Consider the following 70,985-nt stretch of genomic DNA (forward strand, 5'->3'; position numbering starts at 1 on the left):
CTTTAGCCAGGGCCAGGAGGAGGTTGACCAGGAGGTCCCGCGACTTAGTGGGGCCACGGACAGGGAGTGCGTAGATGAGAAGGTGAGGAGAAAAGTGCAACCAAAACCGTAACAAAAGGTTGGTGAGGAGCCGGAATAGGGGCTGCAACCTGGCGCACTCCAGATAGACGTGCGCCAGGGTTTCCCTCACGCCGCAAAAGGGGCAGGTGTCCGGAATCGGGGTGAACCGCGCCAAATACACGCCCGTGCTCACGGCCCCGTGAAGGAGCCGCCAACTGATATCCCCGGCGGGCCTTGTACGGGAGTCTGGTCTATTGGGATCCAGGAAGTGGGCGGGCAGAGCTCGTCCACTACGAAAGGAGCCCCCCCCAGCCTAAGGGGGAGATCCACAGGGCCTGGAGAGCCAACTAATTATGCGGGACAACTAATGAAAAACAAGGACGGGAGGGCGGTCAAAGGGTCAAACGAAGGGAACCGGACGGGGACACCGAGCATAGGACCCCGGACAGCGCCCACCGCTCCTCAAAGGCGTCAAGGGAGTCGGTGGACGCCGCCCAGAGGAACTCCGCTCGGAGGCGTGAACGGACAGAGGATCGGAAATAGGCCCCGCAGTCGCAGGAGACTCCATCGGCCAACCTCCTCACCCTGGTTTTATAGATGGCCGCTTTAGCCAGGGCCAGGAGGAGGTTGACCAGGAGGTCCCGCGACTTAGTGGGGCCACGGACAGGGAGTGCGTAGATAAGAAGGTGAGGAGAAAAGTGCAACCAAAACCGTAACGAATGATTGGTGAGGAGCCGGAATAGGGGCTGCAACCTGGCGCACTCCAGATAGACGTGTGCCAGGGTTTCCCTCACGCCGCAAAAGGGGCAGGTGTCCGGAATCGGGGTGAACCGCGCCAAATACACGCCCGTGCTCACGGCCCCGTGAAGGAGCCGCCAACTGACATCCCCGGCGGGCCTTGTACGGGAGTCTGGTCCTATTGGGATCCAGGAAGTGGGCGGGCGGAGCTCGTCCACTACGAAAGGAGCCCCCCCCAGCCTAAGGGGGAGATCCACAGAGCCTGGAGAGCCAATTAATTACGGGGGACAACTAATGAAAAACAGGGACGGGAGTGCGGTCAAAGGGTCAAACGAAGGGAACCGGACGGGGACACCGAGCAGAGAACCCCGGACAGCGCCCACCGCTCCTCAAAGGCGTCAAGGGAGTCGGTGGATGCCGCCCAGAGGAACTCCGCTCGGAGACGTGAACGGACAGAGGATCGGAAATAGGCCCCGCAGTCGCAGGAGACTCCATCGGCCAACCTCCTCACCCTGGTTTTATAGATGGCCGCTTTAGCCAGGGCCAGGAGGAGGTTGACCAGGAGGTCCCGCGACTTAGTGGGGCCACGGACAGGGAGTGTGTAGATGAGAAGGTGAGGAGAAAAGTGCAACCAAAACCGTAACAAAAGATTGGTGAGGAGCCGGAATAGGGGCTGCAACCTGGCGCACTCCAGGTAGACGTGCGCCAGGGTTTCCCTCACACCGCAAAAGGGGCAGGTGTCCGGAATTGAGGTGAACCACGCCAAATACACGCCCGTGCTCACGGCCCCGTGAAGGAGCCGCCAACTGATATCCCCGGCGGGCCTTGTACGGGAGTCTGGTCCTATTGGGATCCAGGACGTGGGCGGGCGGAGCTCGTCCACTACGAAATAGCCCCCCCCAGCCTAAGGGGGAGATCCACAGAGCCTGGAGAGCCAATTAATTACGGGGGACAGCTAATGAAAAACAAGGACGGGAGGGCGGTCAAAGGGTCAAACGAAGGGAACCGGACGGGGACACCGAGCATAGGACCCCGGACAGCGCCCACCGCTCCTCAAAGGCGTCAAGGGAGTCGGTGGACGCCGCCCAGAGGAACTCCGCTCGGAGGCGTGAACGGACAGAGGATCGGAAATAGGCCCCGCAGTCGCAGGAGACTCCATCGGCCAACCTCCTCACCCTGGTTTTATAGATGGCCGCTTTAGCCAGGGCCAGGAGGAGGTTGACCAGGAGGTCCCGCGACTTAGTGGGGCCACGGACAGGGAGTGCGTAGATAAGAAGGTGAGGAGAAAAGTGCAACCAAAACCGTAACGAATGATTGGTGAGGAGCCGGAATAGGGGCTGCAACCTGGCGCACTCTAGATAGACGTGTGCCAGGGTTTCCCTCACGCCGCAAAAGGGGCAGGTGTCCGGAATCGGGGTGAACCGCGCCAAATACACGCCCGTGCTCACGGCCCCGTGAAGGAGCCGCCAACTGACATCCCCGGCGGGCCTTGTACGGGAGTCTGGTCCTATTGGGATCCAGGAAGTGGGCGGGCGGAGCTCGTCCACTACGAAAGGAGCCCCCCCCAGCCTAAGGGGGAGATCCACAGAGCCTGGAGAGCCAATTAATTACGGGGGACAACTAATGAAAAACAGGGACGGGAGTGCGGTCAAAGGGTCAAACGAAGGGAACCGGACGGGGACACCGAGCAGAGAACCCCGGACAGCGCCCACCGCTCCTCAAAGGCGTCAAGGGAGTCGGTGGATGCCGCCCAGAGGAACTCCGCTCGGAGACGTGAACGGACAGAGGATCGGAAATAGGCCCCGCAGTCGCAGGAGACTCCATCGGCCAACCTCCTCACCCTGGTTTTATAGATGGCCGCTTTAGCCAGGGCCAGGAGGAGGTTGACCAGGAGGTCCCGCGACTTAGTGGGGCCACGGACAGGGAGTGCGTAGATGAGAAGGTGAGGAGAAAAGTGCAACCAAAACCGTAACAAAAGATTGGTGAGGAGCCGGAATAGGGGCTGCAACCTGGCGCACTCCAGGTAGACGTGCGCCAGGGTTTCCCTCACACCGCAAAAGGGGCAGGTGTCCGGAATTGAGGTGAACCACGCCAAATACACGCCCGTGCTCACGGCCCCGTGAAGGAGCCGCCAACTGATATCCCCGGCGGGCCTTGTACGGGAGTCTGGTCCTATTGGGATCCAGGACGTGGGCGGGCGGAGCTCGTCCACTATGAAAGGAGCCCCCCCCAGCCTAAGGGGGAGATCCACAGAGCCTGGAGAGCCAATTAATTACGGGGGACAGCTAATGAAAAACAGGGACGGGAGTGTGGTCAAAGGGTCAAACGAAGGGAACCGGACGCGGACACCGAGTAGAGAACCCCGGCCAGCACCCACCGCTCCTCAAAGGCGTCAAGGGAGTCGGTGGACGCCGCCCAGAGGAACTCCGCTCGGAGACGTGAACGGACAGAGGATCGGAAATAGGCCCCGCAGTCGCAGGAGACTCCATCGGCCAACCTCCTCACCCTGGTTTTATAGATGGCCGCTTTAGCCAGGGCCAGGAGGAGGTTGACCAGGAGGTCCCGCGACTTAGTGGGGCCATGGACAGGGAGTGCGTAGATAAGAAGGTGAGGAGAAAAGTGCAACCAAAACCGTAACAAAAGATTGGTGAGGAGCCGGAATAGGGGCTGCAACCTGGCGCACTCCAGATAGACGTGCACCAGGGTTTCCCTGACGCCGCAAAAGGGGCAGGTGTCCGGAATCGGGGTGAAGCACGCCAAATACACGCCCGTGCTCACGGCCCCTTGAAGGAGCCGCCAACTGATATCCCGGGCGGGCCTTGTACGGGAGTCTGGTCCTATTGGGATCCAGGACGTGGGCGGGCGGAGCTCGTCCACTACGAAAGGAGCCCCCCCCAGCCTAAGGGGGAGATCCACAGGGCCTGGAGAGCCAATTAACTACGGGGGACAACTAATGAAAAACAGGGACGGGAGTGCGGTCAAAGGGTCAAACGAAGGGAACCGGACGCGGACACCGAGCAGAGAACCCCGGACAGCGCCCACCGCTCCTCAAAGGCGTCAAGGGAGTCGGTGGACGCCGCCCAGAGGAACTCCGCTCGGAGACGTGAACGGACAGAGGATCGGAAATAGGCCCCGCAGTCGCAGGAGACTCCATTGGCCAACCTCCTCACCCTGGTTTTATAGATGGCCGCTTTAGCCAGGGCCAGGAGGAGGTTGACCAGGAGGTCCCGCGACTTAGTGGGGCCACGGACAGGGAGTGCGTAGATAAGAAGGTGAGGAGAAAAGTGCAACCAAAACCGTAACAAAAGATTGGTGAGGAGCCGGAATAGGGGCTGCAACCTGGCGCACTCCAGATAGACGTGCGCCAGGGTTTCCCTCACGCCGCAAAAGGGGCAGGTGTCCGGAATCGGGGTGAAGCACGCCAAATACACGCCCGTGCTCACGGCCCCGTGAAGGAGCCGCCAACTGATATCCCCGGCGGGCCTTGTACGGGAGTCTGGTCCTATTGGGATCCAGGAAGTGGGCGGGCGGAGCTCGTCCACTACGAAAGGAGCCCCCCCCAGCCTAAGGTCGAGATCCATAGGGCCTGGAGAGCCAACTAATTACGGGGGACAACTAATGAAAAACAGGAACGGGAGTGCGGTCAAAGGGTCAAACGAAGGGAACCAGACGGGGACACCGAGCAGAGAACCCCGGACAGCGCCCACCGCTCCTCAAAGGCGTCAAGGGAGTCGGTGGACGCCGCCCAGAGGAACTGCGCCCGGAGACGTGAACGGACAGAGGATCGGAAATAGGCCCCGCAGTCGCAGGAGACTCCATCGGCCAACCTCCTCACCCTGGTTTTATAGATGGCCGCTTTAGCCAGGGCCAGGAGGAGGTTGACCAGGAGGTCCCGCGACTTAGTGGGGCCCCGGACAGGGAGTGCGTAGATAAGAAGGTGAGGAGAAAAGTGCAACCAAAACCGTAACAAAAGATTGGTGAGGAGCCGGAATAGGGGCTGCAACCTGGCGCACTCCAGATAGACGTGCGCCAGGGTTTCCCTCACGCCGCAAAAGGGGCAGGTGTCCGGAATCGGGGTGAACCGCGCCAAATACACGCCCGTGCTTACGGCCCCGTGAAGGAGCCGCCAAGTGATATCCCCGGCGGGCCTTGTACGGGAGTCTGGTCTATTGGGATCCAGGAAGTGGGCGGGCAGAGCTCGTCCACTACGAAAGGAGCCCCCCCCAGCCTAAGGGGGAGATCCACAGGGCCCAGAGAGCCAACTAATTATGCGGGACAACTAATGAAAAACAAGGACGGGAGGGCGGTCAAAGGGTCAAACGAAGGGAACCGGACGGGGACACCGAGCATAGGACCCCGGACAGCGCCCACCGCTCCTCAAAGGCGTCAAGGGAGTCGGTGGACGCCGCCCAGAGGAACTCCGCTCGGAGGCGTGAACGGACAGAGGATCGGAAATAGGCCCCGCAGTCGCAGGAGACTCCATCGGCCAACCTCCTCACCCTGGTTTTATAGATGGCCGCTTTAGCCAGGGCCAGGAGGAGGTTGACCAGGAGGTCCCGCGACTTAGTGGGGCCACGGACAGGGAGTGCGTAGATAAGAAGGTGAGGAGAAAAGTGCAACCAAAACCGTAACAAAAGATTGGTGAGGAGCCGGAATAGGGGCTGCAACCTGGCGCACTCCAGATAGACGTGCGCCAGGGTTTCCCTGACGCCGCAAAAGGGGCAGGTGTCCGGAATCGGGGTGAAGCACGCCAAATACACGCCCGTGCTCACGGCCCCTTGAAGGAGCCGCCAACTGATATCCCCGGCGGGCCTTGTACGGGAGTCTGGTCCTATTGGGATCCAGGACGTGGGCGGGCGGAGCTCGTCCACTACGAAAGGAGCCCCCCCCAGCCTAAGGGGGAGATCCACAGGGCCTGGAGAGCCAATTAACTACGGGGGACAACTAATGAAAAACAGGGACGGGAGTGCGGTCAAAGGGTCAAACGAAGGGAACCGGACGTGGACACCGAGTAGAGAACCCCGGACAGCGCCCACCGCTCCTCAAAGGCGTCAAGGGAGTCGGTGGACGCCGCCCAGAGGAACTCCGCTCGGAGACGTGAACGGACAGAGGATCGGAAATAGGCCCCGCAGTCGCAGGAGACTCCATTGGCCAACCTCCTCACCCTGGTTTTATAGATGGCCGCTTTAGCCAGGGCCAGGAGGAGGTTGACCAGGAGGTCCCGCGACTTAGTGGGGCCACGGACAGGGAGTGCGTAGATAAGAAGGTGAGGAGAAAAGTGCAACCAAAACCGTAACAAAAGATTGGTGAGGAGCCGGAATAGGGGCTGCAACCTGGCGCACTCCAGATAGACGTGCGCCAGGGTTTCCCTTACGCCGCAAAAGGGGCAGGTGTCCGGAATCGGGGTGAAGCACGCCAAATACACGCCCGTGCTCACGGCCCTGTGAAGGAGCCGCCAACTGATATCCCCGGCGGGCCTTGTACGGGAGTCTGGTCCTATTGGGATCCAGGAAGTGGGCGGGCGGAGCTCGTCCACTACGAAAGGAGCCCCCCCCAGCCTAAGGTCGAGATCCACAGGGCCTGGAGAGCCAACTAATTACGGGGGACAACTAATGAAAAACAGGAACGGGAGTGCGGTCAAAGGGTCAAACGAAGGGAACCAGACGGGGACACCGAGCAGAGAACCCCGGACAGCGCCCACCGCTCCTCAAAGGCGTCAAGGGAGTCGGTGGACGCCGCCCAGAGGAACTGCGCCCGGAGACGTGAACGGACAGAGGATCGGAAATAGGCCCCGCAGTCGCAGGAGACTCCATCGGCCAACCTCCTCACCCTGGTTTTATAGATGGCCGCTTTAGCCAGGGCCAGGAGGAGGTTGACCAGGAGGTCCCGCGACTTAGTGGGGCCATGGACAGGGAGTGCGTAGATAAGGAGGTGAGGAGAAAAGTGCAACCAAAACCGTAACAAAAGATTGGTGAGGAGCCGGAATAGGGGCTGCAACCTGGCGCACTCCAGATAGACGTGCGCCAGGGTTTCCCTCACGCCGCAAAAGGGGCAGGTGTCCGGAATCGGGGTGAACCGCGCCAAATACACGCCCGTGCTCACGGCCCCGTGAAGGAGCCGCCAACTGATATCCCCGGCGGGCCTTGTACGGGAGTCTGGTCTATTGGGATCCAGGAAGTGGGCGGGCAGAGCTCGTCCACTACGAAAGGAGCCCCCCCCAGCCTAAGGGGGAGATCCACAGGGCCTGGAGAGCCAACTAATTACGGGGGACAACTAATGAAAAACAGGGACGGGAGGGCGGTCAAAGGGTCAAACAAAGGGAACCGGACGGGGACACCGAGCATAGGACCCCGGACAGCGCCCACCGCTCCTCAAAGGCGTCAAGGGAGTCGGTGGACGCCGCCCAGAGGAACTCCGCTCGGAGGCGTGAACGGACAGAGGATCGGAAATAGGCCCCGCAGTCGCAGGAGACTCCATCGGCCAACCTCCTCACCCTGGTTTTATAGATGGCCGCTTTAGCCAGGGCCAGGAGGAGGTTGACCAGGAGGTCCCGCGACTTAGTGGGGCCACGGACAGGGAGTGCGTAGATAAGAAGGTGAGGAGAAAAGTGCAACCAAAACCGTAACAAAAGATTGGTGAGGAGCCGGAATAGGGGCTGCAACCTGGCGCACTCCAGATAGACGTGCGCCAGGGTTTCCCTGACGCCGCAAAAGGGGCAGGTGTCCGGAATCGGGGTGAAGCACGCCAAATACACGCCCGTGCTCACGGCCCCTTGAAGGAGCCGCCAACTGATATCCCCGGCGGGCCTTGTACGGGAGTCTGGTCCTATTGGGATCCAGGACGTGGGCGGGCGGAGCTCGTCCACTACGAAAGGAGCCCCCCCCAGCCTAAGGGGGAGATCCACAGGGCCTGGAGAGCCAATTAACTACGGGGGACAACTAATGAAAAACAGGGACGGGAGTGCGGTCAAAGGGTCAAACGAAGGGAACCGGACGTGGACACCGAGTAGAGAACCCCGGACAGCGCCCACCGCTCCTCAAAGGCGTCAAGGGAGTCGGTGGACGCCGCCCAGAGGAACTCCGCTCGGAGACGTGAACGGACAGAGGATCGGAAATAGGCCCCGCAGTCGCAGGAGACTCCATTGGCCAACCTCCTCACCCTGGTTTTATAGATGGCCGCTTTAGCCAGGGCCAGGAGGAGGTTGACCAGGAGGTCCCGCGACTTAGTGGGGCCACGGACAGGGAGTGCGTAGATAAGAAGGTGAGGAGAAAAGTGCAACCAAAACCGTAACAAAAGATTGGTGAGGAGCCGGAATAGGGGCTGCAACCTGGCGCACTCCAGATAGACGTGCGCCAGGGTTTCCCTCACGCCGCAAAAGGGGCAGGTGTCCGGAATCGGGGTGAAGCACGCCAAATACACGCCCGTGCTCACGGCCCCGTGAAGGAGCCGCCAACTGATATCCCCGGCGGGCCTTGTACGGGAGTCTGGTCCTATTGGGATCCAGGAAGTGGGCGGGCGGAGCTCGTCCACTACGAAAGGAGCCCCCCCCAGCCTAAGGTCGAGATCCACAGGGCCTGGAGAGCCAACTAATTACGGGGGACAACTAATGAAAAACAGGAACGGGAGTGCGGTCAAAGGGTCAAACGAAGGGAACCAGACGGGGACACCGAGCAGAGAACCCCGGACAGCGCCCACCGCTCCTCAAAGGCGTCAAGGGAGTCGGTGGACGCTGCCCAGAGGAACTGCGCCCGGAGACGTGAACGGACAGAGGATCGGAAATAGGCCCCGCAGTCGCAGGAGACTCCATCGGCCAACCTCCTCACCCTGGTTTTATAGATGGCCGCTTTAGCCAGGGCCAGGAGGAGGTTGACCAGGAGGTCCCGCGACTTAGTGGAGCCACGGACAGGGAGTGCGTAGATAAGGAGGTGAGGAGAAAAGTGCAACCAAAACCGTAACAAAAGATTGGTGAGGAGCCGGAATAGGGGCTGCAACCTGGCGCACTCCAGATAGACGTGCGCCAGGGTTTCCCTCACGCCGCAAAAGGGGCAGGTGTCCGGAATCGGGGTGAACCGCGCCAAATACACGCCCGTGCTCACGGCCCCGTGAAGGAGCCGCCAACTGATATCCCCGGCGGGCCTTGTACGGGAGTCTGGTCTATTGGGATCCAGGAAGTGGGCGGGCAGAGCTCGTCCACTACGAAAGGAGCCCCCCCCAGCCTAAGGGGGAGATCCACAGGGCCTGGAGAGCCAACTAATTACGGGGGACAACTAATGAAAAACAGGGACGGGAGGGCGGTCAAAGGGTGAAACAAAGGGAACCGGACGGGGACACCGAGCATAGGACCCCGGACAGCGCCCACCGCTCCTCAAAGGCGTCAAGGGAGTCGGTGGACGCCGCCCAGAGGAACTCCGCTCGGAGGCGTGAACGGACAGAGGATCGGAAATAGGCCCCGCAGTCGCAGGAGACTCCATCGGCCAACCTCCTCACCCTGGTTTTATAGATGGCCGCTTTAGCCAGGGCCAGGAGGAGGTTGACCAGGAGGTCCCGCGACTTAGTGGGGCCACGGACAGGGAGTGCGTAGATAAGAAGGTGAGGAGAAAAGTGCAACCAAAACCGTAACAAAAGATTGGTGAGGAGCCGGAATAGGGGCTGCAACCTGGCGCACTCCAGATAGATGTGCGCCAGGGTTTCCCTGACGCCGCAAAAGGGGCAGGTGTCCGGAATCGGGGTGAAGCACGCCAAATACACGCCCGTGCTCACGGCCCCGTGAAGGAGCCGCCAACTGATATCCCCGGCGGGCCTTGTACGGGAGTCTGGTCCTATTGGGATCCAGGAAGTGGGCGGGCGGAGCTCGTCCACTACGAAAGGAGCCCCCCCCAGCCTAAGGTCGAGATCCACAGGGCCTGGAGAGCCAACTAATTACGGGGGACAACTAATGAAAAACAGGAACGGGAGTGCGGTCAAAGGGTCAAACGAAGGGAACCAGACGGGGAAACCGAGCAGAGAACCCCGGACAGCGCCCACCTCTCCTCAAAGGCGTCAAGGGAGTCGGTGGACGCCGCCCAGAGGAACTGCGCCCGGAGACGTGAACGGACAGAGGATCGGAAATAGGCCCCGCAGTCGCAGGAGACTCCATCGGCCAACCTCCTCACCCTGGTTTTATAGATGGCCGCTTTAGCCAGGGCCAGGAGGAGGTTGACCAGGAGGTCCCGCGACTTAGTGGGGCCACGGACAGGGAGTGCGTAGATAAGGAGGTGAGGAGAAAAGTGCAACCAAAACCGTAACAAAAGATTGGTGAGGAGCCGGAATAGGGGCTGCAACCTGGCGCACTCCAGATAGACGTGCGCCAGGGTTTCCCTCACGCCGCAAAAGGGGCAGGTGTCCGGAATCGGGGTGAACCGCGCCAAATACACGCCCGTGCTCACGGCCCCGTGAAGGAGCCGCCAACTGATATCCCCGGCGGGCCTTGTACGGGAGTCTGGTCTATTGGGATCCAGGAAGTGGGCGGGCAGAGCTCGTCCACTACGAAAGGAGCCCCCCCCCAGCCTAAGGGGGAGATCCACAGGGCCTGGAGAGCCAACTAATTATGCGGGACAACTAATGAAAAACAAGGACGGGAGGGCGGTCAAAGGGTCAAACGAAGGGAACCGGACGGGGACACCGAGCATAGGACCCCGGACAGCGCCCACCGCTCCTCAAAGGCGTCAAGGGAGTCGGTGGACGCCGCCCAGAGGAACTCCGCTCGGAGGCGTGAACGGACAGAGGATCGGAAATAGGCCCCGCAGTCGCAGGAGACTCCATCGGCCAACCTCCTCACCCTGGTTTTATAGATGGCCGCTTTAGCCAGGGCCAGGAGGAGGTTGACCAGGAGGTCCCGCAACTTAGTGGGGCCACGGACAGGGAGTGCGTAGATAAGGAGGTGAGGAGAAAAGTGCAACCAAAACCGTAACAAAAGATTGGTGAGGAGCCGGAATAGGGGCTGCAACCTGGCGCACTCCAGATAGACGTGCGCCAGGGTTTCCCTCACGCCGCAAAAGGGGCAGGTGTGCGGAATCAGGGTGAACCGCGCCAAATACACGCCCGTGCTCACGGCCCCATGAAGGAGCCGCCAACTGATATCCCCGGCGGGCCTTGTACGGGAGTCTGGTCTATTGGGATCCAGGAAGTGGGCGGGCAGAGCTCGTCCACTACGAAAGGAGCCCCCCCCAGCCTAAGGGGGAGATCCACAGGGCCTGGAGAGCCAACTAATTACGGGGGACAACTAATGAAAAACAGGGACGGGAGGGCGGTCAAAGGGTCAAACAAAGGGAACCGGACGGGGACACCGAGCATAGGACCCCGGACAGCGCCCACCGCTCCTCAAAGGCGTCAAGGGAGTCGGTGGACGCCGCCCAGAGGAACTCCGCTCGGAGGCGTGAACGGACAGAGGATCGGAAATAGGCCCCGCAGTCGCAGGAGACTCCATCGGCCAACCTCCTCACCCTGGTTTTATAGATGGCCGCTTTAGCCAGGGCCAGGAGGAGGTTGACCAGGAGGTCCCGCGACTTAGTGGGGCCACGGACAGGGAGTGCGTAGATAAGAAGGTGAGGAGAAAAGTGCAACCAAAACCGTAACAAAAGATTGGTGAGGAGCCGGAATAGGGGCTGCAACCTGGCGCACTCCAGATAGATGTGCGCCAGGGTTTCCCTGACGCCGCAAAAGGGGCAGGTGTCCGGAATCGGGGTGAAGCACGCCAAATACACGCCCGTGCTCACGGCCCCTTGAAGGAGCCGCCAACTGATATCCCCGGCGGGCCTTGTACGGGAGTCTGGTCCTATTGGGATCCAGGACGTGGGCGGGCGGAGCTCGTCCACTACGAAAGGAGCCCCCCCCAGCCTAAGGGGGAGATCCACAGGGCCTGGAGAGCCAATTAACTACGGGGGACAACTAATGAAAAACAGGGACGGGAGTGCGGTCAAAGGGTCAAACGAAGGGAACCGGACGCGGACACCGAGTAGAGAACCCCGGACAGCGCCCACCGCTCCTCAAAGGCGTCAAGGGAGTCGGTGGACGCCGCCCAGAGGAACTCCGCTCGGAGACGTGAACGGACAGAGGATCGGAAATAGGCCCCGCAGTCGCAGGAGACTCCATCGGCCAACCTCCTCACCCTGGTTTTATAGATGGCCGCTTTAGCCAGGGCCAGGAGGAGGTTGACCAGGAGGTCCTGCGACTTAGTGGGGCCACGGACAGGGAGTGCGTAGATAAGAAGGTGAGGAGAAAAGTGCAACCAAAACCATAACAAAAGATTGGTGAGGAGCCGGAATAGGGGCTGCAACCTGGCGCACTCCAGATAGACGTGCGCCAGGGTTTCCCTCACGCCGCAAAAGGGGCAGGTGTCCGGAATCGGGGTGAAGGACGCCAAATACACGCCCGTGCTCACGGCCCCGTGAAGGAGCCGCCAACTGATATCCCCGGCGGGCCTTGTACGGGAGTCTGGTCCTATTGGGATCCAGGAAGTGGGCGGGCGGAGCTCGTCCACTACGAAAGGAGCCCCCCCCAGCCTAAGGTCGAGATCCACAGGGCCTGGAGAGCCAACTAATTACGGGGGACAACTAATGAAAAACAGGAACGGGAGTGCGGTCAAAGGGTCAAACGAAGGGAACCAGACGGGGACACCGAGCAGAGAACCCCGGACAGCGCCCACCGCTCCTCAAAGGCGTCAAGGGAGTCGGTGGACGCCGCCCAGAGGAACTGCGCCCGGAGACGTGAACGGACAGAGGATCGGAAATAGGCCCCGCAGTCGCAGGAGACTCCATCGGCCAACCTCCTCACCCTGGTTTTATAGATGGCCGCTTTAGCCAGGGCCAGGAGGAGGTTGACCAGGAGGTCCCGCGGTTTAGTGGGGCCACGGACAGGGAGTGCGTAGATAAGAAGGTGAGGAGAAAAGTGCAACCAAAACCGTAACAAAAGATTGGTGAGGAGCCGGAATAGGGGCTGCAACCTGGCGCACTCCAGATAGACGTGCGCCAGGGTTTCCCTCACGCCGCAAAAGGGGCAGGTGTCCGGAATCGGGGTGAACCGCGCCAAATACACGCCCGTGCTCACGGCCCCGTGAAGGAGCCGCCAACTGATATCCCCGGCGGGCCTTGTACGGGAGTCTGGTCTATTGGGATCCAGGAAGTGGGCGGGCAGAGCTCGTCCACAACGAAAGGAGCCCCCCCCAGCCTAAGGGGGAGATCCACAGGGCCTGGAGAGCCAACTAATTATGCGGGACAACTAATGAAAAAAAAGGACGGGAGGGCGGTCAAAGGGTCAAACGAAGGGAACCGGACGGGGACACCGAGCAGAGAACCCCGGACAGCGCCCACCGCTCCTCAAAGGCGTCAAGGGAGTCGGTGGACGCCGCCCAGAGGAACTGCGCCCGGAGACGTGAACGGACAGAGGATCGGAAATAGGCCCCGCAGTCGCAGGAGACTCCATCGGCCAACCTCCTCACCCTGGTTTTATAGATGGCCGCTTTAGCCAGGGCCAGGAGGAGGTTGACCAGGAGGTCCCGCGACTTAGTGGGGCCACGGACAGGGAGTGCGTAGATAAGGAGGTGAGGAGAAAAGTGCAACCAAAACCGTAACAAAAGATTGGTGAGGAGCCGGAATAGGGGCTGCAACCTGGCGCACTCCAGATAGACGTGCGCCAGGGTTTCCCTCACGCCGCAAAAGGGGCAGGTGTCCGGAATCGGGGTGAACCGCGCCAAATACACGCCCGTGCTCACGGCCCCGTGAAGGAGCCGCCAACTGATATCCCCGGCGGGCCTTGTACGGGAGTCTGGTCTATTGGGATCCAGGAAGTGGGCGGGCAGAGCTCGTCCACTACGAAAGGAGCCCCCCCCAGCCTAAGGGGGAGATCCACAGGGCCTGGAGAGCCAACTAATTATGCGGGACAACTAATGAAAAACAAGGACGGGAGGGCGGTCAAAGGGTCAAACGAAGGGAACCGGACGGGGACACCGAGCATAGGACCCCGGACAGCGCCCACCGCTCCTCAAAGGCGTCAAGGGAGTCGGTGGACGCCGCCCAGAGGAACTCCGCTCGGAGGCGTGAACGGACAGAGGATCGGAAATAGGCCCCGCAGTCGCAGGAGACTCCATCGGCCAACCTCCTCACCCTGGTTTTATAGATGGCCGCTTTAGCCAGGGCCAGGAGGAGGTTGACCAGGAGGTCCCGCGACTTAGTGGGGCCACGGACAGGGAGTGCGTAGATAAGGAGGTGAGGAGAAAAGTGCAACCAAAACCGTAACAAAAGATTGGTGAGGAGCCGGAATAGGGGCTGCAACCTGGCGCACTCCAGATAGACGTGCGCCAGGGTTTCCCTCACGCCGCAAAAGGGGCAGGTGTCCGGAATCGGGGTGAACCGCGCCAAATACACGCCCGTGCTCACGGCCCCGTGAAGGAGCCGCCAACTGATATCCCCGGCGGGCCTTGTACGGGAGTCTGGTCTATTGGGATCCAGGAAGTGGGCGGGCAGAGCTCGTCCACTACGAAAGGAGCCCCCCCCAGCCTAAGGGGGAGATCCACAGGGCCTGGAGAGCCAACTAATTATGCGGGACAACTAATGAAAAACAGGGACGGGAGGGCGGTCAAAGGGTCAAACAAAGGGAACCGGACGGGGACACCGAGCATAGGACCCCGGACAGCGCCCACCGCTCCTCAAAGGCGTCAAGGGAGTCGGTGGACGCCGCCCAGAGGAACTCCGCTCGGAGGCGTGAACGGACAGAGGATCGGAAATAGGCCCCGCAGTCGCAGGAGACTCCATCGGCCAACCTCCTCACCCTGGTTTTATAGATGGCCGCTTTAGCCAGGGCCAGGAGGAGGTTGACCAGGAGGTCCCGCGACTTAGTGGGGCCACGGACAGGGAGTGCGTAGATAAGGAGGTGAGGAGAAAAGTGCAACCAAAACCGTAACAAAAGATTGGTGAGGAGCCGGAATAGGGGCTGCAACCTGGCGCACTCCAGATAGACGTGCGCCAGGGTTTCCCTCACGCCGCAAAAGGGGCAGGTGTCCGGAATCGGGGTGAACCGCGCCAAATACACGCCCGTGCTCACGGCCCCGTGAAGGAGCCGCCAACTGATATCCCCGGCGGGCCTTGTACGGGAGTCTGGTCCTATTGGGATCCAGGAAGTGGGCGGGCGGAGCTCGTCCACTACGAAAGGAGCCCCCCCCAGCCTAAGGGGGAGATCCACAGGGCCTGGAGAGCCAATTAATTACGGGGGACAACTAATGAAAAACAGGGACGGGAGTGCGGTCAAAGGGTCAAACGAAGGGAACCAGACGGGGACACCGAGCAGAGAACCCCGGACAGCGCCCACCGCTCCTCAAAGGCGTCAAGGGAGTCGGTGGACGCCGCCCAGAGGAACTCCGCTCGGAGACGTGAACGGACAGAGGATCGGAAATAGGCCCCGCAGTCGCAGGAGACTCCATCGGCCAACCTCCTCACCCTGGTTTTATAGATGGCCGCTTTAGCCAGGGCCAGGAGGAGGTTGACCAGGAGGTCCCGCGACTTAGTGGGGCCACGGACAGGGAGTGCGTAGATGAGAAGGTGAGGAGAAAAGTGCAACCAAAACCGTAAGAAAAGATTGGTGAGGAGCCGGAATAGGGGCTGCAACCTGGCGCACTCCAGATAGACGTGCGCCAGGGTTTCCCTCACGCCGCAAAAGGGGCAGGTGTCCGGAATCGGGGTGAACCGCGCCAAATACACGCCCGTGCTCACGGCCCCGTGAAGGAGCCGCCAACTGATATCCCCGGCGGGCCTTGTACGGGAGTCTGGTCCTATTGGGATCCAGGAAGTGGGCGGGCGGAGCTCGTCCACTACGAAAGGAGCCCCCCCCAGCCTAAGGGGGAGATCCACAGAGCCTGGAGAGCCAATTAATTACGGGGGACAACTAATGAAAAACAGGGACGGGAGTGCGGTCAAAGGGTCAAACGAAGGGAACCGGACGGGGACACCGAGCAGAGAACCCCGGACAGTGCCCACCGCTCCTCAAAGGCGTCAAGGGAGTCGGTGGACGCCGCCCAGAGGAACTCCGCTCGGAGACGTGAACGGACAGAGGATCGGAAATAGGCCCCGCAGTCGCAGGAGACTCCATCGGCCAACCTCCTCACCCTGGTTTTATAGATGGCCGCTTTAGCCAGGGCCAGGAGGAGGTTGACCAGGAGGTCCCGCGACTTAGTGGGGCCACGGACAGGGAGTGCGTAGATGAGAAGGTGAGGAGAAAAGTGCAACCAAAACCGTAACAAAAGATTGGTGAGGAGCCGGAATAGGGACTGCAACCTGGCGCACTCCAGGTAGACGTGCGCCAGGGTTTCCCTCACACCGCAAAAGGGGCAGGTGTCCGGAATTGAGGTGAACCACGCCAAATACACGCCCGTGCTCACGGCCCCGTGAAGGAGCCGCCAACTGATATCCCCGGCGGGCCTTGTACGGGAGTCTGGTCCTATTGGGATCCAGGACGTGGGCGGGCGGAGCTCGTCCACTACGAAAGGAGCCCCCCCCCCAGCCTAAGGGGGAGATCCACAGAGCCTGGAGAGCCAATTAATTACGGGGGACAACTAATGAAAAACAGGGACGGGAGTGCGGTCAAAGGGTCAAACGAAGGGAACCGGACGCGGACACCGAGTAGAGAACCCCGGACAGCGCCCACCGCTCCTCAAAGGCGTCAATGGAGTCGGTGGACGCCGCCCAGAGGAACTCCGCTCGGAGACGTGAACGGACAGAGGATCGGAAATAGGCCCCGCAGTCGCAGGAGACTCCATCGGCCAACCTCCTCACCCTGGTTTTATAGATGGCCGCTTTAGCCAGGGCCAGGAGGAGGTTGACCAGGAGGTCCCGCGACTTAGTGGGGCCACGGACAGGGAGTGCGTAGATAAGAAGGTGAGGAGAAAAGTGCAACCAAAACCGTAACAAAAGATTGGTGAGGAGCCGGAATAGGGGCTGCAACCTGGCGCACTCCAGATAGATGTGCGCCAGGGTTTCCCTGACGCCGCAAAAGGGGCAGGTGTCCGGAATCGGGGTGAAGCACGCCAAATACACGCCCGTGCTCACGGCCCCTTGAAGGAGCCGCCAACTGATATCCCCGGCGGGCCTTGTACGGGAGTCTGGTCCTATTGGGATCCAGGACGTGGGCGGGCGGAGCTCGTCCACTACGAAAGGAGCCCCCCCCAGCCTAAGGGGGAGATCCACAGGGCCTGGAGAGCCAATTAACTACGGGGGACAACTAATGAAAAACAGGGACGGGAGTGTGGTCAAAGGGTCAAACGAAGGGAACCGGACGCGGACACCGAGTAGAGAACCCCGGACAGCGCCCACCGCTCCTCAAAGGCGTCAAGGGAGTCGGTGGACGCCGCCCAGAGGAACTCCGCTCGGAGACGTGAACGGACAGAGGATCGGAAATAGGCCCCGCAGTCGCAGGAGACTCCATTGGCCAACCTCCTCACCCTGGTTTTATAGATGGCCGCTTTAGCCAGGGCCAGGAGGAGGTTGACCAGGAGGTCCCGCGACTTAGTGGGGCCACGGACAGGGAGTGCGTAGATAAGAAGGTGAGGAGAAAAGTGCAACCAAAACCGTAACAAAAGATTGGTGAGGAGCCGGAATAGGGGCTGCAACCTGGCGCACTCCAGATAGACGTGCGCCAGGGTTTCCCTCACGCCGCAAAAGGGGCAGGTGTCCGGAATCGGGGTGAAGCACGCCAAATGCACGCCCGTGCTCACGGCCCCGTGAAGGAGCCGCCAACTGATATCCCCGGCGGGCCTTGTACGGGAGTCTGGTCCTATTGGGATCCAGGAAGTGGGCGGGCGGAGCTCGTCCACTACGAAAGGAGCCCCCCCCAGCCTAAGGTCGAGATCCACAGGGCCTGGAGAGCCAACTAATTACGGGGGACAACTAATGAAAAACAGGAACGGGAGTGCGGTCAAAGGGTCAAACGAAGGGAACCAGACGGGGACACCGAGCAGAGAACCCCGGACAGCGCCCACCGCTCCTCAAAGGCGTCAAGGGAGTCGGTGGACGCCGCCCAGAGGAACTGCGCCCGGAGACGTGAACGGACAGAGGATCGGAAATAGGCCCCGCAGTCGCAGGAGACTCCATCGGCCAACCTCCTCACCCTGGTTTTATAGATGGCCGCTTTAGCCAGGGCCAGGAGGAGGTTGACCAGGAGGTCCCGCGGTTTAGTGGGGCCACGGACAGGGAGTGCGTAGATAAGAAGGTGAGGAGAAAAGTGCAACCAAAACCGTAACAAAAGATTGGTGAGGAGCCGGAATAGGGGCTGCAACCTGGCGCACTCCAGATAGACGTGCGCCAGGGTTTCCCTCACGCCGCAAAAGGGGCAGGTGTCCGGAATCGGGGTGAACCGCGCCAAATACACGCCCGTGCTCACGGCCCCGTGAAGGAGCCGCCAACTGATATCCCCGGCGGGCCTTGTACGGGAGTCTGGTCTATTGGGATCCAGGAAGTGGGCGGGCAGAGCTCGTCCACAACGAAAGGAGCCCCCCCCAGCCTAAGGGGGAGATCCACAGGGCCTGGAGAGCCAACTAATTATGCGGGACAACTAATGAAAAAAAAGGACGGGAGGGCGGTCAAAGGGTCAAACGAAGGGAACCGGACGGGGACACCGAGCAGAGAACCCCGGACAGCGCCCACCGCTCCTCAAAGGCGTCAAGGGAGTCGGTGGACGCCGCCCAGAGGAACTGCGCCCGGAGACGTGAACGGACAGAGGATCGGAAATAGGCCCCGCAGTCGCAGGAGACTCCATCGGCCAACCTCCTCACCCTGGTTTTATAGATGGCCGCTTTAGCCAGGGCCAGGAGGAGGTTGACCAGGAGGTCCCGCGACTTAGTGGGGCCACGGACAGGGAGTGCGTAGATAAGGAGGTGAGGAGAAAAGTGCAACCAAAACCGTAACAAAAGATTGGTGAGGAGCCGGAATAGGGGCTGCAACCTGGCGCACTCCAGATAGACGTGCGCCAGGGTTTCCCTCACGCCGCAAAAGGGGCAGGTGTCCGGAATCGGGGTGAACCGCGCCAAATACACGCCCGTGCTCACGGCCCCGTGAAGGAGCCGCCAACTGATATCCCCGGCGGGCCTTGTACGGGAGTCTGGTCTATTGGGATCCAGGAAGTGGGCGGGCAGAGCTCGTCCACTACGAAAGGAGCCCCCCCCAGCCTAAGGGGGAGATCCACAGGGCCTGGAGAGCCAACTAATTATGCGGGACAACTAATGAAAAACAAGGACGGGAGGGCGGTCAAAGGGTCAAACGAAGGGAACCGGACGGGGACACCGAGCATAGGACCCCGGACAGCGCCCACCGCTCCTCAAAGGCGTCAAGGGAGTCGGTGGACGCCGCCCAGAGGAACTCCGCTCGGAGGCGTGAACGGACAGAGGATCGGAAATAGGCCCCGCAGTCGCAGGAGACTCCATCGGCCAACCTCCTCACCCTGGTTTTATAGATGGCCGCTTTAGCCAGGGCCAGGAGGAGGTTGACCAGGAGGTCCCGCGACTTAGTGGGGCCACGGACAGGGAGTGCGTAGATAAGGAGGTGAGGAGAAAAGTGCAACCAAAACCGTAACAAAAGATTGGTGAGGAGCCGGAATAGGGGCTGCAACCTGGCGCACTCCAGATAGACGTGCGCCAGGGTTTCCCTCACGCCGCAAAAGGGGCAGGTGTCCGGAATCGGGGTGAACCGCGCCAAATACACGCCCGTGCTCACGGCCCCGTGAAGGAGCCGCCAACTGATATCCCCGGCGGGCCTTGTACGGGAGTCTGGTCTATTGGGATCCAGGAAGTGGGCGGGCAGAGCTCGTCCACTACGAAAGGAGCCCCCCCCAGCCTAAGGGGGAGATCCACAGGGCCTGGAGAGCCAACTAATTATGCGGGACAACTAATGAAAAACAGGGACGGGAGGGCGGTCAAAGGGTCAAACAAAGGGAACCGGACGGGGACACCGAGCATAGGACCCCGGACAGCGCCCACCGCTCCTCAAAGGCGTCAAGGGAGTCGGTGGACGCCGCCCAGAGGAACTCCGCTCGGAGGCGTGAACGGACAGAGGATCGGAAATAGGCCCCGCAGTCGCAGGAGACTCCATCGGCCAACCTCCTCACCCTGGTTTTATAGATGGCCGCTTTAGCCAGGGCCAGGAGGAGGTTGACCAGGAGGTCCCGCGACTTAGTGGGGCCACGGACAGGGAGTGCGTAGATAAGGAGGTGAGGAGAAAAGTGCAACCAAAACCGTAACAAAAGATTGGTGAGGAGCCGGAATAGGGGCTGCAACCTGGCGCACTCCAGATAGACGTGCGCCAGGGTTTCCCTCACGCCGCAAAAGGGGCAGGTGTCCGGAATCGGGGTGAACCGCGCCAAATACACGCCCGTGCTCACGGCCCCGTGAAGGAGCCGCCAACTGATATCCCCGGCGGGCCTTGTACGGGAGTCTGGTCCTATTGGGATCCAGGAAGTGGGCGGGCGGAGCTCGTCCACTACGAAAGGAGCCCCCCCCAGCCTAAGGGGGAGATCCACAGAGCCTGGAGAGCCAATTAATTACGGGGGACAACTAATGAAAAACAGGGACGGGAGTGCGGTCAAAGGGTCAAACGAAGGGAACCAGACGGGGACACCGAGCAGAGAACCCCGGACAGCGCCCACCGCTCCTCAAAGGCGTCAAGGGAGTCGGTGGACGCCGCCCAGAGGAACTCCGCTCGGAGACGTGAACGGACAGAGGATCGGAAATAGGCCCCGCAGTCGCAGGAGACTCCATCGGCCAACCTCCTCACCCTGGTTTTATAGATGGCCGCTTTAGCCAGGGCCAGGAGGAGGTTGACCAGGAGGTCCCGCGACTTAGTGGGGCCACGGACAGGGAGTGCGTAGATGAGAAGGTGAGGAGAAAAGTGCAACCAAAACCGTAACAAAAGATTGGTGAGGAGCCGGAATAGGGGCTGCAACCTGGCGCACTCCAGGTAGACGTGCGCCAGGGTTTCCCTCACACCGCAAAAGGGGCAGGTGTCCGGAATTGAGGTGAACCACGCCAAATACACGCCCGTGCTCACGGCCCCGTGAAGGAGCCGCCAACTGATATCCCCGGCGGGCCTTGTACGGGAGTCTGGTCCTATTGGGATCCAGGACGTGGGCGGGCGGAGCTCGTCCACTACGAAAGGAGCCCCCCCCCCAGCCTAAGGGGGAGATCCACAGAGCCTGGAGAGCCAATTAATTACGGGGGACAACTAATGAAAAACAGGGACGGGAGTGCGGTCAAAGGGTCAAACGAAGGGAACCGGACGCGGACACCGAGTAGAGAACCCCGGACAGCGCCCACCGCTCCTCAAAGGCGTCAATGGAGTCGGTGGACGCCGCCCAGAGGAACTCCGCTCGGAGACGTGAACGGACAGAGGATCGGAAATAGGCCCCGCAGTCGCAGGAGACTCCATCGGCCAACCTCCTCACCCTGGTTTTATAGATGGCCGCTTTAGCCAGGGCCAGGAGGAGGTTGACCAGGAGGTCCCGCGACTTAGTGGGGCCACGGACAGGGAGTGCGTAGATAAGAAGGTGAGGAGAAAAGTGCAACCAAAACCGTAACAAAAGATTGGTGAGGAGCCGGAATAGGGGCTGCAACCTGGCGCACTCCAGATAGATGTGCGCCAGGGTTTCCCTGACGCCGCAAAAGGGGCAGGTGTCCGGAATCGGGGTGAAGCACGCCAAATACACGCCCGTGCTCACGGCCCCTTGAAGGAGCCGCCAACTGATATCCCCGGCGGGCCTTGTACGGGAGTCTGGTCCTATTGGGATCCAGGACGTGGGCGGGCGGAGCTCGTCCACTACGAAAGGAGCCCCCCCCAGCCTAAGGGGGAGATCCACAGGGCCTGGAGAGCCAATTAACTACGGGGGACAACTAATGAAAAACAGGGACGGGAGTGTGGTCAAAGGGTCAAACGAAGGGAACCGGACGCGGACACCGAGTAGAGAACCCCGGACAGCGCCCACCGCTCCTCAAAGGCGTCAAGGGAGTCGGTGGACGCCGCCCAGAGGAACTCCGCTCGGAGACGTGAACGGACAGAGGATCGGAAATAGGCCCCGCAGTCGCAGGAGACTCCATTGGCCAACCTCCTCACCCTGGTTTTATAGATGGCCGCTTTAGCCAGGGCCAGGAGGAGGTTGACCAGGAGGTCCCGCGACTTAGTGGGGCCACGGACAGGGAGTGCGTAGATAAGAAGGTGAGGAGAAAAGTGCAACCAAAACCGTAACAAAAGATTGGTGAGGAGCCGGAATAGGGGCTGCAACCTGGCGCACTCCAGATAGACGTGCGCCAGGGTTTCCCTCACGCCGCAAAAGGGGCAGGTGTCCGGAATCGGGGTGAAGCACGCCAAATGCACGCCCGTGCTCACGGCCCCGTGAAGGAGCCGCCAACTGATATCCCCGGCGGGCCTTGTACGGGAGTCTGGTCCTATTGGGATCCAGGAAGTGGGCGGGCGGAGCTCGTCCACTACGAAAGGAGCCCCCCCCAGCCTAAGGTCGAGATCCACAGGGCCTGGAGAGCCAACTAATTACGGGGGACAACTAATGAAAAACAGGAACGGGAGTGCGGTCAAAGGGTCAAACGAAGGGAACCAGACGGGGACACCGAGCAGAGAACCCCGGACAGCGCCCACCGCTCCTCAAAGGCGTCAAGGGAGTCGGTGGACGCCGCCCAGAGGAACTGCGCCCGGAGACGTGAACGGACAGAGGATCGGAAATAGGCCCCGCAGTCGCAGGAGACTCCATCGGCCAACCTCCTCACCCTGGTTTTATAGATGGCCGCTTTAGCCAGGGCCAGGAGGAGGTTGACCAGGAGGTCCCGCGACTTAGTGGGGCCACGGACAGGGAGTGCGTAGATAAGGAGGTGAGGAGAAAAGTGCAACCAAAACCGTAACAAAAGATTGGTGAGGAGCCGGAATAGGGGCTGCAACCTGGCGCACTCCAGATAGACGTGCGCCAGGGTTTCCCTCACGCCGCAAAAGGGGCAGGTGTCCGGAATCGGGGTGAACCGCGCCAAATACACGCCCGTGCTCACGGCCCCGTGAAGGAGCCGCCAACTGATATCCCCGGCGGGCCTTGTACGGGAGTCTGGTCTATTGGGATCCAGGAAGTGGGCGGGCAGAGCTCGTCCACTACGAAAGGAGCCCCCCCCAGCCTAAGGGGGAGATCCACAGGGCCTGGAGAGCCAACTAATTACGGGGGACAACTAATGAAAAACAGGGACGGGAGGGCGGTCAAAGGGTGAAACAAAGGGAACCGGACGGGGACACCGAGCATAGGACCCCGGACAGCGCCCACCGCTCCTCAAAGGCGTCAAGGGAGTCGGTGGACGCCGCCCAGAGGAACTCCGCTCGGAGGCGTGAACGGACAGAGGATCGGAAATAGGCCCCGCAGTCGCAGGAGACTCCATCGGCCAACCTCCTCACCCTGGTTTTATAGATGGCCGCTTTAGCCAGGGCCAGGAGGAGGTTGACCAGGAGGTCCCGCGACTTAGTGGGGCCACGGACAGGGAGTGCGTAGATAAGAAGGTGAGGAGAAAAGTGCAACCAAAACCGTAACAAAAGATTGGTGAGGAGCCGGAATAGGGGCTGCAACCTGGCGCACTCCAGATAGATGTGCGCCAGGGTTTCCCTGACGCCGCAAAAGGGGAAGGTGTCCGGAATCGGGGTGAAGCACGCCAAATACACGCCCGTGCTCACGGCCCCTTGAAGGAGCCGCCAACTGATATCCCCGGCGGGCCTTGTACGGGAGTCTGGTCCTATTGGGATCCAGGACGTGGGCGGGCGGAGCTCGTCCACTACGAAAGGAGCCCCCCCCAGCCTAAGGGGGAGATCCACAGGGCCTGGAGAGCCAATTAACTACGGGGGACAACTAATGAAAAACAGGGACGGGAGTGCGGTCAAAGGGTCAAACGAAGGGAACCGGACGCGGACACCGAGTAGAGAACCCCGGACAGCGCCCACCGCTCCTCAAAGGCGTCAAGGGAGTCGGTGGACGCCGCCCAGAGGAACTCCGCTCGGAGACGTGAACGGACAGAGGATCGGAAATAGGCCCCGCAGTCGCAGGAGACTCCATCGGCCAACCTCCTCACCCTGGTTTTATAGACGGCCGCTTTAGCCAGGGCCAGGAGGAGGTTGACCAGGAGGTCCCGCGACTTAGTGGGGCCACGGACAGGGAGTGCGTAGATAAGAAGGTGAGGAGAAAAGTGCAACCAAAACCATAAGAAAAGATTGGTGAGGAGCCGGAATAGGGGCTGCAACCTGGCGCACTCCAGATAGACGTGCGCCAGGGTTTCCCTCACGCCGCAAAAGGGGCAGGTGTCCGGAATCGGGGTGAAGGACGCCAAATACACGCCCGTGCTCACGGCCCCGTGAAGGAGCCGCCAACTGATATCCCCGGCGGGCCTTGTACGGGAGTCTGGTCCTATTGGGATCCAGGAAGTGGGCGGGCGGAGCTCGTCCACTACGAAAGGAGCCCCCCCCAGCCTAAGGTCGAGATCCACAGGGCCTGGAGAGCCAACTAATTACGGGGGACAACTAATGAAAAACAGGAACGGGAGTGCGGTCAAAGGGTCAAACGAAGGGAACCAGACGGGGACACCGAGCAGAGAACCCCGGACAGCGCCCACCGCTCCTCAAAGGCATCAAGGGAGTCGGTGGACGCCGCCCAGAGGAACTGCGCCCGGAGACGTGAACGGACAGAGGATCGGAAATAGGCCCCGCAGTCGCAGGAGACTCCATCGGCCAACCTCCTCACCCTGGTTTTATAGATGGCCCCTTTAGCCAGGGCCAGGAGGAGGTTGACCAGGAGGTCCCGCGACTTAGTGGGGCCACGGACAGGGAGTGCGTAGATAAGAAGGTGAGGAGAAAACTGCAACCAAAACCGTAACAAAAGATTGGTGAGGAGCCGGAATAGGGGCTGCAACCTGGCGCACTCCAGATAGACGTGCGCCAGGGTTTCCCTCACGCCGCAAAAGGGGCAGGTGTCCGGAATCGGGGTGAACCGCGCCAAATACACGCCCGTGCTCACGGCCCCGTGAAGGAGCCGCCAACTGATATCCCCGGCGGGCCTTGTACGGGAGTCTGGTCTATTGGGATCCAGGAAGTGGGCGGGCAGAGCTCGTCCACTACGAAAGGAGCCCCCCCCAGCCTAAGGGGGAGATCCACAGGGCCTGGAGAGCCAACTAATTATGCGGGACAACTAATGAAAAACAAGGACGGGAGGGCGGTCAAAGGGTCAAACGAAGGGAACCGGACGGGGACACCGAGCATAGGACCCCGGACAGCGCCCACCGCTCCTCAAAGGCGTCAAGGGAGTCAGTGGACGCCGCCCAGAGGAACTCCGCTCGGAGGCGTGAACGGACAGAGGATCGGAAATAGGCCCCGCAGTCGCAGGAGACTCCATCGGCCAACCTCCTCACCCTGGTTTTATAGATGGCCGCTTTAGCCAGGGCCAGGAGGAGGTTGACCAGGAGGTCCCGCGACTTAGTGGGGCCACGGACAGGGAGTGCGTAGATAAGGAGGTGAGGAGAAAAGTGCAACCAAAACCGTAACAAAAGATTGGTGAGGAGCCGGAATAGGGGCTGCAACCTGGCGCACTCCAGATAGACGTGCGCCAGGGTTTCCCTCACGCCGCAAAAGGGGCAGGTGTCCGGAATCGGGGTGAACCGCGCCAAATACACGCCCGTGCTCACGGCCCCGTGAAGGAGCCGCCAACTGATATCCCCGGCGGGCCTTGTACGGGAGTCTGGTCTATTGGGATCCAGGAAGTGGGCGGGCAGAGCTCGTCCACTACGAAAGGAGCCCCCCCCAGCCTAAGGGGGAGATCCACAGGGCCTGGAGAGCCAACTAATTACGGGGGACAACTAATGAAAAACAGGGACGGGAGGGCGGTCAAAGGGTCAAACAAAGGGAACCGGACGGGGACACCGAGCATAGGACCCCGGACAGCGCCCACCGCTCCTCAAAGGCGTCAAGGGAGTCGGTGGACGCCGCCCAGAGGAACTCCGCTCGGAGGCGTGAACGGACAGAGGATCGGAAATACGCCCCGCAGTCGCAGGAGACTCCATCGGCCAACCTCCTCACCCTGGTTTTATAGATGGCCGCTTTAGCCAGGGCCAGGAGGAGGTTGACCAGGAGGTCCCGCGACTTAGTGGGGCCACGGACAGGGAGTGCGTAGATAAGAAGGTGAGGAGAAAAGTGCAACCAAAACCGTAACAAAAGATTGGTGAGGAGCCGGAATAGGGGCTGCAACCTGGCGCACTCCAGATAGACGTGCGCCAGGGTTTCCCTCACGCCGCAAAAGGGGCAGGTGTCCGGAATCGGGGTGAAGCACGCCAAATACACGTCCGTGCTCACGGCCCCGTGAAGGAGCCGCCAACTGATATCCCCGGCGGGCCTTGTACGGGAGTCTGGTCCTATTGGGATCCAGGAAGTGGGCGGGCGGAGCTCGTCCACTACGAAAGGAGCCCCCCCCAGCCTAAGGTCGAGATCCACAGGGCCTGGAGAGCCAACTAATTACGGGGGACAACTAATGAAAAACAGGAACGGGAGTGCGGTCAAAGGGTCAAACGAAGGGAACCAGACGGGGACACCGAGCAGAGAACCCCGGACAGCGCCCACCTCTCCTCAAAGGCGTCAAGGGAGTCGGTGGACGCCGCCCAGAGGAACTGCGCCCGGAGACGTGAACGGACAGAGGATCGGAAATAGGCCCCGCAGTCGCAGGAGACTCCATCGGCCAACCTCCTCACCCTGGTTTTATAGATGGCCGCTTTAGCCAGGGCCAGGAGGAGGTTGACCAGGAGGTCCCGCGACTTAGTGGGGCCACGGACAGGGAGTGCGTAGATAAGGAGGTGAGGAGAAAAGTGCAACCAAAACCGTAACAAAAGATTGGTGAGGAGCCGGAATAGGGGCTGCAACCTGGCGCACTCCAGATAGACGTGCGCCAGGGTTTCCCTCACGCCGCAAAAGGGGCAGGTGTCCGGAATCGGGGTGAACCGCGCCAAATACACGCCCGTGCTCACGGCCCCGTGAAGGAGCCGCCAACTGATATCCCCGGCGGGCCTTGTACGGGAGTCTGGTCCTATTGGGATCCAGGAAGTGGGCGGGCGGAGCTCGTCCACTACGAAAGGAGCCCCCCCCAGCCTAAGGTCGAGATCCACAGGGCCTGGAGAGCCAACTAATTACGGGGGACAACTAATGAAAAACAGGAACGGGAGTGCGGTCAAAGGGTCAAACGAAGGGAACCAGACGGGGACACCGAGCAGAGAACCCCGGACAGCGCCCACCGCTCCTCAAAGGCATCAAGGGAGTCGGTGGACGCCGCCCAGAGGAACTGCGCCCGGAGACGTGAACGGACAGAGGATCGGAAATAGGCCCCGCAGTCGCAGGAGACTCCATCGGCCAACCTCCTCACCCTGGTTTTATAGATGGCCCCTTTAGCCAGGGCCAGGAGGAGGTTGACCAGGAGGTCCCGCGACTTAGTGGGGCCACGGACAGGGAGTGCGTAGATAAGAAGGTGAGGAGAAAACTGCAACCAAAACCGTAACAAAAGATTGGTGAGGAGCCGGAATAGGGGCTGCAACCTGGCGCACTCCAGATAGACGTGCGCCAGGGTTTCCCTCACGCCGCAAAAGGGGCAGGTGTCCGGAATCGGGGTGAACCGCGCCAAATACACGCCCGTGCTCACGGCCCCGTGAAGGAGCCGCCAACTGATATCCCCGGCGGGCCTTGTACGGGAGTCTGGTCTATTGGGATCCAGGAAGTGGGCGGGCAGAGCTCGTCCACTACGAAAGGAGCCCCCCCCAGCCTAAGGGGGAGATCCACAGGGCCTGGAGAGCCAACTAATTATGCGGGACAACTAATGAAAAACAAGGACGGGAGGGCGGTCAAAGGGTCAAACGAAGGGAACCGGACGGGGACACCGAGCATAGGACCCCGGACAGCGCCCACCGCTCCTCAAAGGCGTCAAGGGAGTCAGTGGACGCCGCCCAGAGGAACTCCGCTCGGAGGCGTGAACGGACAGAGGATCGGAAATAGGCCCCGCAGTCGCAGGAGACTCCATCGGCCAACCTCCTCACCCTGGTTTTATAGATGGCCGCTTTAGCCAGGGCCAGGAGGAGGTTGACCAGGAGGTCCCGCGACTTAGTGGGGCCACGGACAGGGAGTGCGTAGATAAGGAGGTGAGGAGAAAAGTGCAACCAAAACCGTAACAAAAGATTGGTGAGGAGCCGGAATAGGGGCTGCAACCTGGCGCACTCCAGATAGACGTGCGCCAGGGTTTCCCTCACGCCGCAAAAGGGGCAGGTGTCCGGAATCGGGGTGAACCGCGCCAAATACACGCCCGTGCTCACGGCCCCGTGAAGGAGCCGCCAACTGATATCCCCGGCGGGCCTTGTACGGGAGTCTGGTCTATTGGGATCCAGGAAGTGGGCGGGCAGAGCTCGTCCACTACGAAAGGAGCCCCCCCCAGCCTAAGGGGGAGATCCACAGGGCCTGGAGAGCCAACTAATTACGGGGGACAACTAATGAAAAACAGGGACGGGAGGGCGGTCAAAGGGTCAAACAAAGGGAACCGGACGGGGACACCGAGCATAGGACCCCGGACAGCGCCCACCGCTCCTCAAAGGCGTCAAGGGAGTCGGTGGACGCCGCCCAGAGGAACTCCGCTCGGAGGCGTGAACGGACAGAGGATCGGAAATACGCCCCGCAGTCGCAGGAGACTCCATCGGCCAACCTCCTCACCCTGGTTTTATAGATGGCCGCTTTAGCCAGGGCCAGGAGGAGGTTGACCAGGAGGTCCCGCGACTTAGTGGGGCCACGGACAGGGAGTGCGTAGATAAGAAGGTGAGGAGAAAAGTGCAACCAAAACCGTAACAAAAGATTGGTGAGGAGCCGGAATAGGGGCTGCAACCTGGCGCACTCCAGATAGACGTGCGCCAGGGTTTCCCTCACGCCGCAAAAGGGGCAGGTGTCCGGAATCGGGGTGAAGCACGCCAAATACACGTCCGTGCTCACGGCCCCGTGAAGGAGCCGCCAACTGATATCCCCGGCGGGCCTTGTACGGGAGTCTGGTCCTATTGGGATCCAGGAAGTGGGCGGGCGGAGCTCGTCCACTACGAAAGGAGCCCCCCCCAGCCTAAGGTCGAGATCCACAGGGCCTGGAGAGCCAACTAATTACGGGGGACAACTAATGAAAAACAGGAACGGGAGTGCGGTCAAAGGGTCAAACGAAGGGAACCAGACGGGGACACCGAGCAGAGAACCCCGGACAGCGCCCACCTCTCCTCAAAGGCGTCAAGGGAGTCGGTGGACGCCGCCCAGAGGAACTGCGCCCGGAGACGTGAACGGACAGAGGATCGGAAATAGGCCCCGCAGTCGCAGGAGACTCCATCGGCCAACCTCCTCACCCTGGTTTTATAGATGGCCGCTTTAGCCAGGGCCAGGAGGAGGTTGACCAGGAGGTCCCGCGACTTAGTGGGGCCACGGACAGGGAGTGCGTAGATAAGGAGGTGAGGAGAAAAGTGCAACCAAAACCGTAACAAAAGATTGGTGAGGAGCCGGAATAGGGGCTGCAACCTGGCGCACTCCAGATAGACGTGCGCCAGGGTTTCCCTCACGCCGCAAAAGGGGCAGGTGTCCGGAATCGGGGTGAACCGCGCCAAATACACGCCCGTGCTCACGGCCCCGTGAAGGAGCCGCCAACTGATATCCCCGGCGGGCCTTGTACGGGAGTCTGGTCTATTGGGATCCAGGAAGTGGGCGGGCAGAGCTCGTCCACTACGAAAGGAGCCCCCCCCAGCCTAAGGGGGAGATCCACAGGGCCTGGAGAGCCAACTAATTACGGGGGACAACTAATGAAAAACAGGGACGGGAGGGCGGTCAAAGGGTGAAACAAAGGGAACCGGACGGGGACACCGAGCATAGGACCCCGGACAGCGCCCACCGCTCCTCAAAGGCGTCAAGGGAGTCGGTGGACGCCGCCCAGAGGAACTCCGCTCGGAGGCGTGAACGGACAGAGGATCGGAAATAGGCCCCACAGTCGCAGGAGACTCCATCGGCCAACCTCCTCACCCTGGTTTTATAGATGGCCGCTTTAGCCAGGGCCAGGAGGAGGTTGACCAGGAGGTCCCGCGACTTAGTGGGGCCACGGACAGGGAGTGCGTAGATAAGAAGGTGAGGAGAAAAGTGCAACCAAAACCGTAACAAAAGATTGGTGAGGAGCCGGAATAGGGGCTGCAACCTGGCGCACTCCAGATAGATGTGCGCCAGGGTTTCCCTGACGCCGCAAAAGGGGCAGGTGTCCGGAATCGGGGTGAAGCACGCCAAATACACGCCCGTGCTCACGGCCCCTTGAAGGAGCCGCCAACTGATATCCCCGGCGGGCCTTGTACGGGAGTCTGGTCCTATTGGGATCCAGGACGTGGGCGGGCGGAGCTCGTCCACTACGAAAGGAGCCCCCCCCAGCCTAAGGGGGAGATCCACAGGGCCTGGAGAGCCAATTAACTACGGGGGACAACTAATGAAAAACAGGGACGGGAGTGCGGTCAAAGGGTCAAACGAAGGGAACCGGACGGGGACACCGAGCAGAGAACCCCGGACAGCGCCCACCGCTCCTCAAAGGCGTCAAGGGAGTCGGTGGACGCCGCCCAGAGGAACTGCGCCCGGAGACGTGAACGGACAGAGGATCGGAAATAGGCCCCGCAGTCGCAGGAGACTCCATCGGCCAACCTCCTCACCCTGGTTTTATAGATGGCCGCTTTAGCCAGGGCCAGGAGGAGGTTGACCAGGAGGTCCCGCGACTTAGTGGGGCCACGGACAGGGAGTGCGTAGATAAGAAGGTGAGGAGAAAAGTGCAACCAAAACCGTAACAAAAGATTGGTGAGGAGCCGGAATAGGGGCTGCAACCTGGCGCACTCCAGATAGACGTGCGCCAGGGTTTCCCTCACGCCGCAAAAGGGGCAGGTGTCCGGAATCGGGGTGAACCGCGCCAAATACACGCCCGTGCTTACGGCCCCGTGAAGGAGCCGCCAAGTGATATCCCCGGCGGGCCTTGTACGGGAGTCTGGTCTATTGGGATCCAGGAAGTGGGCGGGCAGAGCTCGTCCACTACGAAAGGAGCCCCCCCCAGCCTAAGGGGGAGATCCACAGGGCCTGGAGAGCCAACTAATTATGCGGGACAACTAATGAAAAACAAGGACGGGAGGGCGGTCAAAGGGTCAAACGAAGGGAACCGGACGGGGACACCAAGCATAGGACCCCGGACAGCGCCCACCGCTCCTCAAAGGCGTCAAGGGAGTCGGTGGACGCCGCCCAGAGGAACTCCGCTCGGAGGCGTGAACGGACAGAGGATCGGAAATAGGCCCCGCAGTCGCAGGAGACTCCATCGGCCAACCTCCTCACCCTGGTTTTATAGATGGCCGCTTTAGCCAGGGCCAGGAGGAGGTTGACCAGGAGGTCCCGCGACTTAGTGGGGCCACGGACAGGGAGTGCGTAGATAAGGAGGTGAGGAGAAAAGTGCAACCAAATCCGTAACAAAAGATTGGTGAGGAGCCGGAATAGGGGCTGCAACCTGGCGCACTCCAGATAGACGTGCGCCAGGGTTTCCCTCACGCCGCAAAAGGGGCAGGTGTCCGGAATCGGGGTGAACCGCGCCAAATACACGCCCGTGCTCACGGCCCCGTGAAGGAGCCGCCAACTGATATCCCCGGCGGGCCTTGTACGGGAGTCTGGTCTATTGGGATCCAGGAAGTGGGCGGGCAGAGCTCGTCCACTACGAAAGGAGCCCCCCCCAGCCTAAGGGGGAGATCCACAGGGCCTGGAGAGCCAACTAATTACGGGGGACAACTAATGAAAAACAGGGACGGGAGGGCGGTCAAAGGGTGAAACAAAGGGAACCGGACGGGGACACCGAGCATAGGACCCCGGACAGCGCCCACCGCTCCTCAAAGGCGTCAAGGGAGTCGGTGGACGCCGCCCAGAGGAACTCCGCTCGGAGGCGTGAACGGACAGAGGATCGGAAATAGGCCCCGCAGTCGCAGGAGACTCCATCGGCCAACCTCCTCACCCTGGTTTTATAGATGGCCGCTTTAGCCAGGGCCAGGAGGAGGTTGACCAGGAGGTCCCGCGACTTAGTGGGGCCACGGACAGGGAGTGCGTAGATAAGAAGGTGAGGAGAAAAGTGCAACCAAAACCGTAACAAAAGATTGGTGAGGAGCCGGAATAGGGGCTGCAACCTGGCGCACTCCAGATAGACGTGCGCCAGGGTTTCCCTCACGCCGCAAAAGGGGCAGGTGTCCGGAATCGGGGTGAACCGCGCCAAATACACGCCCGTGCTCACGGCCCCGTGAAGGAGCCGCCAACTGATATCCCCGGCGGGCCTTGTACGGGAGTCTGGTCTATTGGGATCCAGGAAGTGGGCGGGCAGAGCTCGTCCACTACGAAAGGAGCCCCCCCCAGCCTAAGGGGGAGATCCACAGGGCCTGGAGAGCCAACTAATTATGCGGGACAACTAATGAAAAACAAGGACGGGAGGGCGGTCAAAGGGTCAAACGAAGGGAACCGGACGGGGACACCGAGCATAGGACCCCGGACAGCGCCCACCGCTCCTCAAAGGCGTCAAGGGAGTCGGTGGACGCCGCCCAGAGGAACTCCGCTCGGAGGCGTGAACGGACAGAGGATCGGAAATAGGCCCCGCAGTCGCAGGAGACTCCATCGGCCAACCTCCTCACCCTGGTTTTATAGATGGCCGCTTTAGCCAGGGCCAGGAGGAGGTTGACCAGGAGGTCCCGCGACTTAGTGGGACCACGGACAGGGAGTGCGTAGATAAGGAGGTGAGGAGAAAAGTGCAACCAAAACCGTAACAAAAGATTGGTGAGGAGCCGGAATAGGGGCTGCAACCTGGCGCACTCCAGATAGACGTGCGCCAGGGTTTCCCTCACGCCGCAAAAGGGGCAGGTGTCCGGAATCGGGGTGAACCGCGCCAAATACACGCCCGTGCTCACGGCCCCGTGAAGGAGCCGCCAACTGATATCCCCGGCGGGCCTTGTACGGGAGTCTGGTCTATTGGGATCCAGGAAGTGGGCGGGCAGAGCTCGTCCACTACGAAAGGAGCCCCCCCCAGCCTAAGGGGGAGATCCACAGGGCCTGGAGAGCCAACTAATTACGGGGGACAACTAATGAAAAACAGGGACGGGAGGTCGGTCAAAGGGTCAAACGAAGGGAACCGGACGCGGACACCGAGTAGAGAACCCCGGACAGCGCCCACCGCTCCTCAAAGGCGTCAAGGGAGTCGGTGGACGCCGCCCAGAGGAACTCCGCTCGGAGACGTGAACGGACAGAGGATCGGAAATAGGCCCCGCAGTCGCAGGAGACTCCATCGGCCAACCTCCTCACCCTGGTTTTATAGATGGCCGCTTTAGCCAGGGCCAGGAGGAGGTTGACCAGGAGGTCCCGCGACTTAGTGGGGCCACGGACAGGGAGTGCGTAGATAAGAAGGTGAGGAGAAAAGTGCAACCAAAACCATAACAAAAGATTGGTGAGGAGCCGGAATAGGGGCTGCAACCTGGCGCACTCCAGATAGACGTGCGCCAGGGTTTCCCTCACGCCGCAAAAGGGGCAGGTGTCCGGAATCGGGGTGAAGGACGCCAAATACACGCCCGTGCTCACGGCCCCGTGAAGGAGCCGCCAACTGATATCCCCGGCGGGCCTTGTACGGGAGTCTGGTCCTATTGGGATCCAGGAAGTGGGCGGGCGGAGCTCGTCCACTACGAAAGGAGCCCCGCCCAGCCTAAGGTCGAGATCCACAGGGCCTGGAGAGCCAACTAATTACGGGGGACAACTAATGAAAAACAGGAACGGGAGTGCGGTCAAAGGGTCAAACGAAGGGAACCAGACGGGGACACCGAGCAGAGAACCCCGGACAGCGCCCACCGCTCCTCAAAGGCGTCAAGGGAGTCGGTGGACGCCGCCCAGAGGAACTCCGCTCGGAGACGTGAACGGACAGAGGATCGGAAATAGGCCCCGCAGTCGCAGGAGACTCCATCGGCCAACCTCCTCACCCTGGTTTTATAGATGGCCGCTTTAGCCAGGGCCAGGAGGAGGTTGACCAGGAGGTCCCGCGACTTAGTGGGGCCACGGACAGGGAGTGCGTAGATAAGAAGGTGAGGAGAAAAGTGCAACCAAAACCATAACAAAAGATTGGTGAGGAGCCGGAATAGGGGCTGCAACCTGGCGCACTCCAGATAGACGTGCGCCAGGGTTTCCCTCACGCCGCAAAAGGGGCAGGTGTCCGGAATCGGGGTGAAGGACGCCAAATACACGCCCGTGCTCACGGCCCCGTGAAGGAGCCGCCAACTGATATCCCCGGCGGGCCTTGTACGGGAGTCTGGTCCTATTGGGATCCAGGAAGTGGGCGGGCGGAGCTCGTCCACTACGAAAGGAGCCCCGCCCAGCCTAAGGTCGAGATCCACAGGGCCTGGAGAGCCAACTAATTACGGGGGACAACTAATGAAAAACAGGAACGGGAGTGCGGTCAAAGGGTCAAACGAAGGGAACCAGACGGGGACACCGAGCAGAGAACCCCGGACAGCGCCCACCGCTCCTCAAAGGCGTCAAGGGAGTCGGTGGACGCCGCCCAGAGGAACTGCGCCCGGAGACGTGAACGGACAGAGGATCGGAAATAGGCCCCGCAGTCGCAGGAGACTCCATCGGCCAACCTCCTCACCCTGGTTTTATAGATGGCCGCTTTAGCCAGGGCCAGGAGGAGGTTGACCAGGAGGTCCCGCGACTTAGTGGGGCCACGGACAGGGAGTGCGTAGATAAGAAGGTGAGGAGAAAAGTGCAACCAAAACCGTAACAAAAGATTGGTGAGGAGCCGGAATAGGGGCTGCAACCTGGCGCACTCCAGATAGACGTGCGCCAGGGTTTCCCTCACGCCGCAAAAGGGGCAGGTGTCCGGAATCGGGGTGAACCGCGCCAAATACACGCCCGTGCTCACGGCCCCGTGAAGGAGCCGCCAACTGATATCCCCGGCGGGCCTTGTACGGGAGTCTGGTCTATTGGGATCCAGGAAGTGGGCGGGCAGAGCTCGTCCACTACGAAAGGAGCCCCCCCCAGCCTAAGGGGGAGATCCACAGGGCCTGGAGAGCCAACTAATTATGCGGGACAACTAATGAAAAACAAGGACGGGAGGGCGGTCAAAGGGTCAAACGAAGGGAACCGGACGGGGACACCGAGCATAGGACCCCGGACAGCGCCCACCGCTCCTCAAAGGCGTCAAGGGAGTCGGTGGACGCCGCCCAGAGGAACTCCGCTCGGAGGCGTGAACGGACAGAGGATCGGAAATAGGCCCCGCAGTCGCAGGAGACTCCATCGGCCAACCTCCTCACCCTGGTTTTATAGATGGCCGCTTTAGCCAGGGCCAGGAGGAGGTTGACCAGGAGGTCCCGCGACTTAGTGGGACCACGGACAGGGAGTGCGTAGATAAGGAGGTGAGGAGAAAAGTGCAACCAAAACCGTAACAAAAGATTGGTGAGGAGCCGGAATAGGGGCTGCAACCTGGCGCACTCCAGATAGACGTGCGCCAGGGTTTCCCTCACGCCGCAAAAGGGGCAGGTGTCCGGAATCGGGGTGAACCGCGCCAAATACACGCCCGTGCTCACGGCCCCGTGAAGGAGCCGCCAACTGATATCCCCGGCGGGCCTTGTACGGGAGTCTGGTCTATTGGGATCCAGGAAGTGGGCGGGCAGAGCTCGTCCACTACGAAAGGAGCCCCCCCCAGCCTAAGGGGGAGATCCACAGGGCCTGGAGAGCCAACTAATTATGCGGGACAACTAATGAAAAACAAGGACGGGAGGGCGGTCAAAGGGTCAAACGAAGGGAACCGGACGGGGACACCGAGCATAGGACCCCGGACAGCGCCCACCGCTCCTCAAAGGCGTCAAGGGAGTCGGTGGACGCCGCCCAGAGGAACTCCGCTCGGAGGCGTGAACGGACAGAGGATCGGAAATAGGCCCCGCAGTCGCAGGAGACTCCATCGGCCAACCTCCTCACCCTGGTTTTATAGATGGCCGCTTTAGCCAGGGCCAGGAGGAGGTTGACCAGGAGGTCCCGCGACTTAGTGGGACCACGGACAGGGAGTGCGTAGATAAGGAGGTGAGGAGAAAAGTGCAACCAAAACCGTAACAAAAGATTGGTGAGGAGCCGGAATAGGGGCTGCAACCTGGCGCACTCCAGATAGACGTGCGCCAGGGTTTCCCTCACGCCGCAAAAGGGGCAGGTGTCCGGAATCGGGGTGAACCGCGCCAAATACACGCCCGTGCTCACGGCCCCGTGAAGGAGCCGCCAACTGATATCCCCGGCGGGCCTTGTACGGGAGTCTGGTCTATTGGGATCCAGGAAGTGGGCGGGCAGAGCTCGTCCACTACGAAAGGAGCCCCCCCAGCCTAAGGGGGAGATCCACAGGTCCTGGAGAGCCAACTAATTACGGGGGACAACTAATGAAAAACAGGGACGGGAGGGCGGTCAAAGGGTCAAACAAAGGGAACCGGACGCGGACACCGAGCATAGGACCTCGGACAGCGCCCACCGCTCCTCAAAGGCGTCAAGGGAGTCGGTGGACGCCGCCCAGAGGAACTCCGCTCGGAGGCGTGAACGGACAGAGGATCGGAAATAGGCCCCGCAGTCGCAGGAGACTCCATCGGCCAACCTCCTCACCCTGGTTTTATAGATTGCCGCTTTAGCCAGGGCCAGGAGAAGGTTGACCAGGAGGTCCCGCGACTTAGTGGGGCCACGGACAGGGAGTGCGTAGATAAGAAGGTGAGGAGAAAAGTGCAACCAAAACCGTAACAAAAGATTGGTGAGGAGCCGGAATAGGGGCTGCAACCTGGCGCACTCCAGATAGACGTGCGCCAGGGTTTCCCTCACGCCGCAAAAGGGGCAGGTGTCCGGAATCGGGGTGAACCGCGCCAAATACACGCCCGTGCTCACGGCCCCGTGAAGGAGCCGCCAACTGATATCCCCGGCGGGCCTTGTACGGGAGTCTGGTCCTATTGGGATCCAGGAAGTGGGCGGGCGGAGCTCGTCCACTACGAAAGGAGCCCCCCACAGCCTAAGGTCGAGATCCACAGGGCCTGGAGAGCCAACTAATTACGGGGGACAACTAATGAAAAACAGGAACGGGAGTGCGGTCAAAGGGTCAAACGAAGGGAACCAGACGGGGACACCGAGCAGAGAACCCCGGACAGCGCCCACCGCTCCTCAAAGGCGTCAAGGAAGTCGGTGGACGCCGCCCAGAGGAACTGCGCCCGGAGACGTGAACGGACAGAGGATCGGAAATAGGCCCCGCAGTCGCAGGAGACTCCATCGGCCAACCTCCTCACCCTGGTTTTATAGATGGCCGCTTTAGCCAGGGCCAGGAGGAGGTTGACCAGGAGGTCCCGCGACTTAGTGGGGCCACGGACAGGGAGTGCGTAGATAAGGAGGTGAGGAGAAAAGTGCAACCAAAACCGTAACAAAAGATTGGTGAGGAGCCGGAATAGGGGCTGCAACCTGGCGCACTCCAGATAGACGTGCGCCAGGGTTTCCCTCACGCCGCAAAAGGGGCAGGTGTCCGGAATCGGGGTGAACCGCGCCAAATACACGCCCGTGCTCACGGCCCCGTGAAGGAGCCGCCAACTGATATCCCCGGCGGGCCTTGTACGGGAGTCTGGTCTATTGGGATCCAGGAAGTGGGCGGGCAGAGCTCGTCCACTACGAAAGGAGCCCCCCCCAGCCTAAGGGGGAGATCCACAGGGCCTGGAGAGCCAACTAATTATGCGGGACAACTAATGAAAAACAAGGACGGGAGGGCGGTCAAAGGGTCAAACGAAGGGAACCGGACGGGGACACCGAGCATAGGACCCCGGACAGCGCCCACCGCTCCTCAAAGGCGTCAAGGGAGTCGGTGGACGCCGCCCAGAGGAACTCCGCTCGGAGGCGTGAACGGACAGAGGATCGGAAATAGGCCCCGCAGTCGCAGGAGACTCCATCGGCCAACCTCCTCACCCTGGTTTTATAGATGGCCGCTTTAGCCAGGGCCAGGAGGAGGTTGACCAGGAGGTCCCGCGACTTAGTGGGGCCACGGACAGGGAGTGCGTAGATAAGAAGGTGAGGAGAAAAGTGCAAACAAAACCGTAACAAAAGATTGGTGAGGAGCCGGAATAGGGGCTGCAACCTGGCGCACTCCAGATAGATGTGCGCCAGGGTTTCCCTGATGCCGCAAAAGGGGCAGGTGTCCGGAATCGGGGTGAAGCACGCCAAATACACGCCCGTGCTCACGGCCCCTTGAAGGAGCCGCCAACTGATATCCCCGGCGGGCCTTGTACGGGAGTCTGGTCCTATTTGGATCCAGGACGTGGGCGGGCGGAGCTCGTCCACTACGAAAGGAGCCCCCCCCAGCCTAAGGGGGAGATCCACAGGGCCTGGAGAGCCAATTAACTACGGGGGACAACTAATGAAAAACAGGGACGGGAGTGCGGTCAAAGGGTCAAACGAAGGGAACCGGACGCGGACACCGAGTAGAGAACCCCGGACAGCGCCCACCGCTCCTCAAAGGCGTCAAGGGAGTCGGTGGACGCCGCCCAGAGGAACTCCGCTCGGAGACGTGAACGGACAGAGGATCGGAAATAGGCCCCGCAGTCGCAGGAGACTCCATCGGCCAACCTCCTCACCCTGGTTTTATAGATGGCCGCTTTAGCCAGGGCCAGGAGGAGGTTGACCAGGAGGTCCCGCGACTTAGTGGGGCCACGGACAGGGAGTGCGTAGATAAGAAGGTGAGGAGAAAAGTGCAACCAAAACCGTAACAAAAGATTGGTGAGGAGCCGGAATAGGGGCTGCAACCTGGCGCACTCCAGATAGACGTGCGCCAGGGTTTCCCTGACGCCGCAAAAGGGGCAGGTGTCCGGAATCGGGGTGAAGCACGCCAAATACACGCCCGTGCTCACGGCCCCTTGAAGGAGCCGCCAACTGATATCCCCGGCGGGCCTTGTACGGGAGTCTGGTCCTATTGGGATCCAGGACGTGGGCGGGCGGAGCTCGTCCACTACGAAAGGAGCCCCCCCCAGCCTAAGGGGGAGATCCACAGGGCCTGGAGAGCCAATTAACTACGGGGGACAACTTATGAAAAACAGGGACGGGAGTGCGGTCAAAGGGTCAAACGAAGGGAACCGGACGTGGACACCGAGTAGAGAACCCCGGACAGCGCCCACCGCTCCTCAAAGGCGTCAAGGGAGTCGGTGGACGCCGCCCAGAGGAACTCCGCTCGGAGACGTGAACGGACAGAGGATCGGAAATAGGCCCCGCAGTCGCAGGAGACTCCATTGGCCAACCTCCTCACCCTGGTTTTATAGATGGCCGCTTTAGCCAGGGCCAGGAGGAGGTTGACCAGGAGGTCCCGCGACTTAGTGGGGCCACGGACAGGGAGTGCGTAGATAAGAAGGTGAGGAGAAAAGTGCAACCAAAACCGTAACAAAAGATTGGTGAGGAGCCGGAATAGGGGCTGCAACCTGGCGCACTCCAGATAGACGTGCGCCAGGGTTTCCCTCACGCCGCAAAAGGGGCAGGTGTCCGGAATCGGGGTGAAGCACGCCAAATACACGCCCGTGCTCACGGCCCCGTGAAGGAGCCGCCAACTGATATCCCCGGCGGGCCTTGTACGGGAGTCTGGTCCTATTGGGATCCAGGAAGTGGGCGGGCGGAGCTCGTCCACTACGAAAGGAGCCCCCCCCAGCCTAAGGTCGAGATCCACATGGCCTGGAGAGCCAACTAATTACGGGGGACAACTAATGAAAAACAGGAACGGGAGTGCGGTCAAAGGGTCAAACGAAGGGAACCAGACGGGGACACCGAGCAGAGAACCCCGGACAGCGCCCACCGCTCCTCAAAGGCGTCAAGGGAGTCGGTGGACGCCGCCCAGAGGAACTGCGCCCGGAGACGTGAACGGACAGAGGATCGGAAATAGGCCCCGCAGTCGCAGGAGACTCCATCGGCCAACCTCCTCACCCTGGTTTTATAGATGGCCGCTTTAGCCAGGGCCAGGAGGAGGTTGACCAGGAGGTCCCGCGACTTAGTGGGGCCACGGACAGGGAGTGCGTAGATAAGGAGGTGAGGAGAAAAGTGCAACCAAAACCGTAACAAAAGATTGGTGAGGAGCCGGAATAGGGGCTGCAACCTGGCGCACTCCAGATAGACGTGCGCCAGGGTTTCCCTCACGCCGCAAAAGGGGCAGGTGTCCGGAATCGGGGTGAACCGCGCCAAATACACGCCCGTGCTCACGGCCCCGTGAAGGAGCCGCCAACTGATATCCCCGGCGGGCCTTGTACGGGAGTCTGGTCTATTGGGATCCAGGAAGTGGGCGGGCAGAGCTCGTCCACTACGAAAGGAGCCCCCCCCAGCCTAAGGGGGAGATCCACAGGGCCTGGAGAGCCAACTAATTACGGGGGACAATTGATGAAAAACAGGGACGGGAGGGCGGTCAAAGGGTGAAACAAAGGGAACCGGACGGGGACACCGAGCATAGGACCCCGGACAGCGCCCACCGTTCCTCAAAGGCGTCAAGGGAGTCGGTGGACGCCGCCCAGAGGAACTCCGCTCGGAGGCGTGAACGGACAGAGGATCGGAAATAGGCCCCGCAGTCGCAGGAGACTCCATCGGCCAACCTCCTCACCCTGGTTTTATAGATGGCCGCTTTAGCCAGGGCCAGGAGGAGGTTGACCAGGAGGTCCCGCGACTTAGTGGGGCCACGGACAGGGAGTGCGTAGATAAGAAGGTGAGGAGAAAAGTGCAACCAAAACCGTAACAAAAGATTGGTGAGGAGCCGGAATAGGGGCTGCAACCTGGCGCACTCCAGATAGATGTGCGCCAGGGTTTCCCTGACGCCGCAAAAGGGGCAGGTGTCCGGAATCGGGGTGAAGCACGCCAAATACACGCCCGTGCTCACGGCCCCTTGAAGGAGCCGCCAACTGATATCCCCGGCGGGCCTTGTACGGGAGTCTGGTCCTATTGGGATCCAGGACGTGGGCGGGCGGAGCTCGTCCACTACGAAAGGAGCCCCCCCCAGCCTAAGGGGGAGATCCACAGGGCCTGGAGAGCCAATTAACTACGGGGGACAACTAATGAAAAACAGGGACGGGAGTGCGGTCAAAGGGTCAAACGAAGGGAACCGGACGCGGACACCGAGTAGAGAACCCCGGACAGCGCCCACCGCTCCTCAAAGGCGTCAAGGGAGTCGGTGGACGCCGCCCAGAGGAACTCCGCTCGGAGACGTGAACGGACAGAGGATCGGAAATAGGCCCCGCAGTCGCAGGAGACTCCATCGGCCAACCTCCTCACCCTGGTTTTATAGATGGCCGCTTTAGCCAGGGCCAGGAGGAGGTTGACCAGGAGGTCCCGCGACTTAGTGGGGCCACGGACAGGGAGTGCGTAGATAAGAAGGTGAGGAGAAAAGTGCAACCAAAACCATAACAAAAGATTGGTGAGGAGCCGGAATAGGGGCTGCAACCTGGCGCACTCCAGATAGACGTGCGCCAGGGTTTCCCTCACGCCGCAAAAGGGGCAGGTGTCCGGAATCGGGGTGAAGGACGCCAAATACACGCCCGTGCTCACGGCCCCGTGAAGGAGCCGCCAACTGATATCCCCGGCGGGCCTTGTACGGGAGTCTGGTCCTATTGGGATCCAGGAAGTGGGCGGGCGGAGCTCGTCCACTACGAAAGGAGCCCCCCCCAGCCTAAGGTCGAGATCCACAGGGCCTGGAGAGCCAACTAATTACGGGGGACAACTAATGAAAAACAGGAACGGGAGTGCGGTCAAAGGGTCAAACGAAGGGAACCAGACGGGGACACCGAGCAGAGAACCCCGGACAGCGCCCACCGCTCCTCAAAGGCGTCAAGGGAGTCGGTGGACGCCGCCCAGAGGAACTGCGCCCGGAGACGTGAACGGACAGAGGATCGGAAATAGGCCCCGCAGTCGCAGGAGACTCCATCGGCCAACCTCCTCACCCTGGTTTTATAGATGGCCGCTTTAGCCAGGGCCAGGAGGAGGTTGACCAGGAGGTCCCGCGACTTAGTGGGGCCACGGACAGGGAGTGCGTAGATAAGAAGGTGAGGAGAAAAGTGCAACCAAAACCGTAACAAAAGATTGGTGAGGAGCCGGAATAGGGGCTGCAACCTGGCGCACTCCAGATAGACGTGCGCCAGGGTTTCCCTCACGCCGCAAAAGGGGCAGGTGTCCGGAATCGGGGTGAACCGCGCCAAATACACGCCCGTGCTCACGGCCCCGTGAAGGAGCCGCCAACTGATATCCCCGGCGGGCCTTGTACGGGAGTCTGGTCTATTGGGATCCAGGAAGTGGGCGGGCAGAGCTCGTCCACTACGAAAGGAGCCCCCCCCAGCCTAAGGGGGAGATCCACAGGGCCTGGAGAGCCAACTAATTATGCGGGACAACTAATGAAAAACAAGGACGGGAGGGCGGTCAAAGGGTCAAACGAAGGGAACCGGACGGGGACACCGAGCATAGGACCCCGGACAGCGCCCACCGCTCCTCAAAGGCGTCAAGGGAGTCGGTGGACGCCGCCCAGAGGAACTCCGCTCGGAGGCGTGAACGGACAGAGGATCGGAAATAGGCCCCGCAGTCGCAGGAGACTCCATCGGCCAACCTCCTCACCCTGGTTTTATAGATGGCCGCTTTAGCCAGGGCCAGGAGGAGGTTGACCAGGAGGTCCCGCGACTTTGTGGGACCACGGACAGGGAGTGCGTAGATAAGGAGGTGAGGAGAAAAGTGCAACCAAAACCGTAACAAAAGATTGGTGAGGAGCCGGAATAGGGGCTGCAACCTGGCGCACTCCAGATAGACGTGCGCCAGGGTTTCCCTCACGCCGCAAAAGGGGCAGGTGTCCGGAATCGGGGTGAACCGCGCCAAATACACGCCCGTGCTCACGGCCCCGTGAAGGAGCCGCCAACTGATATCCCCGGCGGGCCTTGTACGGGAGTCTGGTCTATTGGGATCCAGGAAGTGGGCGGGCAGAGCTCGTCCACTACGAAAGGAGCCCCCCCCAGCCTAAGGGGGAGATCCACAGGGCCTGGAGAGCCAACTAATTACGGGGGACAACTAATGAAAAACAGGGACGGGAGGGCGGTCAAAGGGTGAAACAAAGGGAACCGGACGGGGACACCGAGCATAGGACCCCGGACAGCGCCCACCGCTCCTCAAAGGCGTCAAGGGAGTCGGTGGACGCCGCCCAGAGGAACTCCGCTCGGAGGCGTGAACGGACAGAGGATCGGAAATAGGCCCCGCAGTCGCAGGAGACTCCATCGGCCAACCTCCTCACCCTGGTTTTATAGATGGCCGCTTTAGCCAGGGCCAGGAGGAGGTTGACCAGGAGGTCCCGCGACTTAGTGGGGCCACGGACAGGGAGTGCGTAGATAAGAAGGTGAGGAGAAAAGTGCAACCAAAACCGTAACAAAAGATTGGTGAGGAGCCGGAATAGGGGCTGCAACCTGGCGCACTCCAGATAGACGTGCGCCAGGGTTTCCCTCACGCCGCAAAAGGGGCAGGTGTCCGGAATCGGGGTGAAGCACGCCAAATACACGCCCGTGCTCACGGCCCCGTGAAGGAGCCGCCAACTGATATCCCCGGCGGGCCTTGTACGGGAGTCTGGTCCTATTGGGATCCAGGAAGTGGGCGGGCGGAGCTCGTCCACTACGAAAGGAGCCCCCCCCAGCCTAAGGTCGAGATCCACAGGGCCTGGAGAGCCAACTAATTACGGGGGACAACTAATGAAAAACAGGAACGGGAGTGCGGTCAAAGGGTCAAACGAAGGGAACCAGACGGGGAAACCGAGCAGAGAACCCCGGACAGCGCCCACCTCTCCTCAAAGGCGTCAAGGGAGTCGGTGGACGCCGCCCAGAGGAACTGCGCCCGGAGACGTGAACGGACAGAGGATCGGAAATAGGCCCCGCAGTCGCAGGAGACTCCATCGGCCAACCTCCTCACCCTGGTTTTATAGATGGCCGCTTTAGCCAGGGCCAGGAGGAGGTTGACCAGGAGGTCCCGCGACTTAGTGGGGCCACGGACAGGGAGTGCGTAGATAAGGAGGTGAGGAGAAAAGTGCAACCAAAACCGTAACAAAAGATTGGTGAGGAGCCGGAATAGGGGCTGCAACCTTGCGCACTCCAGATAGACGTGCGCCAGGGTTTCCCTCACGCCGCAAAAGGGGCAGGTGTCCGGAATCGGGGTGAACCGCGCCAAATACACGCCCGTGCTCACGGCCCCGTGAAGGAGCCGCCAACTGATATCCCCGGCGGGCCTTGTACGGGAGTCTGGTCTATTGGGATCCAGGAAGTGGGCGGGCAGAGCTCGTCCACTACGAAAGGAGCCCCCCCCCAGCCTAAGGGGGAGATCCACAGGGCCTGGAGAGCCAACTAATTATGCGGGACAACTAATGAAAAACAAGGACGGGAGGGCGGTCAAAGGGTCAAACGAAGGGAACCGGACGGGGACACCGAGCATAGGACCCCGGACAGCGCCCACCGCTCCTCAAAGGCGTCAAGGGAGTCGGTGGACGCCGCCCAGAGGAACTCCGCTCGGAGGCGTGAACGGACAGAGGATCGGAAATAGGCCCCGCAGTCGCAGGAGACTCCATCGGCCAACCTCCTCACCCTGGTTTTATAGATGGCCGCTTTAGCCAGGGCCAGGAGGAGGTTGACCAGGAGGTCCCGCGACTTAGTGGGGCCACGGACAGGGAGTGCGTAGATAAGAAGGTGAGGAGAAAAGTGCAACCAAAACCGTAACAAAAGATTGGTGAGGAGCCGGAATAGGGGCTGCAACCTGGCGCACTCCAGATAGATGTGCGCCAGGGTTTCCCTGACGCCGCAAAAGGGGCAGGTGTCCGGAATCGGGGTGAAGCACGCCAAATACACGCCCGTGCTCACGGCCCCTTGAAGGAGCCGCCAACTGATATCCCCGGCGGGCCTTGTACGGGAGTCTGGTCCTATTGGGATCCAGGACGTGGGCGGGCGGAGCTCGTCCACTACGAAAGGAGCCCCCCCCAGCCTAAGGGGGAGATCCACAGGGCCTGGAGAGCCAATTAACTACGGGGGACAACTAATGAAAAACAGGGACGGGAGTGCGGTCAAAGGGTCAAACGAAGGGAACCGGACGCGGACACCGAGTAGAGAACCCCGGACAGCGCCCACCGCTCCTCAAAGGCGTCAAGGGAGTCGGTGGACGCCGCCCAGAGGAACTCCGCTCGGAGACGTGAACGGACAGAGGATCGGAAATAGGCCCCGCAGTCGCAGGAGACTCCATCGGCCAACCTCCTCACCCTGGTTTTATAGATGGCCGCTTTAGCCAGGGCCAGGAGGAGGTTGACCAGGAGGTCCCGCGACTTAGTGGGGCCACGGACAGGGAGTGCGTAGATAAGAAGGTGAGGAGAAAAGTGCAACCAAAACCATAACAAAAGATTGGTGAGGAGCCGGAATAGGGGCTGCAACCTGGCGCACTCCAGATAGACGTGCGCCAGGGTTTCCCTCACGCCGCAAAAGGGGCAGGTGTCCGGAATCGGGGTGAAGGACGCCAAATACACGCCCGTGCTCACGGCCCCGTGAAGGAGCCGCCAACTGATATCCCCGGCGGGCCTTGTACGGGAGTCTGGTCCTATTGGGATCCAGGAAGTGGGCGGGCGGAGCTCGTCCACTACGAAAGGAGCCCCCCCCAGCCTAAGGTCGAGATCCACAGGGCCTGGAGAGCCAACTAATTACGGGGGACAACTAATGAAAAACAGGAACGGGAGTGCGGTCAAAGGGTCAAACGAAGGGAACCAGACGGGGACACCGAGCAGAGAACCCCGGACAGCGCCCACCGCTCCTCAAAGGCGTCAAGGGAGTCGGTGGACGCCGCCCAGAGGAACTGCGCCCGGAGACGTGAACGGACAGAGGATCGGAAATAGGCCCCGCAGTCGCAGGAGACTCCATCGGCCAACCTCCTCACCCTGGTTTTATAGATGGCCGCTTTAGCCAGGGCCAGGAGGAGGTTGACCAGGAGGTCCCGCGACTTAGTGGGGCCACGGACAGGGAGTGCGTAGATAAGAAGGTGAGGAGAAAAGTGCAACCAAAACCGTAACAAAAGATTGGTGAGGAGCCGGAATAGGGGCTGCAACCTGGCGCACTCCAGATAGACGTGCGCCAGGGTTTCCCTCACGCCGCAAAAGGGGCAGGTGTCCGGAATCGGGGTGAACCGCGCCAAATACACGCCCGTGCTCACGGCCCCGTGAAGGAGCCGCCAACTGATATCCCCGGCGGGCCTTGTACGGGAGTCTGGTCTATTGGGATCCAGGAAGTGGGCGGGCAGAGCTCGTCCACTACGAAAGGAGCCCCCCCCAGCCTAAGGGGGAGATCCACAGGGCCTGGAGAGCCAACTAATTATGCGGGACAACTAATGAAAAACAAGGACGGGAGTGCGGTCAAAGGGTCAAACGAAGGGAACCAGACGGGGAAACCGAGCAGAGAACCCCGGACAGCGCCCACCTCTCCTCAAAGGCGTCAAGGGAGTCGGTGGACGCCGCCCAGAGGAACTGCGCCCGGAGACGTGAACGGACAGAGGATCGGAAATAGGCCCCGCAGTCGCAGGAGACTCCATCGGCCAACCTCCTCACCCTGGTTTTATAGATGGCCGCTTTAGCCAGGGCCAGGAGGAGGTTGACCAGGAGGTCCCGCGACTTAGTGGGACCACGGACAGGGAGTGCGTAGATAAGGAGGTGAGGAGAAAAGTGCAACCAAAACCGTAACAAAAGATTGGTGAGGAGCCGGAATAGGGGCTGCAACCTGGCGCACTCCAGATAGACGTGCGCCAGGGTTTCCCTCACGCCGCAAAAGGGGCAGGTGTCCGGAATCGGGGTGAACCGCGCCAAATACACGCCCGTGCTCACGGCCCCGTGAAGGAGCCGCCAACTGATATCCCCGGCGGGCCTTGTACGGGAGTCTGGTCTATTGGGATCCAGGAAGTGGGCGGGCAGAGCTCGTCCACTACGAAAGGAGCCCCCCCCAGCCTAAGGGGGAGATCCACAGGGCCTGGAGAGCCAACTAATTACGGGGGACAACTAATGAAAAACAGGGACGGGAGGGCGGTCAAAGGGTCAAACAAAGGGAACCGGACGGGGACACCGAGCATAGGACCCCGGACAGCGCCCACCGCTCCTCAAAGGCGTCAAGGGAGTCGGTGGACGCCGCCCAGAGGAACTCCGCTCGGAGGCGTGAACGGACAGAGGATCGGAAATAGGCCCCGCAGTCGCAGGAGACTCCATCGGCCAACCTCCTCACCCTGGTTTTATAGATGGCCGCTTTAGCCAGGGCCAGGAGGAGGTTGACCAGGAGGTCCCGCGACTTAGTGGGGCCACGGACAGGGAGTGCGTAGATAAGAAGGTGAGGAGAAAAGTGCAACCAAAACCGTAACAAAAGATTGGTGAGGAGCCGGAATAGGGGCTGCAACCTGGCGCACTCCAGATAGACGTGCGCCAGGGTTTCCCTCACGCCGCAAAAGGGGCAGGTGTCCGGAATCGGGGTGAAGCACGCCAAATACACGCCCGTGCTCACGGCCCCGTGAAGGAGCCGCCAACTGATATCCCCGGCGGGCCTTGTACGGGAGTCTGGTCCTATTGGGATCCAGGAAGTGGGCGGGCGGAGCTCGTCCACTACGAAAGGAGCCCCCCCCAGCCTAAGGTCGAGATCCACAGGGCCTGGAGAGCCAACTAATTACGGGGGACAACTAATGAAAAACAGGAACGGGAGTGCGGTCAAAGGGTCAAACGAAGGGAATGAGACGGGGAAACCGAGCAGAGAACCCCGGACAGCGCCCACCTCTCCTCAAAGGCGTCAAGGGAGTCGGTGGACGCCGCCCAGAGGAACTGCGCCCGGAGACGTGAACGGACAGAGGATCGGAAATAGGCCCCGCAGTCGCAGGAGACTCCATCGGCCAACCTCCTCACCCTGGTTTTATAGATGGCCGCTTTAGCCAGGGCCAGGAGGAGGTTGACCAGGAGGTCCCGCGACTTAGTGGGGCCACGGACAGGGAGTGCGTAGATAAGGAGGTGAGGAGAAAAGTGCAACCAAAACCGTAACAAAAGATTGGTGAGGAGCCGGAATAGGGGCTGCAACCTGGCGCACTCCAGATAGACGTGCGCCAGGGTTTCCCTCACGCCGCAAAAGGGGCAGGTGTCCGGAATCGGGGTGAACCGCGCCAAATACACGCCCGTGCTCACGGCCCCGTGAAGGAGCCGCCAACTGATATCCCCGGCGGGCCTTGTACGGGAGTCTGGTCTATTGGGATCCAGGAAGTGGGCGGGCAGAGCTCGTCCACTACGAAAGGAGCCCCCCCCCAGCCTAAGGGGGAGATCCACAGGGCCTGGAGAGCCAACTAATTATGCGGGACAACTAATGAAAAACAAGGACGGGAGGGCGGTCAAAGGGTCAAACGAAGGGAACCGGACGGGGACACCGAGCATAGGACCCCGGACAGCGCCCACCGCTCCTCAAAGGCGTCAAGGGAGTCGGTGGACGCCGCCCAGAGGAACTCCGCTCGGAGGCGTGAACGGACAGAGGATCGGAAATAGGCCCCGCAGTCGCAGGAGACTCCATCGGCCAACCTCCTCACCCTGGTTTTATAGATGGCCGCTTTAGCCAGGGCCAGGAGGAGGTTGACCAGGAGGTCCCGCGACTTAGTGGGGCCACGGACAGGGAGTGCGTAGATAAGGAGGTGAGGAGAAAAGTGCAACCAAAACCGTAACAAAAGATTGGTGAGGAGCCGGAATAGGGGCTGCAACCTCGCGCACTCCAGATAGACGTGCGCCAGGGTTTCCCTCACGCCGCAAAAGGGGCAGGTGTGCGGAATCAGGGTGAACCGCGCCAAATACACGCCCGTGCTCACGGCCCCATGAAGGAGCCGCCAACTGATATCCCCGGCGGGCCTTGTACGGGAGTCTGGTCTATTGGGATCCAGGAAGTGGGCGGGCAGAGCTCGTCCACTACGAAAGGAGCCCCCCCCAGCCTAAGGGGGAGATCCACAGGGCCTGGAGAGCCAACTAATTACGGGGAATACTAATGAAAAACAGGGACGGGAGGGCGGTCAAAGGGTCAAACAAAGGGAACCGGACGGGGACACCGAGCATAGGACCCCGGACAGCGCCCACCGCTCCTCAAAGGCGTCAAGGGAGTCGGTGGACGCCGCCCAGAGGAACTCCGCTCGGAGGCGTGAACGGACAGAGGATCGGAAATAGGCCCCGCAGTCGCAGGAGACTCCATCGGCCAACCTCCTCACCCTGGTTTTATAGATGGCCGCTTTAGCCAGGGCCAGGAGGAGGTTGACCAGGAGGTCCCGCGACTTAGTGGGGCCACGGACAGGGAGTGCGTAGATAAGAAGGTGAGGAGAAAAGTGCAACCAAAACCATAACAAAAGATTGGTGAGGAGCCGGAATAGGGGCTGCAACCTGGCGCACTCCAGATAGACGTGCGCCAGGGTTTCCCTCACGCCGCAAAAGGGGCAGGTGTCCGGAATCGGGGTGAAGGACGCCAAATACACGCCCGTGCTCACGGCCCCGTGAAGGAGCCGCCAACTGATATCCCCGGCGGGCCTTGTACGGGAGTCTGGTCCTATTGGGATCCAGGAAGTGGGCGGGCGGAGCTCGTCCACTACGAAAGGAGCCCCCCCCAGCCTAAGGTCGAGATCCACAGGGCCTGGAGAGCCAACTAATTACGGGGGACAACTAATGAAAAACAGGAACGGGAGTGCGGTCAAAGGGTCAAACGAAGGGAACCAGACGGGGACACCGAGCAGAGAACCCCGGACAGCGCCCACCGCTCCTCAAAGGCGTCAAGGGAGTCGGTGGACGCCGCCCAGAGGAACTGCGCCCGGAGACGTGAACGGACAGAGGATCGGAAATAGGCCCCGCAGTCGCAGGAGACTCCATCGGCCAACCTCCTCACCCTGGTTTTATAGATGGCCGCTTTAGCCAGGGCCAGGAGGAGGTTGACCAGGAGGTCCCGCGACTTAGTGGGGCCACGGACAGGGAGTGCGTAGATAAGAAGGTGAGGAGAAAAGTGCAACCAAAACCGTAACAAAAGATTGGTGAGGAGCCGGAATAGGGGCTGCAACCTGGCGCACTCCAGATAGACGTGCGCCAGGGTTTCCCTCACGCCGCAAAAGGGGCAGGTGTCCGGAATCGGGGTGAACCGCGCCAAATACACGCCCGTGCTCACGGCCCCGTGAAGGAGCCGCCAACTGATATCCCCGGCGGGCCTTGTACGGGAGTCTGGTCTATTGGGATCCAGGAAGTGGGCGGGCAGAGCTCGTCCACTACGAAAGGAGCCCCCCGCAGCCTAAGGGGGAGATCCACAGGGCCTGGAGAGCCAACTAATTATGCGGGACAACTAATGAAAAACAAGGACGGGAGTGCGGTCAAAGGGTCAAACGAAGGGAACCAGACGGGGAAACCGAGCAGAGAACCCCGGACAGCGCCCACCTCTCCTCAAAGGCGTCAAGGGAGTCGGTGGACGCCGCCCAGAGGAACTGCGCCCGGAGACGTGAACGGACAGAGGATCGGAAATAGGCCCCGCAGTCGCAGGAGACTCCATCGGCCAACCTCCTCACCCTGGTTTTATAGATGGCCGCTTTAGCCAGGGCCAGGAGGAGGTTGACCAGGAGGTCCCGCGACTTAGTGGGACCACGGACAGGGAGTGCGTAGATAAGGAGGTGAGGAGAAAAGTGCAACCAAAACCGTAACAAAAGATTGGTGAGGAGCCGGAATAGGGTCTGCAACCTGGCGCACTCCAGATAGACGTGCGCCAGGGTTTCCCTCACGCCGCAAAAGGGGCAGGTGTCCGGAATCGGGGTGAACCGCGCCAAATACACGCCCGTGCTCACGGCCCCGTGAAGGAGCCGCCAACTGATATCCCCGGCGGGCCTTGTACGGGAGTCTGGTCTATTGGGATCCAGGAAGTGGGCGGGCAGAGCTCGTCCACTACGAAAGGAGCCCCCCCCAGCCTAAGGGGGAGATCCACAGGGCCTGGAGAGCCAACTAATTACGGGGGACAACTAATGAAAAACAGGGACGGGAGGGCGGTCAAAGGGTCAAACAAAGGGAACCGGACGGGGACACCGAGCATAGGACCCCGGACAGCGCCCACCGCTCCTCAAAGGCGTCAAGGGAGTCGGTGGACGCCGCCCAGAGGAACTCCGCTCGGAGGCGTGAACGGACAGAGGATCGGAAATAGGCCCCGCAGTCGCAGGAGACTCCATCGGCCAACCTCCTCACCCTGGTTTTATAGATGGCCGCTTTAGCCAGGGCCAGGAGGAGGTTGACCAGGAGGTCCCGCGACTTAGTGGGGCCACGGACAGGGAGTGCGTAGATAAGAAGGTGAGGAGAAAAGTGCAACCAAAACCGTAACAAAAGATTGGTGAGGAGCCGGAATAGGGGCTGCAACCTGGCGCACTCCAGATAGACGTGCGCCAGTGTTTCCCTCACGCCGCAAAAGGGGCAGGTGTCCGGAATCGGGGTGAAGCACGCCAAATACACGCCCGTGCTCACGGCCCCGTGAAGGAGCCGCCAACTGATATCCCCGGCGGGCCTTGTACGGGAGTCTGGTCCTATTGGGATCCAGGAAGTGGGCGGGCGGAGCTCGTCCACTACGAAAGGAGCCCCCCCCAGCCTAAGGTCGAGATCCACAGGGCCTGGAGAGCCAACTAATTACGGGGGACAACTAATGAAAAACAGGAACGGGAGTGCGGTCAAAGGGTCAAACGAAGGGAACGAGACGGGGAAACCGAGCAGAGAACCCCGGACAGCGCCCACCTCTCCTCAAAGGCGTCAAGGGAGTCGGTGGACGCCGCCCAGAGGAACTGCGCCCGGAGACGTGAACGGACAGAGGATCGGAAATAGGCCCCGCAGTCGCAGGAGACTCCATCGGCCAACCTCCTCACCCTGGTTTTATAGATGGTCGCTTTAGCCAGGGCCAGGAGGAGGTTGACCAGGAGGTCCCGCGACTTAGTGGGGCCACGGACAGGGAGTGCGTAGATAAGGAGGTGAGGAGAAAAGTGCAACCAAAACCGTAACAAAAGATTGGTGAGGAGCCGGAATAGGGGCTGCAACCTGGCGCACTCCAGATAGACGTGCGCCAGGGTTTCCCTCACGCCGCAAAAGGGGCAGGTGTCCGGAATCGGGGTGAACCGCGCCAAATACACGCCCGTGCTCACGGCCCCGTGAAGGAGCCGCCAACTGATATCCCCGGCGGGCCTTGTACGGGAGTCTGGTCTATTGGGATCCAGGAAGTGGGCGGGCAGAGCTCGTCCACTACGAAAGGAGCCCCCCCCCAGCCTAAGGGGGAGATCCACAGGGCCTGGAGAGCCAACTAATTATGCGGGACAACTAATGAAAAACAAGGACGGGAGGGCGGTCAAAGGGTCAAACGAAGGGAACCGGACGGGGACACCGAGCATAGGACCCCGGACAGCGCCCACCGCTCCTCAAAGGCGTCAAGGGAGTCGGTGGACGCCGCCCAGAGGAACTCCGCTCGGAGGCGTGAACGGACAGAGGATCGGAAATAGGCCCCGCAGTCGCAGGAGACTCCATCGGCCAACCTCCTCACCCTGGTTTTATAGATGGCCGCTTTAGCCAGGGCCAGGAGGAGGTTGACCAGGAGGTCCCGCGACTTAGTGGGGCCACGGACAGGGAGTGCGTAGATAAGGAGGTGAGGAGAAAAGTGCAACCAAAACCGTAACAAAAGATTGGTGAGGAGCCGGAATAGGGGCTGCAACCTCGCGCACTCCAGATAGACGTGCGCCAGGGTTTCCCTCACGCCGCAAAAGGGGCAGGTGTGCGGAATCAGGGTGAACCGCGCCAAATACACGCCCGTGCTCACGGCCCCATGAAGGAGCCGCCAACTGATATCCCCGGCGGGCCTTGTACGGGAGTCTGGTCTATTGGGATCCAGGAAGTGGGCGGGCAGAGCTCGTCCACTACGAAAGGAGCCCCCCCCAGCCTAAGGGGGAGATCCACAGGGCCTGGAGAGCCAACTAATTACGGGGAATACTAATGAAAAACAGGGACGGGAGGGCGGTCAAAGGGTCAAACAAAGGGAACCGGACGGGGACACCGAGCATAGGACCCCGGACAGCGCCCACCGCTCCTCAAAGGCGTCAAGGGAGTCGGTGGACGCCGCCCAGAGGAACTCCGCTCGGAGGCGTGAACGGACAGAGGATCGGAAATAGGCCCCGCAGTCGCAGGAGACTCCATCGGCCAACCTCCTCACCCTGGTTTTATAGATGGCCGCTTTAGCCAGGGCCAGGAGGAGGTTGACCAGGAGGTCCCGCGACTTAGTGGGGCCACGGACAGGGAGTGCGTAGATAAGAAGGTGAGGAGAAAAGTGCAACCAAAACCGTAACAAAAGATTGGTGAGGAGCCGGAATAGGGGCTGCAACCTGGCGCACTCCAGATAGATGTGCGCCAGGGTTTCCCTGACGCCGCAAAAGGGGCAGGTGTCCGGAATCGGGGTGAAGCACGCCAAATACACGCCCGTGCTCACGGCCCCTTGAAGGAGCCGCCAACTGATATCCCCGGCGGGCCTTGTACGGGAGTCTGGTCCTATTGGGATCCAGGACGTGGGCGGGCGGAGCTCGTCCACTACGAAAGGAGCCCCCCCCAGCCTAAGGGGGAGATCCACAGGGCCTGGAGAGCCAATTAACTACGGGGGACAACTAATGAAAAACAGGGACGGGAGTGCGGTCAAAGGGTCAAACGAAGGGAACCGGACGCGGACACCGAGTAGAGAACCCCGGACAGCGCCCACCGCTCCTCAAAGGCGTCAAGGGAGTCGGTGGACGCCGCCCAGAGGAACTCCGCTCGGAGACGTGAACGGACAGAGGATCGGAAATAGGCCCCGCAGTCGCAGGAGACTCCATCGGCCAACCTCCTCACCCTGGTTTTATAGATGGCCGCTTTAGCCAGGGCCAGGAGGAGGTTGACCAGGAGGTCCCGCGACTTAGTGGGGCCACGGACAGGGAGTGCGTAGATAAGAAGGTGAGGAGAAAAGTGCAACCAAAACCATAACAAAAGATTGGTGAGGAGCCGGAATAGGGGCTGCAACCTGGCGCACTCCAGATAGACGTGCGCCAGGGTTTCCCTCACGCCGCAAAAGGGGCAGGTGTCCGGAATCGGGGTGAAGGACGCCAAATACACGCCCGTGCTCACGGCCCCGTGAAGGAGCCGCCAACTGATATCCCCGGCGGGCCTTGTACGGGAGTCTGGTCCTATTGGGATCCAGGAAGTGGGCGGGCGGAGCTCGTCCACTACGAAAGGAGCCCCGCCCAGCCTAAGGTCGAGATCCACAGGGCCTGGAGAGCCAACTAATTACGGGGGACAACTAATGAAAAACAGGAACGGGAGTGCGGTCAAAGGGTCAAACGAAGGGAACCAGACGGGGACACCGAGCAGAGAACCCCGGACAGCGCCCACCGCTCCTCAAAGGCGTCAAGGGAGTCGGTGGACGCCGCCCAGAGGAACTGCGCCCGGAGACGTGAACGGACAGAGGATCGGAAATAGGCCCCGCAGTCGCAGGAGACTCCATCGGCCAACCTCCTCACCCTGGTTTTATAGATGGCCGCTTTAGCCAGGGCCAGGAGGAGGTTGACCAGGAGGTCCCGCGACTTAGTGGGGCCACGGACAGGGAGTGCGTAGATAAGAAGGTGAGGAGAAAAGTGCAACCAAAACAGTAACAAAAGATTGGTGAGGAGCCGGAATAGGGGCTGCAACCTGGCGCACTCCAGATAGACGTGCGCCAGGGTTTCCCTCACGCCGCAAAAGGGGCAGGTGTCCGGAATCGGGGTGAACCGCGCCAAATACACGCCCGTGCTCACGGCCCCGTGAAGGAGCCGCCAACTGATATCCCCGGCGGGCCTTGTACGGGAGTCTGGTCTATTGGGATCCAGGAAGTGGGCGGGCAGAGCTCGTCCACTACGAAAGGAGCCCCCCCCAGCCTAAGGGGGAGATCCACAGGGCCTGGAGAGCCAACTAATTATGCGGGACAACTAATGAAAAACAAGGACGGGAGGGCGGTCAAAGGGTCAAACGAAGGGAACCGGACGGGGACACCGAGCATAGGACCCCGGACAGCGCCCACCGCTCCTCAAAGGCGTCAAGGGAGTCGGTGGACGCCGCCCAGAGGAACTCCGCTCGGAGGCGTGAACGGACAGAGGATCGGAAATAGGCCCCGCAGTCGCAGGAGACTCCATCGGCCAACCTCCTCACCCTGGTTTTATAGATGGCCGCTTTAGCCAGGGCCAGGAGGAGGTTGACCAGGAGGTCCCGCGACTTAGTGGGACCACGGACAGGGAGTGCGTAGATAAGGAGGTGAGGAGAAAAGTGCAACCAAAACCGTAACAAAAGATTGGTGAGGAGCCGGAATAGGGGCTGCAACCTGGCGCACTCCAGATAGACGTGCGCCAGGGTTTCCCTCACGCCGCAAAAGGGGCAGGTGTCCGGAATCGGGGTGAACCGCGCCAATTACACGCCCGTGCTCACGGCCCCGTGAAGGAGCCGCCAACTGATATCCCCGGCGGGCCTTGTACGGGAGTCTGGTCTATTGGGATCCAGGAAGTGGGCGGGCAGAGCTCGTCCACTACGAAAGGAGCCCCCCCCAGCCTAAGGGGGAGATCCACAGGGCCTGGAGAGCCAACTAATTATGCGGGACAACTAATGAAAAACAAGGACGGGAGGGCGGTCAAAGGGTCAAACGAAGGGAACCGGACGGGGACACCGAGCATAGGACCCCGGACAGCGCCCACCGCTCCTCAAAGGCGTCAAGGGAGTCGGTGGACGCCGCCCAGAGGAACTCCGCTCGGAGGCGTGAACGGACAGAGGATCGGAAATAGGCCCCGCAGTCGCAGGAGACTCCATCGGCCAACCTCCTCACCCTGGTTTTATAGATGGCCGCTTTAGCCAGGGCCAGGAGGAGGTTGACCAGGAGGTCCCGCGACTTAGTGGGGCCACGGACAGGGAGTGCGTAGATAAGAAGGTGAGGAGAAAAGTGCAACCAAAACAGTAACAAAAGATTGGTGAGGAGCCGGAATAGGGGCTGCAACCTGGCGCACTCCAGATAGACGTGCGCCAGGGTTTCCCTCACGCCGCAAAAGGGGCAGTTGTCCGGAATCGGGGTGAACCGCGCCAAATACACGCCCGTGCTCACGGCCCCGTGAAGGAGCCGCCAACTGATATCCCCGGCGGGCCTTGTACGGGAGTCTGGTCTATTGGGATCCAGGAAGTGGGCGGGCAGAGCTCATCCACTACGAAAGGAGCCCCCCCCAGCCTAAGGGGGAGATCCACAGGGCCTGGAGAGCCAACTAATTATGCGGGACAACTAATGAAAAACAAGGACGGGAGGGCGGTCAAAGGGTCAAACGAAGGGAACCGGACGGGGACACCGAGCATAGGACCCCGGACAGCGCCCACCGCTCCTCAAAGGCGTCAAGGGAGTCGGTGGACGCCGCCCAGAGGAACTCCGCTCGGAGGCGTGAACGGACAGAGGATCGGAAATAGGCCCCGCAGTCGCAGGAGACTCCATCGGCCAACCTCCTCACCCTGGTTTTATAGATGGCCGCTTTAGCCAGGGCCAGGAGGAGGTTGAGCAGGAGGTCCCGCGACTTAGTGGGACCACGGACAGGGAGTGCGTAGATAAGGAGGTGAGGAGAAAAGTGCAACCAAAACCGTAACAAAAGATTGGTGAGGAGCCGGAATAGGGGCTGCAACCTGGCGCACTCCAGATAGACGTGCGCCAGGGTTTCCCTGACGCCGCAAAAGGGGCAGGTGTCCGGAATCGGGGTGAACCGCGCCAAATACACGCCCGTGCTCACGGCCCCGTGAAGGAGCCGCCAACTGATATCCCCGGCGGGCCTTGTACGGGAGTCTGGTCCTATTGGGATCCAGGAAGTGGGCGGGCGGAGCTCGTCCACTACGAAAGGAGCCCCCCCCAGCCTAAGGTCGAGATCCACAGGGCCTGGAGAGCCAACTAATTACGGGGGACAACTAATGAAAAACAGGAACGGGAGTGCGGTCTAAAGGTCAAACGAAGGGAACCAGACGGGGACACCGAGCAGAGAACCCCGGACAGCGCCCACCGCTCCTCAAAGGCGTCAAGGGAGTCGGTGGACGCCGCCCAGAGGAACTGCGCCCGGAGACGTGAACGGACAGAGGATCGGAAATAGGCCCCGCAGTCGCAGGAGACTCCATCGGCCAACCTCCTCACCCTGGTTTTATAGATGGCCGCTTTAGCCAGGGCCAGGAGGAGGTTGACCAGGAGGTCCCGCGACTTAGTGGGGCCACGGACAGGGAGTGCGTAGATAAGGAGGTGAGGAGAAAAGTGCAACCAAAACCGTAACAAAAGATTGGTGAGGAGCCGGAATAGGGGCTGCAACCTGGCGCACTCCAGATAGACGTGCGCCAGGGTTTCCCTCACGCCGCAAAAGGGGCAGGTGTCCGGAATCGGGGTGAACCGCGCCAAATACACGCCCGTGCTCACGGCCCCGTGAAGGAGCCGCCAACTGATATCCCCGGCGGGCCTTGTACGGGAGTCTGGTCTATTGGGATCCAGGAAGTGGGCGGGCAGAGCTCGTCCACTACGAAAGGAGCCCCCCCCAGCCTAAGGGGGAGATCCACAGGGCCTGGAGAGCCAACTAATTATGCGGGACAACTAATGAAAAACAAGGACGGGAGGGCGGTCAAAGGGTCAAACGAAGGGAACCGGACGGGGACACCGAGCATAGGACCCCGGACAGCGCCCACCGCTCCTCAAAGGCGTCAAGGGAGTCGGTGGACGCCGCCCAGAGGAACTCCGCTCGGAGGCGTGAACGGACAGAGGATCGGAAATAGGCCCCGCAGTCGCAGGAGACTCCATCGGCCAACCTCCTCACCCTGGTTTTATAGATGGCCGCTTTAGCCAGGGCCAGGAGGAGGTTGACCAGGAGGTCCCGCGACTTAGTGGGGCCACGGACAGGGAGTGCGTAGATAAGGAGGTGAGGAGAAAACTGCAACCAAAACCGTAACAAAAGATTGGTGAGGAGCCGGAATAGGGGCTGCAACCTGGCGCACTCCAGATAGACGTGTGCCAGGGTTTCCCTCACGCCGCAAAAGGGGCAGGTGTCCGGAATCGGGGTGAACCGCGCCAAATACACGCCCGTGCTCACGGCCCCGTGAAGGAGCCGCCAACTGATATCCCCGGCGGGCCTTGTACGGGAGTCTTGTCTATTGGGATCCAGGAAGTGGGCGGGCAGAGCTCGTCCACTACGAAAGGAGCCCCCCCAGCCTAAGGGGGAGATCCACAGAGCCTGGAGAGCCAATTAATTACGGGGGACAACTAATGAAAAACAGGGACGGGAGTGCGGTCAAAGGGTCAAACGAAGGGAACCGGACGGGGACACCGAGCAGAGAACCCCGGACAGCGCCCACCGCTCCTCAAAGGCTTCAAGGGAGTCGGTGGACGCCGCCCAGAGGAACTCCGCTCGGAGACGTGAACGGACAGAGGATCGGAAATAGGCCCCGCAGTCGCAGGAGACTCCATCGGCCAACCTCCTCACCCTGGTTTTATAGATGGCCGCTTTAGCCAGGGCCAGGAGGAGGTTGACCAGGAGGTCCCGCGACTTAGTGGGGCCACGGACAGGGAGTGCGTAGATGAGAAGGTGAGGAGAAAAGTGCAACCAAAACTGTAACAAAAGATTGGTGAGGAGCCGGAATAGGGGCTGCAACCTGGCGCACTCCAGGTAGACGTGCGCCAGGGTTTCCCTCACACCGCAAAAGGGGCAGGTGTCCGGAATTGAGGTGAACCACGCCAAATACACGCCCGTGCTCACGGCCCCGTGAAGGAGCCGCCAACTGATATCCCCGGCGGGCCTTGTACGGGAGTCTGGTCCTATTGGGATCCAGGACGTGGGCGGGCGGAGCTCGTCCACTACGAAAGGAGCCCCCCCCCCAGCCTAAGGGGGAGATCCACAGAGCCTGGAGAGCCAATTAATTACGGGGGACAACTAATGAAAAACAGGGACGGGAGTGCGGTCAAAGGGTCAAACGAAGGGAAGCGGACGCGGACACCGAGTAGAGAACCCCGGACAGCGCCCACCGCTCCTCAAAGGCGTCAATGGAGTCGGTGGACGCCGCCCAGAGGAACTCCGCTCGGAGACGTGAACGGACAGAGGATCGGAAATAGGCCCCGCAGTCGCAGGAGACTCCATCGGCCAACCTCCTCACCCTGGTTTTATAGATGGCCGCTTTAGCCAGGGCCAGGAGGAGGTTGACCAGGAGGTCCCGCGACTTAGTGGGGCCACGGACAGGGAGTGCGTAGATAAGAAGGTGAGGAGAAAAGTGCAACCAAAACCGTAACAAAAGATTGGTGAGGAGCCGGAATAGGGGCTGCAACCTGGCGCACTCCATATAGATGTGCGCCAGGGTTTCCCTGACGCCGCAAAAGGGGCAGGTGTCCGGAATCGGGGTGAAGCACGCCAAATACACGCCCGTGCTCACGGCCCCTTGAAGGAGCCGCCAACTGATATCCCCGGCGGGCCTTGTACGGGAGTCTGGTCCTATTGGGATCCAGGACGTGGGCGGGCGGAGCTCGTCCACTACGAAAGGAGCCCCCCCCAGCCTAAGGGGGAGATCCACAGGGCCTGGAGAGCCAATTAACTACGGGGGACAACTAATGAAAAACAGGGACGGGAGTGTGGTCAAAGGGTCAAACGAAGGGAACCGGACGCGGACACCGAGTAGAGAACCCCGGACAGCGCCCACCGCTCCTCAAAGGCGTCAAGGGAGTCGGTGGACGCCGCCCAGAGGAACTCCGCTCGGAGACGTGAACGGACAGAGGATCGGAAATAGGCCCCGCAGTCGCAGGAGACTCCATTGGCCAACCTCCTCACCCTGGTTTTATAGATGGCCGCTTTAGCCAGGGCCAGGAGGAGGTTGACCAGGAGGTCCCGCGACTTAGTGGGGCCACGGACAGGGAGTGCGTAGATAAGAAGGTGAGGAGAAAAGTGCAACCAAAACCGTAACAAAAGATTGGTGAGGAGCCGGAATAGGGGCTGCAACCTGGCGCACTCCAGATAGACGTGCGCCAGGGTTTCCCTCACGCCGCAAAAGGGGCAGGTGTCCGGAATCGGGGTGAAGCACGCCAAATGCACGCCCGTGCTCACGGCCCCGTGAAGGAGCCGCCAACTGATATCCCCGGCGGGCCTTGTACGGGAGTCTGGTCCTATTGGGATCCAGGAAGTGGGCGGGCGGAGCTCGTCCACTACGAAAGGAGCCCCCCCCAGCCTAAGGGGGAGATCCACAGGGCCTGGAGAGCCAATTAACTACGGGGGACAACTAATGAAAAACAGGGACGGGAGTGCGGTCAAAGGGTCAAACGAAGGGAACCGGACGCGGACACCGAGTAGAGAACCCCGGACAGCGCCCACCGCTCCTCAAAGGCGTCAAGGGAGTCGGTGGACGCCGCCCAGAGGAACTCCGCTCGGAGACGTGAACGGACAGAGGATCGGAAATAGGCCCCGCAGTCGCAGGAGACTCCATCGGCCAACCTCCTCACCCTGGTTTTATAGACGGCCGCTTTAGCCAGGGCCAGGAGGAGGTTGACCAGGAGGTCCCGCGACTTAGTGGGGCCACGGACAGGGAGTGCGTAGATAAGAAGGTGAGGAGAAAAGTGCAACCAAAACCATAACAAAAGATTGGTGAGGAGCCGGAATAGGGGCTGCAACCTGGCGCACTCCAGATAGACGTGCGCCAGGGTTTCCCTCACGCCGCAAAAGGGGCAGGTGTCCGGAATCGGGGTGAAGGACGCCAAATACACGCCCGTGCTCACGGCCCCGTGAAGGAGCCGCCAACTGATATCCCCGGCGGGCCTTGTACGGGAGTCTGGTCCTATTGGGATCCAGGAAGTGGGCGGGCGGAGCTCGTCCACTACGAAAGGAGCCCCCCCCAGCCTAAGGTCGAGATCCACAGGGCCTGGAGAGCCAACTAATTACGGGGGACAACTAATGAAAAACAGGAACGGGAGTGCGGTCAAAGGGTCAAACGAAGGGAACCAGACGGGGACACCGAGCAGAGAACCCCGGACAGCGCCCACCGCTCCTCAAAGGCATCAAGGGAGTCGGTGGACGCCGCCCAGAGGAACTGCGCCCGGAGACGTGAACGGACAGAGGATCGGAAATAGGCCCCGCAGTCGCAGGAGACTCCATCGGCCAACCTCCTCACCCTGGTTTTATAGATGGCCGCTTTAGCCAGGGCCAGGAGGAGGTTGACCAGGAGGTCCCGCGACTTAGTGGGGCCACGGACAGGGAGTGCGTAGATAAGAAGGTGAGGAGAAAAGTGCAACCAAAACCGTAACAAAAGATTGGTGAGGAGCCGGAATAGGGGCTGCAACCTGGCGCACTCCAGATAGACGTGCGCCAGGGTTTCCCTCACGCCGCAAAAGGGGCAGGTGTCCGGAATCGGGGTGAACCGCGCCAAATACACGCCCGTGCTCACGGCCCCGTGAAGGAGCCGCCAACTGATATCCCCGGCGGGCCTTGTACGGGAGTCTGGTCTATTGGGATCCAGGAAGTGGGCGGGCAGAGCTCGTCCACTACGAAAGGAGCCCCCCCCAGCCTAAGGGGGAGATCCACAGGGCCTGGAGAGCCAACTAATTATGCGGGACAACTAATGAAAAACAAGGACGGGAGGGCGGTCAAAGGGTCAAACGAAGGGAACCGGACGGGGACACCGAGCATAGGACCCCGGACAGCGCCCACCGCTCCTCAAAGGCGTCAAGGGAGTTGGTGGACGCCGCCCAGAGGAACTCCGCTCGGAGGCGTGAACGGACAGAGGATCGGAAATAGGCCCCGCAGTCGCAGGAGACTCCATCGGCCAACCTCCTCACCCTGGTTTTATAGATGGCCGCTTTAGCCAGGGCCAGGAGGAGGTTGACCAGGAGGTCCCGCGACTTAGTGGGACCACGGACAGGGAGTGCGTAGATAAGGAGGTGAGGAGAAAAGTGCAACCAAAACCGTAACAAAAGATTGGTGAGGAGCCGGAATAGGGGCTGCAACCTGGCGCACTCCAGATAGACGTGCGCCAGGGTTTCCCTCACGCCGCAAAAGGGGCAGGTGTCCGGAATCGGGGTGAACCGCGCCAAATACACGCCCGTGCTCACGGCCCCGTGAAGGAGCCGCCAACTGATATCCCCGGCGGGCCTTGTACGGGAGTCTGGTCTATTGGGATCCAGGAAGTGGGCGGGCAGAGCTCGTCCACTACGAAAGGAGCCCCCCCCAGCCTAAGGGGGAGATCCACAGGGCCTGGAGAGCCAACTAATTACGGGGGACAACTAATGAAAAACAGGGACGGGAGGGCGGTCAAAGGGTGAAACAAAGGGAACCGGACGGGGACACCGAGCATAGGACCCCGGACAGCGCCCACCGCTCCTCAAAGGCGTCAAGGGAGTCGGTGGACGCCGCCCAGAGGAACTCCGCTCGGAGGCGTGAACGGACAGAGGATCGGAAATAGGCCCCGCAGTCGCAGGAGACTCCATCGGCCAACCTCCTCACCCTGGTTTTATAGATGGCCGCTTTAGCCAGGGCCAGGAGGAGGTTGACCAGGAGGTCCCGCGACTTAGTGGGGCCACGGACAGGGAGTGCGTAGATAAGAAGGTGAGGAGAAAAGTGCAACCAAAACCGTAACAAAAGATTGGTGAGGAGCCGGAATAGGGGCTGCAACCTGGCGCACTCCAGATAGACGTGCGCCAGGGTTTCCCTCACGCCGCAAAAGGGGCAGGTGTCCGGAATCGGGGTGAAGCACGCCAAATACACGCCCGTGCTCACGGCCCCGTGAAGGAGCCGCCAACTGATATCCCCGGCGGGCCTTGTACGGGAGTCTGGTCCTATTGGGATCCAGGAAGTGGGCGGGCGGAGCTCGTCCACTACGAAAGGAGCCCCCCCCAGCCTAAGGTCGAGATCCACAGGGCCTGGAGAGCCAACTAATTACGGGGGACAACTAATGAAAAACAGGAACGGGAGTGCGGTCAAAGGGTCAAACGAAGGGAACCAGACGGGGACACCGAGCAGAGAACCCCGGACAGCGCCCACCTCTCCTCAAAGGCGTCAAGGGAGTCGGTGGACGCCGCCCAGAGGAACTGCGCCCGGAGACGTGAACGGACAGAGGATCGGAAATAGGCCCCGCAGTCGCAGGAGACTCCATCGGCCAACCTCCTCACCCTGGTTTTATAGATGGCCGCTTTAGCCAGGGCCAGGAGGAGGTTGACCAGGAGGTCCCGCGACTTAGTGGGGCCACGGACAGGGAGTGCGTAGATAAGGAGGTGAGGAGAAAAGTGCAACCAAAACCGTAACAAAAGATTGGTGAGGAGCCGGAATAGGGGCTGCAACCTGGCGCACTCCAGATAGACGTGCGCCAGGGTTTCCCTCACGCCGCAAAAGGGGCAGGTGTCCGGAATCGGGGTGAACCGCGCCAAATACACGCCCGTGCTCACGGCCCCGTGAAGGAGCCGCCAACTGATATCCCCGGCGGGCCTTGTACGGGAGTCTGGTCTATTGGGATCCAGGAAGTGGGCGGGCAGAGCTCGTCCACTACGAAAGGAGCCCCCCCCAGCCTAAGGGGGAGATCCACAGGGCCTGGAGAGCCAACTAATTACGGGGGACAACTAATGAAAAACAGGGACGGGAGGGCGGTCAAAGGGTCAAACAAAGGGAACCGGACGGGGACACCGAGCATAGGACCCCGGACAGCGCCCACCGCTCCTCAAAGGCGTCAAGGGAGTCGGTGGACGCCGCCCAGAGGAACTCCGCTCGGAGGCGTGAACGGACAGAGGATCGGAAATAGGCCCCGCAGTCGCAGGAGACTCCATCGGCCAACCTCCTCACCCTGGTTTTATAGATGGCCGCTTTAGCCAGGGCCAGGAGGAGGTTGACCAGGAGGTCCCGCGACTTAGTGGGGCCACGGACAGGGAGTGCGTAGATAAGAAGGTGAGGAGAAAAGTGCAACCAAAACCGTAACAAAAGATTGGTGAGGAGCCGGAATAGGGGCTGCAACCTGGCGCACTCCAGATAGATGTGCGCCAGGGTTTCCCTGACGCCGCAAAAGGGGCAGGTGTCCGGAATCGGGGTGAAGCACGCCAAATACACGCCCGTGCTCACGGCCCCTTGAAGGAGCCGCCAACTGATATCCCCGGCGGGCCTTGTACGGGAGTCTGGTCCTATTGGGATCCAGGACGTGGGCGGGCGGAGCTCGTCCACTACGAACGGAGCCCCCCCCCAGCCTAAGGGGGAGATCCACAGGGCCTGGAGAGCCAATTAACTACGGGGGACAACTAATGAAAAACAGGGACGGGAGTGCGGTCAAAGGGTCAAACGAAGGGAACCGGACGGGGACACCGAGCAGAGAACCCCGGACAGCGCCCACCGCTCCTCAAAGGCGTCAAGGGAGTCGGTGGACGCCGCCCAGAGGAACTGCGCCCGGAGACGTGAACGGACAGAGGATCGGAAATAGGCCCCGCAGTCGCAGGAGACTCCATCGGCCAACCTCCTCACCCTGGTTTTATAGATGGCCGCTTTAGCCAGGGCCAGGAGGAGGTTGACCAGGAGGTCCCGCGACTTAGTGGGGCCACGGACAGGGAGTGCGTAGATAAGAAGGTGAGGAGAAAAGTGCAACCAAAACCGTAACAAAAGATTGGTGAGGAGCCGGAATAGGGGCTGCAACCTGGCGCACTCCAGATAGACGTGCGCCAGGGTTTCCCTCACGCCGCAAAAGGGGCAGGTGTCCGGAATCGGGGTGAAGGACGCCAAATACACGCCCGTGCTCACGGCCCCGTGAAGGAGCCGCCAACTGATATCCCCGGCGGGCCTTGTACGGGAGTCTGGTCCTATTGGGATCCAGGAAGTGGGCGGGCGGAGCTCGTCCACTACGAAAGGAGCCCCGCCCAGCCTAAGGTCGAGATCCACAGGGCCTGGAGAGCCAACTAATTACGGGGGACAACTAATGAAAAACAGGAACGGGAGTGCGGTCAAAGGGTCAAACGAAGGGAACCAGACGGGGACACCGAGCAGAGAACCCCGGACAGCGCCCACCGCTCCTCAAAGGCATCAAGGGAGTCGGTGGACGCCGCCCAGAGGAACTGCGCCCGGAGACGTGAACGGACAGAGGATCGGAAATAGGCCCCGCAGTCGCAGGAGACTCCATCGGCCAACCTCCTCACCCTGGTTTTATAGATGGCCGCTTTAGCCAGGGCCAGGAGGAGGTTGACCAGGAGGTCCCGCGACTTAGTGGGGCCACGGACAGGGAGTGCGTAGATAAGAAGGTGAGGAGAAAAGTGCAACCAAAACCGTAACAAAAGATTGGTGAGGAGCCGGAATAGGGGCTGCAACCTGGCGCACTCCAGATAGACGTGCGCCAGGGTTTCCCTCACGCCGCAAAAGGGGCAGGTGTCCGGAATCGGGGTGAACCGCGCCAAATACACGCCCGTGCTCACGGCCCCGTGAAGGAGCCGCCAACTGATATCCCCGGCGGGCCTTGTACGGGAGTCTGGTCTATTGGGATCCAGGAAGTGGGCGGGCAGAGCTCGTCCACTACGAAAGGAGCCCCCCCCAGCCTAAGGGGGAGATCCACAGGGCCTGGAGAGCCAACTAATTATGCGGGACAACTAATGAAAAACAAGGACGGGAGGGCGGTCAAAGGGTCAAACGAAGGGAACCGGACGGGGACACCGAGCATAGGACCCCGGACAGCGCCCACCGCTCCTCAAAGGCGTCAAGGGAGTTGGTGGACGCCGCCCAGAGGAACTCCGCTCGGAGGCGTGAACGGACAGAGGATCGGAAATAGGCCCCGCAGTCGCAGGAGACTCCATCGGCCAACCTCCTCACCCTGGTTTTATAGATGGCCGCTTTAGCCAGGGCCAGGAGGAGGTTGACCAGGAGGTCCCGCGACTTAGTGGGACCACGGACAGGGAGTGCGTAGATAAGGAGGTGAGGAGAAAAGTGCAACCAAAACCGTAACAAAAGATTGGTGAGGAGCCGGAATAGGGGCTGCAACCTGGCGCACTCCAGATAGACGTGCGCCAGGGTTTCCCTCACGCCGCAAAAGGGGCAGGTGTCCGGAATCGGGGTGAACCGCGCCAAATACACGCCCGTGCTCACGGCCCCGTGAAGGAGCCGCCAACTGATATCCCCGGCGGGCCTTGTACGGGAGTCTGGTCTATTGGGATCCAGGAAGTGGGCGGGCAGAGCTCGTCCACTACGAAAGGAGCCCCCCCCAGCCTAAGGGGGAGATCCACAGGGCCTGGAGAGCCAACTAATTACGGGGGACAACTAATGAAAAACAGGGACGGGAGGGCGGTCAAAGGGTGAAACAAAGGGAACCGGACGGGGACACCGAGCATAGGACCCCGGACAGCGCCCACCGCTCCTCAAAGGCGTCAAGGGAGTCGGTGGACGCCGCCCAGAGGAACTCCGCTCGGAGGCGTGAACGGACAGAGGATCGGAAATAGGCCCCGCAGTCGCAGGAGACTCCATCGGCCAACCTCCTCACCCTGGTTTTATAGATGGCCGCTTTAGCCAGGGCCAGGAGGAGGTTGACCAGGAGGTCCCGCGACTTAGTGGGGCCACGGACAGGGAGTGCGTAGATAAGAAGGTGAGGAGAAAAGTGCAACCAAAACCGTAACAAAAGATTGGTGAGGAGCCGGAATAGGGGCTGCAACCTGGCGCACTCCAGATAGACGTGCGCCAGGGTTTCCCTCACGCCGCAAAAGGGGCAGGTGTCCGGAATCGGGGTGAAGCACGCCAAATACACGCCCGTGCTCACGGCCCCGTGAAGGAGCCGCCAACTGATATCCCCGGCGGGCCTTGTACGGGAGTCTGGTCCTATTGGGATCCAGGAAGTGGGCGGGCGGAGCTCGTCCACTACGAAAGGAGCCCCCCCCAGCCTAAGGTCGAGATCCACAGGGCCTGGAGAGCCAACTAATTACGGGGGACAACTAATGAAAAACAGGAACGGGAGTGCGGTCAAAGGGTCAAACGAAGGGAACCAGACGGGGACACCGAGCAGAGAACCCCGGACAGCGCCCACCTCTCCTCAAAGGCGTCAAGGGAGTCGGTGGACGCCGCCCAGAGGAACTGCGCCCGGAGACGTGAACGGACAGAGGATCGGAAATAGGCCCCGCAGTCGCAGGAGACTCCATCGGCCAACCTCCTCACCCTGGTTTTATAGATGGCCGCTTTAGCCAGGGCCAGGAGGAGGTTGACCAGGAGGTCCCGCGACTTAGTGGGGCCACGGACAGGGAGTGCGTAGATAAGGAGGTGAGGAGAAAAGTGCAACCAAAACCGTAACAAAAGATTGGTGAGGAGCCGGAATAGGGGCTGCAACCTGGCGCACTCCAGATAGACGTGCGCCAGGGTTTCCCTCACGCCGCAAAAGGGGCAGGTGTCCGGAATCGGGGTGAACCGCGCCAAATACACGCCCGTGCTCACGGCCCCGTGAAGGAGCCGCCAACTGATATCCCCGGCGGGCCTTGTACGGGAGTCTGGTCTATTGGGATCCAGGAAGTGGGCGGGCAGAGCTCGTCCACTACGAAAGGAGCCCCCCCCAGCCTAAGGGGGAGATCCACAGGGCCTGGAGAGCCAACTAATTACGGGGGACAACTAATGAAAAACAGGGACGGGAGGGCGGTCAAAGGGTCAAACAAAGGGAACCGGACGGGGACACCGAGCATAGGACCCCGGACAGCGCCCACCGCTCCTCAAAGGCGTCAAGGGAGTCGGTGGACGCCGCCCAGAGGAACTCCGCTCGGAGGCGTGAACGGACAGAGGATCGGAAATAGGCCCCGCAGTCGCAGGAGACTCCATCGGCCAACCTCCTCACCCTGGTTTTATAGATGGCCGCTTTAGCCAGGGCCAGGAGGAGGTTGACCAGGAGGTCCCGCGACTTAGTGGGGCCACGGACAGGGAGTGCGTAGATAAGAAGGTGAGGAGAAAAGTGCAACCAAAACCGTAACAAAAGATTGGTGAGGAGCCGGAATAGGGGCTGCAACCTGGCGCACTCCAGATAGATGTGCGCCAGGGTTTCCCTGACGCCGCAAAAGGGGCAGGTGTCCGGAATCGGGGTGAAGCACGCCAAATACACGCCCGTGCTCACGGCCCCTTGAAGGAGCCGCCAACTGATATCCCCGGCGGGCCTTGTACGGGAGTCTGGTCCTATTGGGATCCAGGACGTGGGCGGGCGGAGCTCGTCCACTACGAACGGAGCCCCCCCCCAGCCTAAGGGGGAGATCCACAGGGCCTGGAGAGCCAATTAACTACGGGGGACAACTAATGAAAAACAGGGACGGGAGTGCGGTCAAAGGGTCAAACGAAGGGAACCGGACGGGGACACCGAGCAGAGAACCCCGGACAGCGCCCACCGCTCCTCAAAGGCGTCAAGGGAGTCGGTGGACGCCGCCCAGAGGAACTGCGCCCGGAGACGTGAACGGACAGAGGATCGGAAATAGGCCCCGCAGTCGCAGGAGACTCCATCGGCCAACCTCCTCACCCTGGTTTTATAGATGGCCGCTTTAGCCAGGGCCAGGAGGAGGTTGACCAGGAGGTCCCGCGACTTAGTGGGGCCACGGACAGGGAGTGCGTAGATAAGAAGGTGAGGAGAAAAGTGCAACCAAAACCGTAACAAAAGATTGGTGAGGAGCCGGAATAGGGGCTGCAACCTGGCGCACTCCAGATAGACGTGCGCCAGGGTTTCCCTCACGCCGCAAAAGGGGCAGGTGTCCGGAATCGGGGTGAACCGCGCCAAATACACGCCCGTGCTTACGGCCCCGTGAAGGAGCCGCCAAGTGATATCCCCGGCGGGCCTTGTACGGGAGTCTGGTCTATTGGGATCCAGGAAGTGGGCGGGCAGAGCTCGTCCACTACGAAAGGAGCCCCCCCCAGCCTAAGGGGGAGATCCACAGGGCCTGGAGAGCCAACTAATTATGCGGGACAACTAATGAAAAACAAGGACGGGAGGGCGGTCAAAGGGTCAAACGAAGGGAACCGGACGGGGACACCGAGCATAGGACCCCGGACAGCGCCCACCGCTCCTCAAAGGCGTCAAGGGAGTCGGTGGACGCCGCCCAGAGGAACTCCGCTCGGAGGCGTGAACGGACAGAGGATCGGAAATAGGCCCCGCAGTCGCAGGAGACTCCATCGGCCAACCTCCTCACCCTGGTTTTATAGATGGCCGCTTTAGCCAGGGCCAGGAGGAGGTTGACCAGGAGGTCCCGCGACTTAGTGGGGCCACGGACAGGGAGTGCGTAGATAAGGAGGTGAGGAGAAAAGTGCAACCAAAACCGTAACAAAAGATTGGTGAGGAGCCGGAATAGGGGCTGCAACCTGGCGCACTCCAGATAGACGTGCGCCAGGGTTTCCCTCACGCCGCAAAAGGGGCAGGTGTCCGGAATCGGGGTGAACCGCGCCAAATACACGCCCGTGCTCACGGCCCCGTGAAGGAGCCGCCAACTGATATCCCCGGCGGGCCTTGTACGGGAGTCTGGTCTATTGGGATCCAGGAAGTGGGCGGGCAGAGCTCGTCCACTACGAAAGGAGCCCCCCCCAGCCTAAGGGGGAGATCCACAGGGCCTGGAGAGCCAACTAATTACGGGGGACAACTAATGAAAAACAGGGACGGGAGGGCGGTCAAAGGGTCAAACAAAGGGAACCGGACGGGGACACCGAGCATAGGACCCCGGAGAGCGCCCACCGCTCCTCAAAGGCGTCAAGGGAGTCGGTGGACGCCGCCCAGAGGAACTCCGCTCGGAGGCGTGAACGGACAGAGGATCGGAAATAGGCCCCGCAGTCGCAGGAGACTCCATCGGCCAACCTCCTCACCCTGGTTTTATAGATGGCCGCTTTAGCCAGGGCCAGGAGGAGGTTGACCAGGAGGTCCCGCGACTTAGTGGGGCCACGGACAGGGAGTGCGTAGATAAGAAGGTGAGGAGAAAAGTGCAACCAAAACCGGAACAAAAGATTGGTGAGGAGCCGGAATAGGGGCTGCAACCTGGCGCACTCCAGATAGATGTGCGCCAGGGTTTCCCTGACGCCGCAAAAGGGGCAGGTGTCCGGAATCGGGGTGAAGCACGCCAAATACACGCCCGTGCTCACGGCCCCTTGAAGGAGCCGCCAACTGATATCCCCGGCGGGCCTTGTACGGGAGTCTGGTCCTATTGGGATCCAGGACGTGGGCGGGCGGAGCTCGTCCACTACGAAAGGAGCCCCCCCCAGCCTAAGGGGGAGATCCACAGGGCCTGGAGAGCCAATTAACTACGGGGGACAACTAATGAAAAACAGGGACGGGAGTGCGGTCAAAGGGTCAAACGAAGGGAACCGGACGCGGACACCGAGTAGAGAACCCCGGACAGCGCCCACCGCTCCTCAAAGGCGTCAAGGGAGTCGGTGGACGCCGCCCAGAGGAACTCCGCTCGGAGACGTGAACGGACAGAGGATCGGAAATAGGCCCCGCAGTCGCAGGAGACTCCATCGGCCAACCTCCTCACCCTGGTTTTATAGATGGCCGCTTTAGCCAGGGCCAGGAGGAGGTTGACCAGGAGGTCCCGCGACTTAGTGGGGCCACGGACAGGGAGTGCGTAGATAAGAAGGTGAGGAGAAAAGTGCAACCAAAACCATAACAAAAGATTGGTGAGGAGCCGGAATAGGGGCTGCAACCTGGCGCACTCCAGATAGACGTGCGCCAGGTTTTCCCTCACGCCGCAAAAGGGGCAGGTGTCCGGAATCGGGGTGAAGCACGCCAAATACACGCCCGTGCTCACGGCCCCGTGAAGGAGCCGCCAACTGATATCCCCGGCGGGCCTTGTACGGGAGTCTGGTCCTATTGGGATCCAGGAAGTGGGCGGGCGGAGCTCGTCCACTACGAAAGGAGCCCCCCCCAGCCTAAGGTCGAGATCCACAGGGCCTGGAGAGCCAACTAATTACGGGGGACAACTAATGAAAAACAGGAACGGGAGTGCGGTCAAAGGGTCAAACGAAGGGAACCAGACGGGGACACCGAGCAGAGAACCCCGGACAGCGCCCACCGCTCCTCAAAGGCGTCAAGGG

This window comes from Caretta caretta, chromosome 23 (genome assembly GCF_965140235.1).
Source record: "Caretta caretta isolate rCarCar2 chromosome 23, rCarCar1.hap1, whole genome shotgun sequence".
In the NCBI taxonomy this organism is placed as follows: Eukaryota; Metazoa; Chordata; order Testudines; family Cheloniidae; genus Caretta; species Caretta caretta.